Genomic DNA, 71,643 nt, shown 5'->3' with positions numbered 1-71,643 from the left:
TGTTAATATGGAAGTATGAAGGAGGAATATATGTTGTTGTGAGAGATACACATATTGACGGGGCCGGGTTATGTTAAAAAGTATAAATTGTTATACTTTGTTCATTGGTTCAAAGGTACCCCACACTTCTTTTTTGTTTGCTTGTTTGTTCTGGTGTATTTTTCATTTGAACTGTTATTCTGCCAGAGTACTCATATTTACAAGATGGCATTGAACGCCCCATTGGTGTGTCAGGAAAACTCTTTTGTACGTATGTTCCCTGAAGGGGATTGGAGTCGTTCTTTTTCCACCGCAGCGAAGGGCTAGGAGTTGGAGAGGAGCTGCTGTATGTTTTTGTTATGACCTGATTGTGAAATAAAGCATATGCAGTGAGAAAGCAACTCTAGGAGTCATCCCTGCCTAAAAGCTGCAACATTGTTAATGTCTGACTCGTTGTGTCTGTCTGACAGAAGCAGCACAAAGAGTCAGTGGGCTATTCAGCTATTTTTGGACATATATAAAGGATGGACATAACTCCATGGATCTGGGATTTAAAGCCACCTTCTAAACTATGCTTCAGGGCCTGGCTGTTAATGACAAATTGCAGTATCCTTAGTCTGTCAGTCAAAACCACAACACATTTTCATTCTTGTCTGAGTGTTATAGAAACAAGATGATGATGTCTACAATACGTCTACAATTTCCATCCACCTATTTCCTTCTGCTTATCAAATTCAGTTTTGCGGGAGGGCTGGAGCTTATCTCTGTGGGTGCGAAACAACGTACAGCCTGGACGGGCTGGCATTCTGTCACAGGGCTAACACAGAGACAGACCACCATTCATACAGCCTTCTTACAGACCTGCTTGCTGTGAGGCAACAGTGCACCACTGTGCCTCCTGCAGTATTCAACGTATAGCTTGAAATTGGAACTTTACGATTATACGAACCCAATCAGGTTATTCAGGTTAACTTTCACTCACACTTTTGGTACAGATCTTCATTTTGACCCGTGCTGTGCAGCTATCTTTAGAAGATCCCATTAAAACATCTATAAAGCTCAACAACTCACCCTCAAATACAAATTCATCATTTCAAAAATACCCTGACAGGAAACAGGAGTTTATAAAGTGACTTTTTCATTCATCAGCTAAACTCTTTTGTTGTTCCAGTCTTCTAGGCTCAGTTACTTTAATTCTGTACCTGTCAATGTTGAAGCATTTACATTCTTATTTCTTCACAGAAAGCTCAGAATAAGACCAGGAGTCTTTGTGATGATAACTGGAAATGGTTGTCTTGTATTATCCCAGGATTACAAGGTCTGGTATTAACTACTTTTCTCCTCCTCCTCTACTTTGGGTTTTGGCAGCAGAAACAGTGTGACATGACATTTTTTTCTTTTCAGTAAATCACATTTGTTCATTATTAGCCTTTTCTAATAACTCTAGCACTCTATTTATATCCTAAATATTCGGAAATTAGGTCTCCGGTTTCTGCATCTTCTTCTGTTCTCATTATGTGAAATTTGCAACAAACTTGCTCAAAGAAAGTGACAAAAAGGAGCTGACCCAAAAGATTTATTTAAATAAAACAGACTTTATTAAACAAAATAACTAACAAGAAAGACTACTGTCTGAGCCAACAGCTCTCCTCCTGGAGTATCACTTTCAATATAACTAAAGTCAAGCTTAATTAACCTGTACTATCACTCATGGTTCTGATGTTGACTCTTCATGCTTTCCAACAACTCCTCCACATTAACATGAAAATGCTCAAAACCCAATCAATACACCCAGAGTTTACAAGCAGCTTCACAAGAATCAGTGAAGCCAGATAATCTCAGACTTAAAGATGGAATGAGTGAATATCTGTTCATGTTAACAGCTTCTCCTAATACACATTTTTGTGAATACATCAGGTTTGACCAAGTACATACTAAAATCAAAGGAGATATGTTAATTACATTAAAAACTAAACATTTAAGCAGAATTGCAAATGAAATTCAACATGTAGCAAAACACAAAAGCTTAAATCTGCATATCTGTAATCTTACATTTTCCCCATGTAATCCAGAGAGTTACCCACTGAAAGACCTGATGCTACAAAGAATTTCATTATTATAGATTCGAATAGAGTTTCAATGGCCTCTGGTGTACATTTGCAGATTGCGTTAATGAAGTCAGCATATCCTATTTTTCCCTCCTCCTCCTCCTTCAGCTTGTCTTTTTTTAGCCTTGCTGTAGCTCTTGACCCTTTGTGCTTCTTTTGCTTCCTCTTGTCTGTAGTGGCTCTATTAAAACAATGTTCCACTACATGACTTCGCTTCTCTGTCCCCCCTGCATTCCCTAGGCAGATTCGATGGTATCCATTTAAACCAAGTCTACTTTAAGGACTGGATATCTCTAGGTAGGTGAAAGAGAGATAAAAATGTGTAAGTAGGAAAATAAAAAGGAATAACACTGTGGTGGTACCTACCCTCAGGGCATTTAATTAATACAAATCTGTTGGGAGGTATACAGCCTTCATTGTCAAGTGTGCACTCTGTGTGGTAATAATCGACGATAGCTGCAAGGCATACACTGTCAGTTGCTTTCACTACATACAGTTAATCTGGATGGAAAGCAACCTACTGTCATGGACAAGAGAGCCTAGTTACCACAGGCAGCATAAATGATGGACACAGTCATTGTGACATCACCCACTGGTTTCTGAAGCTGCTGAAGGCTCAAGATTTTTTTTGCAATCGTTGCCATTTAGTTAAAAAAAAAAAAGATGTGATGAGAGATGAGCAGGTCTGACTGTGAAACCACGCGCTTATTGGCTAAAGGCGCGTGATTAACACGTCGTTATCCAATGAGCATGCAGTTTCATACCAAAAATAAATGAGTCAGTATGACCCATAATGTGTGAGTGAGCCCATGAACTCAGCAGGAAGACAGAAAGCCATTTTCCTATAGACTTTGAAATGACTGGAAGGGTTTTTGTATTTATGCTTAAAAAATAAAATTAATATCCTATAGCTGCTTTTCAGTTATGTTACCATTATGCTCATGACTTCAACATATTTAAGAAAAGGATTAACTTCACATTCTCTTTCCACTCCCAAAGCTTTGTTTCTATCCAGAGGTCAGTGATCTGACCCCACCGCACCTTCAAACCTTTCTCTGACTGAACCAAAACTTTTAATTAGAATTGGATTACTGTATAATACACTGCAGTGAAGTACTAAGTGCTGTGCCTTAAATACATTCCATGGTGTTGTTTTTCTTTATTTTTCATCAATCATTTTGGCAACATTGCAATTTCCCCAGAGATTGATATTTGCCTGGAAAACAGCCCTTTCTTTGTTCTACGTATGCAAGCGCAAGTCTGAAACAATACGTCCCTGTAGACCCCAAAATAAAAAGGGAAAAAAAGTGTTTTAAGAAAACTTTAAAGAACATGTTTGCAGATGAACATTGACAGAATAAACAATTCCCTGTAGGCAAGCCTATCATATTTCTAACCAGTGTCAAGAACTACTATTGGCATCGACATCAAATATTGTTGAGATTATTGGATGAATGGAAAAATGTAGAATTGTCAGATTTTAATAATCAAACTATTAAATGTTGGATGTTGAAGATCACATGAAAGAAAATGTAAAACATGATAAGGGAACAAGTTACAGTCCATTTCTTGATATTTTTGGTAATTCTGCAGCCAAATAACTTCAGGAAACACAAAAAGTCAGCCAAAAATCAATATAAAAATGAATTTAAATACCTCCCTGTTTTACACAGTCTGGTGAGGTATGTTTGGTGAGATTCCCTCTTATGCATATGGGTGTAAACACCATGATATGAGTATAAAGCACCATTTAAGCTGCAGTGAGAATTGCATTGTGACGTCCAGGGTGAGAAACTGGTAGCACTCCACCCTGTAGGTTGCCTCCCCAAGTGGCCTGTCTTTAACTGTATTAACTAATTATTGTGTTGAACTGCTATTTTAGCTAGAGCAACATGGTGGCAGTGAATCATGCTGTTTGTAAACCAGTGTCTGGTAATAAAGTGTTTTAATTACATGTATTGTGGTATTGTAAATCCTGCCATCATCTTCATCTTTGTTCCCAGATCCTTAAGAATTATCTCCTTTCAAATATCTCTTCAATTATAACGTCTTGGAAGGTCTTTATATAAAACATGATCTGTCAAGCATACAAATGTTTTCAAAACAAACAGGAGTGGAGCTACTTAAAAGTAAAAAGTAAAAAATGGCCTTAACTGCATATCATGCATTATCTTAGAATATTTTGTAAATAAAAGAATTCATTAAATCGAAAACTTAAACGTAAAGTAAGATTAACAGCAGCAAATTAAATCAGAATATTGATTATACAATAATTATGCAGATTGTGCTTATGGAATTTAAAAAGTATGCCACGCATTTAATCAGTGTTTAAATGTGATTTTTATTTGGTTTGTTTTTGGCAGTAAACTGCTCAAATGACCCAACTCCTGGTGTGTATTCACAAGAGATTATTGTTTGGATATTTGCATCACAATACAAGCAGATTTGTTTTCAGTTCAGTTGATGTGCAGTTTATCAGCGTCAAGCAAACGATTCTGTTTTAATTTTAGGTCATAGTTGTTTTGGGTTTTTTTTTTTTCCATGAGTTGCAAAGAATTTTAAAGCATAATACTGTGAAAGTAGACCATCTTTAGTGCGTTCTTCTCAGCTTGTCTTCAGCTCTGAAAGAGCCACCATATAAGCAGGAATGACAGAGGGCGGTGTAGCCTTCCCCAGGGCACAGCGTTGTGGAACACACACGTCAACACACTGGAAGTTTTGAAGCTCTATTTGACTCGAAGCTTAACTTAGATGTGTTTGGTCAATGAATTGACACCTACTGTTCTGCAGTTTTGTCAACTACATGCCTGGAAGATATAAGCATTTGCTGTTTGTTTGCTGTCCATAGGGATATTACTTGTGTTGGTGCAGCCGCCTGTGAGTAAGTGGTAGTTTGCAGATGAAAGAAGGCTTGAAATCTTAGATGAAAATTGGAATCAAAGAGTAAGTGATAACAAACACTGGGATTAATATTTGTATTCATTTACATTTTAAATATGACATTTAGAACACACTTTGACAGAAGCAAAAATACCTGGGATCTCTCCTCGAGCTGCTGTCATCAAAAAGCATTGTCTTGCATGTACTAGCTTTGACATTATTCCTCTTGCAGTGCTGTTTCAGGTCCAAATGTTTTAACATCCACACTTAAGTTAGTTACACCACTATAACAAACGCAGCCTGTAACAACTTGTGACCCCCTGCACAGTCTTTTTGTAACTCTATAAATTCAAATAATTTGTAAAAACATTTGAAATGTGCCTCATTTTTACTCGGGCAGGATTTTGTCATACCTCTCACTGTACACTACAAGCAGGGGCATTTTACGTTACATGACCTCAAATCATGTACAAATGTAACTGCTGAGCACAGTGCTGTCAGTGTAGGTTAATTTCCTCACTCATATGCTGCTGTTGCTTCACTCCCAGCTAACACTGGGATGCTTTGTGGTTCAGTAATGCAGATTACTGACAGCCACGGCACAAAAGGATTTGCAGTATACTGTGCGTAAATGTGTGTGTAGTTGTGTGTGTTTGAAACAGAGGGGAGGGCAGGGTGAAGGTGGACTAGTAGTCACAGCCTAGAGTATTCCAATGTTTTCTGTTTTTTATAACCCATAACCCTTGAGACCTGCAAGTTATGGGCTGACCCACGCATCACTAATGAGCAGAGTTTCACCCTGCCTGTGGATGCAATACAGCAGAAAGCCCAGTCATAGATGTCAGATAATCCCATAGCTGAGATGGACTGTATTAGTTACAGATAACATGCTTCATTTCTCAGTTTGGCACCATGTACCGATGGCTGAGAGAAAAGGACTGGCACGCTCTGATGGCAGGAGCTGCCAAAATGACTTCCCATGTGACCTCACTATGTGAGACAAACAACTGCTGCCAAACCCAAGGCTCAAGAAGGGTAGTGGAGGCAGCAATAGCAATAGAGGCATCAGCAGATACAGGCTAATAACACAGTTACATAGCTCTAAATGTTCGCTTTAAATGTTATTTATTCAAGATTCAGCAGTTTGCTTTGGCTTCAGTTAAATATCAAAAACATATATGCATACAAAAGATGGTTGCAGCCACTGTGATGTCACCCAAAGATTTCTATGGAGTTCATCATGAAACCTTGATTTTTGCAATATGCCAATGCCAGCTAGCAAGCACGCTAGAGTTGTTATGAATTAGCTATACACAGCAAACTATTTTCTGTACCAGGCTGTTTATTCTTTAATAAGCTGGGCACTATAAGATGTGAGTCCAAGAGGACTGACTTTTTGGCCCCAGCCTTAAGGTGCTAGTATTTGACACTAGCTCCAAGTGGAAACCTAGATGTTGCCAATGAATTGAGGGCAAAATAAACTTAAACATTACATATTACGTTAATAAATAGTAATGAATCACAAATGAGTAAGTTATTTATAATGAGGGCTTGACCCTTGATGCTCTTTATATGTGTAAAATTGCTGACACATGTTGACTTTATTAAAACCTCTAAAAACCTGTTTGAACTTTACTTTTTCTCTACTTTTTTTTCTTACCAGAATAACAATAATAATAATAACAGATACATACAGAGCAAACAGTAAATGTTCTCAATTTGAAGCCCTGGTTGAATGATCGATTAAGCATGAAGCAGATTAACACAGAATTATAAACTACATGCTGCCCCTTAATGTTTTGTCTTTCCTCAGTGCGATCCCAGTTAAGATGAACTCTGTATTCTTCCAATCAACTGTGGAGAGATCCGACTCAGAGGGTGGCATACAGCATTGAAATGCATTTGGAATGCATAAAAGCTGACTGAGACAAACACCAAAATGGCACAACAGTGCTATATGTAGTATCAGTTAAAAAAAAACAACCAAAAACTAAATCCACGTGCAATTTCAAAACTATAGGGACAAATTACATTTAAAAAGAAAAATGTATATAATGAGGACGTAGACATTATAGCAGAGCTCCAGTCAGCTTTTTCTCTGTGCTGCCAAAGCTGTCAAGCTAGTGTGTCCCTCCCTTTTCTGCACCCACAGCCCATGGCCATCAGTGGACTAATGAACAGAACGCAGGAGCACAAAAAATCTTCTTAGAGGCTTGATAAGTTATGGCAACTCTGCAGCAGCATCGCAAATGTCCAAGTACCCATGGCTGTCTTTATCATTGAGGTCCAGGGGAAAAGTAGATGTGTTTGAATAAAGGGTAAATATGTCAGTGTAGCCAGTTCTACATAAGATACCGACTGTACTGACCTGCAGCTAGGAATTCCATCCATATTGGGGATTTTCACACCTCACAGTCCAAAATCAATTTTCAGTGCCAGTGGAGGAAGTAGAGCACTCTTTATGTAGCCAGAAGGAAAGTGAGAGTGTTCACTTTGGGGATGTTTTGCCAGTTGATGATGATGCTAAGGTTGTAGTGTCGTAGTTTTTCGATTTTACTGGATGGACAGATTTGTATATACTCACGGATGGATAGCTTAAGAAAATAAACCTCAAGTAATTTAGAACAATACAGACACACACTGCATTAACAAAAGAAAAAAATCTAAAGTATTGTGTCGAAAAAAACAAACACCTAATATTTAATTTAAGCTTATATTCGTTGCAGTAAATCATGCAGCAACACCACCCGCCCATTGGCAACTACCTCAACCTTTTCTTATAATTACAAGCCCTTCCACTTGTGAAATATTTTCTAGTAATTAAAGTCATAATGATGATGAGATAAGCTCTCCTGATTTCTTTGTCAACGCAAAGCACTTTAATCCAAAAAATCCTCAGTTAAAAGGTTTTTTGAGAAGAGTCTTAAAAGAAGACTGATTCAGAAACTTTATCTTCTTGAGCACTTTAGGCATCAGGGCCCAGGCAACATAACCTCCAACTTTTTTAGTTTTCAGCCAGGACTTTTAGAAGAAACACAGATTTCTACCAGAGCAGCAAATATCATCCAATATCAATCACGCTTCAGTACATGACCCTGCTGCCAGACAAGAACATTAGAGCAGACATCTCTATGAGAACGCAGATCTCTTCCAAGAAACTCAGAACACCCATCCACAAGCCTGACCTCCACAGACAGCCTTACTTTCTGACTGAACACAAAAAAGGCATATTGCTGCTTCAACAATGCATCCCGGATGCCACCCGCTAGTTCGTAAAGCCTCAATTTGAGCAATTTGGCAGTTGCCATCTCAGTTTCTGCAACCCAGACAAGCACAGGGTGTTTCTGACTGAGAAACCACTGAAGCTGCAGGCTTATACAATCACAAAAAAAGCCACACCCTTTATCACTCACTGCTTTATTGTTTATTATACTGTAAATAAGTTCATAATTTACAAAATGAGAGAGTTTCCATTTGAAAGAATGCATGTTCCAGGCATTAACATCAATTTTCAGATTAAATGGCAAAATCATTTCTAATTGTCTATTGCTATTAGCAAAGCATATGAGCAAAACGATTACAAATTAATTACTAAGGATGTTCAGGATCTTGTTCACAAGTGCGTGTATAATGAAGTGATCTTAACACCCACACCTGCTCTCATGAGCTCAGAGACAGAGACTCCCTATTATAAAAAAGACACATTTTCTTCCCCCGAGTTAGGAACATTTGAGAGGAAGTTGCTTTACAGCCACCTTGAAAGATGTAAAGGCTTGTGCAGCTGACTAGGATACCTTGGATCCTCCTATACAGTATGCATCTGAAAGATATTGGGTAGATATTTATAATATCAGAGAGTCAAAGCAGCTGAGAAAGCATTTTCCATCTGACCTAGAAATATTTTAAGGAGATCCAGGATGCTTGGGGACTAAGATGAGGACAAACACACTTGGACTACCAATAGCATCATAGGTGGTGAGAAAGGATGATGTTCACCACATTTCCCCTTACAAACACATCACCAATACTGATATCAGACACTTTGTTACTTCACTGGAATAAGCCCTCCACTGTATATCCTTTTCTTATGCACTGTTACACTCAGAAGGATTTGGGAATTGAACCAATGACCTGACATGCCTAAAGACCATGATCATTGAAACACTGGAAAGGATGTTCATCATTTTTCCTTTAGAACGGTCTTAACTCTTCAAGGCATAGATTCAACAGGGTTCTGGAAACATTCCTGACTTTTCTGACATGGCGTGTTATCTTGCTGGAAGATGTTTACCCATCTTCTGATAGTTCTAAAGCTGGCCATCATCAGCAACAATACAGAGGAAGGCTGTGGTATTTAAACAATGCTAATTTCGTATTAATGGTTGCAAGATGCGCCAAGAAAATATCTTCCACATCATTACACCTCCACCAACAGGTTTGACTATTGAGACACCACATTTTGACCCTAACATCTGAATGTAGCAGCACAAATCGAAACTGATCGGACAAGGTAACGAGGTTGAATTACTTTTGCCTTCCTAACAGCTCGAACCTCGATATCAGCTAAATATTTTTTTTGTCCAGAGAGCTGTTGTTCATTTTTCTCTTCTTCAGGCAGTTTTCTACAAACCCTCACGATGGTTTTGTGGGAAAATCCCAGTAGACCAGTTTTTTAAAAACACCGTCCTGTCCTGGCACCAACAACCATGCCACTTTCAAAGTCACTCAAATGACCTTTCTTCCCCATTTTGATGATCAGTTTGAACTTCAGCAGGTGCTCTTGGCCATGTCTACATGCCGAAATGCATTTTAAGTAACTGCTTTATTATGAGCTGAGTATTAGCAGAAGGGATGTATATAACAACATGGCCAGTGAGGATATTTTACTTTAATAACTCAAACTTAAGACATTTGCTTTTTAGCTCAACACTGATGCATTGTTGATCCATTGTGGGCACCTGGAGACAACTTGATTGTGCTGACTTATTCTGTGTGTGCAGATGTTTTGTATTCTTTTTAAGTACGGAAGTAAGTCACTACTTCAGGGTTGTCACGGTTTTGCAAGCATGCAGTTTTTGTTGTGCTTATTCTTTGCTTTGCTAGTGGTGAATCAATAAATCCACTCCTATTGCTTGAACAAGTCACCAGATAAATACAGATTTTAAATGTATGTTTGGCCCTGTTTGTTTGACAGACCTGTCGGGTTGTATCCAGTGGCCTGTAAAACTGATCTAGAATACACCAGAATATTGTTAAACTCATTCAAGTCTTGGTGAATTACTGTGTATTACGGAAATCTACTGTGTATTAACTTCAGCATATTACATATATACAGTTTTTTACATATATACTCGAAATGTCTTGACATTTTGCGGCTTCTGAAACTTTGAAATGTCATTGTATTGAAGTAATAACTAAAGATGGAACCATAAGGGAAATAAAGTTGAACCATCAACACTTTCACTCTGAAAGTCATTAAGTGGCAGCTCATCCATCAAAGGAGAAGAAATATTGACGTTTTCCTTTATCATTTTGGGTGTCAGTAAAGCATAGGTTTTGTTCATCCATGTATTACAGTAATAATAAACTTCACAGCCTTCTATAAGCTATAAAACTCGAAGGCAAAGCGAAAATGCTAAAAGCAGTGAAGGTTCAAGTGAAAACATGAAACACTGAAAGAATTGTAATGGTTGAATTTCTGTAGGTAGTTGGTTTTAGGTTAAGAATGACTGTGTCTGAAGTTTCTGGAACTAAAATGACAGCTAATTATATGCACTGAAAGTAGCCGAGGTGCTACATTTGATCTGGCACAACTATAACAGCTGAATGGAGAGTAATTTGGTAGTCAAAGCTGTTAACGCTTCTAAAAGGTGTTAGTTTCTCTAAACTGTGTCTACTCTGTTTTCAAATTCTTCTACACACTCAATCACTAGCAAAATGTAGGATTAAAAAAAAAAAATCATCAAATCAATAATATTTGTCCTTGTAGGCATGCTACAGTATGTAGTACAGTACAGTATATATGTTATATTTGAAATGCTACTGGAATATTAAATGTTAATGATTGATTTAAAATCCACTGTTGTGGTGTGCACAAATGGACCTAATAACTATATGTAGCATAGGTAAATTAAGTAAAGTCTACTTGAGTCCAGAAAGTGGAGACTTCTGCACTTCTCACCTCCAGTTCTCCTGCTTACCCAGTGAGAGCTGACTTCTAGCTATATTGGAACTAAATTGGCACCTGGAATTAAAGACCTGTCACTTGGCGTGGGCCTCTAAAGAAAGCTGGAAGCATCCAAATCACTGGTAGACAAGCGGGGGATTAAGAATCCCTGCAGGGTTAAAAGATAAGCCCGAGGGGTCATGAGATGAGTAACGGAAGAGAAATTATCATATTTTAGCTTCACCGAATTATCATGTATCAGCTTTGCTTTTTCTCTGGTACTGAGTCACTTTGAGCCTCCAGGTCTAATTAATCAAATGAAACATTCTTAGGAGAGTGAATCATTCCTCACCACTCGCTGCCACTTTCAGGGTGTCATGTGAGGTTGTGTGTGGAGATTTTCTTTAGGAAGTTATAGCATCTACAAAGACACATCTCATTTTGTCACAGGAAGTTATAGCGCTATTATATTGGAATCCTGTTAGCTCACTTTTTTATTATTTTCATCTACAGAGCAGCTGAAGTAAGCTCAAAATTAATTCATCTCTGATTTATGAGCCTTCTCGTATAATGTGATTTTGAAACCTATTAGAAAAAGATTTGCTTGGTTAATGCACATTTTTCCAATTCATTCCAATGCCCAATTCGTCACTTAAGCTACTGACAACGGGTTAGGACCTTCTTGTCACATTTTAATGCATTGGTCACCTCCTTGGCTTTGAGCTGCAAGATAGTGCTCCACTAATGTATTTTGCATTGAGTGACAACAGACATAACTCTGACCAAAGAGGGTGGCAGGATGGAAATGATATACAGGAGCACTTCCAATTAGAAAGGCAGTGTGTTCAAACTTGACACCTTGGGGTCTTGACCAAACATCAATAAGTAACAAGGTGGGAGAGAGAATAGGTTAATCTTTTCTCCTTGGTTTGTATGCTAACAAAGGGAAGATTTACAAGATACTAGTGAGGCTGACTATGAGATTTGGAGTCAGTGACACTAACAAAGAGACACGCCAGAAGAGCAGGAGGTGGCAGTGATGAAGATGCTGACATTTTCATTGAGAGTGACCAGATGGGGCAGGATTAGAAATGAGTGAGAGAGACACCTTGGGCTGAGTTTGGAGACAAAGTTAGAGGTAAAACAGTTTTAAAATAATGGTCACTCCTGGACCTTTCAAGCACGACCATCATCATCATAGTTTCATGTATGAGCATCCTGACTTGAACATTTTCACAAGGTTATCCCTAAGTACAGCCCTGCTGAGCTGCTAGGATGGCTTGAACTTGTTGAATGAATATCACAGGAGTGGACCGGCTACATATTTGACAAAGAGTGAAATAAATCCTGAGTGTGGAGGTGCACTTGAAAACTGAGGAAAATATTAGATATGCCAAATCTCCAGAGTGCTAAAACTCATTGTCATTTAAGAGGGCATGGAAGTAAATATAACTACAATCATGAGTCACACATTTAAAAAAGATGCTTTCAACTATTGGTATTGGCACTGTGCTTGTTGTGAAAGATTTAAAAAAAAAAAAAAAGAAGCCTTTTCTGCTTTCAAATGCAGCGAGTATCTTGACAGAACTTTTTTTGGACTGGAAGTTTCTAAACAAGCTGTCTACAATTAAAGTTGAGAGAAATGTCATGGCTGGAGGCAAATGACTTCATATCAAATCTAACATTTCCTCAAAAACTTTAAAAGAGTCTGGATTTGTAACAAATTCCAAGTGCAGGTAAGAAGAACATATCTCTGACTCACTTATAGCAGCTTCATTATTTTGGGATATTTTCAGAAATAACTAATCTAATAGTTTCATCTTACTTCTGTTTCCAGAAGTTTGGGCTGTGACTTGAAGACTGAATGCACAGTCTGCGTATGTGAGACTGTTTGAGGTATTTCAGGAAAGGGACGTCTGAAACATCGACGGATGTCACACAATCCTCCTTTATTCTGGCGCCATCAAAGCACAGCTTGCTTCACACTGTCTTACCACATAGGAAGATGTGCATGTGGAAAAAGTAAAAAAACAAACAAACAAACCAGATCTTGGTCAAAAAAGTGAAAAAAAAAACCCACCTGTTTTTTTAAAGCCTCTTTGTTGTTGTGATGCTCTTGACTTGTCCTTCATATAATATTTGATATGTGGGAAGAGTACACGTCCCCTTCAGAAAATGAAATATTGTTTTACTGGAGGGTTTTCGAGCATGAATGGAATGTTAGATGTCATGCCAAGCATCTCAATTACATTCATTTAGAGGTAGACCGACTGGTGTGTTCCGGATAACTACCCTTCTGCATAACCCAAGTTACGCGGCAGGGCATAACTTGGTTTAAAAGAGGCGTAAGTAAGCCCTGCCATGTCATTACAACTACATGTGGAATAGCTACTCTCCTTACATGTGCATTGCAACTCACACTAATATCCTTATTTATACAGTAATACTATAGACAGGAGGCACGTGTTGTATTCGTTCAGCAATATCCTTCCCATCTGAGGTATGGGAGCTTTGCGGCAGCCTATCGCACTCATAACCCCAATTAAAAATCAAATACTCAAAGCAAAATACAATTCTGACCATACATTTGTCACAACAGCAATATAGAACTCAAGGAGAGTGGGTGGTAAAAGGTGTACATAACTTCAGTTAAACTCATATTTTTGACAACAACAAAAGGCTCGGGTAACTGGTAAAAAACAAAAGAGACGAACAAAAGAACATAAAAAAATTAAATGCACAAAACAGACACACAAGGAAAGAAAATAGATTGGAAACAATCAACGAGACAAAACCTAAACCCCCAGATAATAGATATCACCACAGTGCTTATCAACTTTCTTTATTAAGACAGGCTTTCATCTTCAGCTGTGCATGCTCACATGAAAGATGATATTTGGGTACTGTTATTTAACTCCTATTCTGCACAAAAACAAATCAGCCACACCTAGTCCAATCAGGACATTAGAACAACAGATGATACAGCTCTACAAAGAATGACAAATGATATGAAAGTAAAATACAACACGTTTGCTGCAAATAAGACGAGAAAGTAATGTTGGAGAAAATCAGTTGTGTATTTTAAACTTACAGAACGATAAAATAAATGTACTCAAGTCATTATATTTATTTTAGCACTCAGTGCGCTCTCAGATCTGCTACTTAATTCGAATGTGATTGCAGGCCAGAGTTGTAAAACCTTAAACTGCACACATAGAAAAATTACAGGTTCCTCAGTGTGTTCAGGTTGGACTGCAGCATCAGCATTAAAGAGGAGCTCCAGGAGTTCTGGCCCATGCAAAAAGCTTACTGTGCCTCCTCAGCTGAATTCTTCTGAAATACTTTACAACTTTAAGTACAATTAAAATAACACAATTTAGTCATGAAAAACTTAAACACGCACACAGATTACTGCAGTAACAACAAAGCTCATTATTGTTAATGATTCTCTTAACAGCAGCATAGCACATCTGCAGCACCTGCTGTAGTTTCACTTGATTTAGACTTTCAGAAGTACTGTTCATACATCTCGTTGGAAGTAAAAGGAGGTCATTCATCAATTCACACAACAGCATGATCTCACTTATGTAGCCGGGTGGAAGTTCGATATTATGGGACATGCCACTGGATGGCACTGTTTTTCTTTTGGGGTACCTCTGAGAGCGGAAGGGATCATGGGGATCTACGGAGACATGCATGAGTGCTAGCTTGCATTGGTGTTATGTGGGTGTGCAATGCCTTTTTTCGCTGCGTGATCTGTTTTGAACGCAAAGTGTGCAACAGTTAAGGCACCAGGAGTAGCTGCCACCAACTTCGCCGTTCGTCTCAGAGGGATCCATATTCCGTTTTCTGCTGGATTAATGCACTGTATGTATTTGAGTTCACACTTGTATTATACTATCTCTGTGGGTAAGAGGGAAATGTACCGTGTTAACTGTTTAATCTTGGCTCTGTATCTATGCAGGAGAAGCCACTACAGTTATTTTTGCACTGCTAAGGTTTGTTTTATTTATGTTTGGGTTTATATCAGACACGAAATGACGCTAGATGTCCTTGAGTTCCAGATGCTGATAAAGTTGGGGAAATAACCTGCAGTAGCAGTGGGTTACCAGAGCACAAAGCTGTTACTGGATAGGAGCTGTCTGTAACAATTTTATTTCTTTATTTTTACAACCTTGTTATTTTCTTCTGAGCACTTACTTTATCATTCAGATTAAAAGAACCCCAAAGATAATCTGTGTTCTGGGCTGGTTAATTTAGCCAGGCTACACTTAAAAATGACCAAAGAAGTTATTATTAGCAATTTCATTCTCTCAGCATTTTTTTCCAAGGCTACACCTGCATTAAGAAAAAAAAGCATGCATAATATTAGAATGTATTTGACGCTCGCAGTGGGTGATAAATAAAGTAGGATGTTTATGCTTGAATGTGTTGTTTAGCTTGTAAAGGAGGCACGGTATATAGGGTTAGAATTATGGTATTCTTGTGGTACCATTTTACATTTACATTTAAGGTTTGTTTTTTAATGATATCACAAATGAGTTGAGCCAAACGTCCACTCTCAAAGCTGGTTGACCATCAAGTCAAAAAGCCCAGGCAATTTAAAACCAAAACTTTGAACACAACCTGTGTTCAGCATAAATTACCGCAGTGCTTTAGATGGGTAAAAAGAAAGCCCCCTTCATGACACTGATAACTCTAACTCAATAATCCTGCTTTGTAGTGCATTACCCAGCAAGCATAAAACAGCTGGAAAACAGACACAAACAAGCTGATAAAGGAAAGAGGAGAACACAGGCTCAGTACACTGGGATGGGAAAAGAAATGAGGTGCAGTGAAAACAATGGTTGTAAAACAAACTGAGACAACGAGTGAAGCAACCAAAGACGCACAAAGAAAATTCACTTTAACAAAGCAGAAAAAACCCACGAATAAATACACCAAAATTTAAGAAATACTTTTGCAAGAACTGGACACCAGAGTGGTCGCCTTCACCACAACATGTGATGTAGTTTTTTAAAGTAGCCTGAAAAACCATTGAAGTTATTGAAATTTCTCTTTTTGTTCCATGACGCCTTGAGTGGTTGGTGGACTGCTGTTCCTCCATAATTAGTAGTTTAGTTACACAGGTGTAGCAACAGAACATACCTGGTTCAAATGCATTAAGAAGGCAGAATATCCCATCAACAAACTTGTAACAGTGGTTTTCTGCTAAAATGTATTTCAAGTTACCGCCTCATGAAGCTGATGAAGATGTTATAGACCAGGGGTCGGCAACCCTGGGCACGCGTCCCACAGCTGGCACACGAAGGGTTAACTGATGGCACGACCATAGCTGGACTGGCCATCGGGCATACTGGGCATGTGCCTGATGGCCGATGGCGATTTTTCGTTTTTATGGGCCGATGATTTTTTTTTTTTTTGTAACGGTATAAACAGTGAAGGGTGGTGGATTGGCCAGATGCTGACAGATGTTAAAAATAACTCAGTTGTTTGGTCATGGCAATGGCGGAGCTTCCACAGAGGCCAGCAGGTGGATGAGGGAAAGGAGAGGCAGTAGGACGAGTATCAGGTGAACTGAACTTCAGGTAAGAAGTTATGACCTGCAGTCTATCTGGTCAGATATAAACCAAGTTTAGGTGGAGTTTATTTTTGTAGTGCTGACTTTTTACAGTCAGTTACAATAACTCATACTGTGTACTAGCTAGCATGACGGAGTTTCTATACAGCTGGGCGGGTGCTTTGAAGTTACTGATAGTGAACTTTATTTTATTCATAAGGTTAGTTAGTAGAGTTGCCAACCGTCCCGTAAAAAGACGGAATTGTCCCGTATTCAGAGAAAATATTACGCGTTTCGAAGTGAGAAGGAACGGAATCTTACAACCAAAGTTTTTGTCTGATGTAAAATGAATAGATATCATACATATACCAACAAGACAGAGTACATCACTGTCACAACAGTGTTTGTTTTCATTCAAAGGCTTTATGGCTTTAATACCTGGTGGGCCGGTCTCTAGTCAAAATGCCCGGGCCGATTTTTTTGTCCCAGTCCAGCCCTGGGCACGACACGCAGTGAATTCATCTGAGAAGGTGCATTAAAAATTAAATGGCCGGGCCAGCGGTGCACATCGCAAATTAGCTCACATAGACACATTAGTTACTGTATGACGCTTCTTAATGACGGTATCTTAGCTAACAACCCCAAATACCAGATTCAACTTGTAATTGGCTAAAAATCACTTAGCCTACCGGTGAGAGGGACGTTGCTAGCTGGAAGTTTTTTCAAGCGATGTTGAAATTTCGACATTCCGACACTTCAAATGCTTCAGGAGCTGTCCGCTCAGCGCAGCATCAGCACCACGGAAATACACGGATACATCCGTAGACTCGAGACAGAATTCACAATGCATTTTCAGGACTTTCAGGTGTATGGACCAATGTTTTCTTTTCTGATCAAACCAGAAAGCTTTAATGAGCAGCTGGGTTTGTCTCGCATTAACTGGCTGGACACAGAGGACATTGGAATGCAGCTGAATGAACTGAAAAGCTCGAGTCTGTGGGGGTCAAAGTTTGCAGAACTACAGACGCAGCTGGAATCCACAGCTGTGCGTGTTCATGGAGCTTACATTTTCACCTGCTGGACATCACTACCTGACAAGGTTAACTGTCTTCAGAACATTGCAGAGGCCTTATTTACAGTTACATTTGGCTCTACATGTCTGTGTGAGCAGATTTTCTGTCACATGAGTGTCCTCAGGTAGCCATCCAAATGCTGGACACTTGGAGACCTGTGTCTCTGAGTGGGAGACCAGAGATCAGATTAACATGTGTATTAACAAACATGCCATATTGGCCCAGTTTATTTTTCTTATCATTGATGTGAGGAGACCATAGATAGCATTTACATTTTCTGTTGTACAGTTCATTTGCTGTTATGGAGTTCTTGTTATGGATAAAAAGTGTATTTTTTTTGTTTTGTTTCAAAATAGCTGATAACTATTCGCTGATAGCTGCCGACATCTGCGAACACATATAATTCTATAAAGTTGTTCTATATAGTGTGTAACTGTTAATATAGAGCGTTATTAAATTTACTGCTAATGCAATCATATGGCACATTGACTTCTGAGGAGATTTTAGATGGCACTCATCATCAGAAAGGTTGCCGACCCCTGTTATAGACAATGTGAAAAAATTGTTGGTAAGATTTAGATTAAAGTTTTTACAACAGTAATTCATATGTGTTATTCAAACACCGAATGAGCAGAGGCGTCTCAGCCTTTGACTAGTACTATAGTACATGTACCAGAAAGCGATGCATTATTCTAATGTACCACTTTGAATAGAATAAGGTCAGGTATGTTAAGGGACAGCTTTTCTGAGTCTGGCATACTCTGCGAAGGTCATAATGAGATCAGAAGATCATCAAGAGGGAGGGAAACCCACTGCCCGGTGTCACATAGCTCAGGTGTGGGTCATTGTTCCTCCTACAAGGTAATGGCTGGAAACATGCATTTAAAAGCAGTGGGAATGGAAAGACATGGCTGGAGAAATCCTGAAAATTAAAAATAAAGCAGCATGTCTGTTCTATTGAATCATAAAATGTAAAATGGTGAATGACAGCTACCTCAGTTTTAGCTTAATTCAAGGAAAATATTCTTGTTTTGGAAGCATGTCTACTCAACCAAAATCTAAATCCTACTTAAGCCGCCTTCTGAAGACATTATTGGAATATCCAATCGAGGAATAATGGCAGTGAACATTCAGGTAATGGATCATGCAAAATTTCTGCATAATGAATTATGCCAATGCTCACTCTGCCTGTCACACACAAATCAGCGCTCACTCTGAGCTGGAGTCAGTTACTGAATTCACAACAGTCCATGGCATAATGCTCTCCGCTGCAGAGCGACATGGCTTTCATTTCTGTCAGGTGGCATCTGCCTAGCTGTGCTACTTTCAAGCCAACATGTGCATCTGCTTCTCTGTTTTGCTTTTCCTCACTGCACTCTGGGTCATAAAATGTGCTTTGACTCACACAACATGATGCAAAATAAAAAATAATTCTCACTGTCCTCTGGCCACATATACTTGGAGTCGTTTTAGCTTCACCCACACTGCCTCCTCTAGATCATGAAAGTTGAGTAGGAAACAGTTTTCTCTTGCATCAGTCTGCCAGAGGTTTCGTGCATTTACCGACATCAAATCAAATAAGCACGACAGAACTCAACTGGATCACACATAATCTATTTCCCTACTGTAATAGACACAAAACTGAAACTCCATAAAGATTTTGAGAAACTCCATTCCTTGTTTAAATTCTACTTTTATTCCCCCTGTGCAACACAGCATCAGATTGTCAGTTGGAGTTTACCACTTAAAAACACTGACGACTGTAAATATAGAACGCTGGGATCTCTGCCAACTCTCAACAGGGACTCCAGCTCATTGCTGTGTTGCTACAAGCCCCTAGCTATGTAGGCGCTGCACACAAGTGTAGGTATACAATCTTTATGATGTCAGCTGGGTATATTTGGTCAGTTAGAGTGAAAAATTGATTGCTGATATTTCTTGGTTATTTGATATTTCTTCAACACACTAAAAGGATTTCATGTTTAAAAGTAAAAGAGAGAAACATACACGTACAGTACACAAAATGTACATGAAAAGGCTGGTTGTCCTCCTACAGAGGACTTTGATGAAGGTAACTTTCTTGCAGTCTTATAGAACAAATCTCTTTTAAGTTGCATATCATTGTTTTATATATATTTGTGTTTCTTCAGTATATGTATGTTATATGTAATACATTACTTATATTGTTATACTGGCCCTCACTGGATTCGCTACCAGTCATAGTTTAACTCAAAGGTTGTTTGCTAAACATATAAAACCATTGCAGAAATGCACAAGTATCTGTGCAAAAATCATTGCAACTCTGTGCAATAAACATGTGACTGGTGCTTTTGGAATCTGTCCTTCAAATACTGAGACTGGGTCTGCAACCAGTTGTAGTCAGTTGCCATCTTCAACATGAAACAAGACTGAATTAGCTTGTGATTGAATCGGGTTAAGTTGGCAATTATGCCTACTCTTTGTGTGGTAACTGTGATATTTGCAAACCTTGGCTAGTGTGTCTGAGAGTGACTGCAGTCTGTCTTAATTGGACTGTGATTGTTTGGAGAAAGAAACTATAAAACCGCCTTGAGATCAAGCTTGTTGATATATCACACTTGTCTTATAAGATAGTCATTTACTACAAATACTTGCAACTGCTTACCGACATAATAATAAACAAATACATGAAAATCAATGCAATCCAGGCAATGATCTATTTTTTCCTACCTGAAAGAAGGTTGCTGTCCTATTTAAGGTTAAGGTTAAGGTTCTTTATTTGTCACATGCATAGTTATACAAGTATAACACACAGTGAAATGTAGCCTGACACGCTTTTTACTCTAGTATAACTGAGTCACAAAAGAGCAGTTGAAAAGCTCAATCGTATACATTTTGAATAACTATCTAATCTAGTTTAGATAGTTATTCAATCTGCCCCTGTGTTTTCTTCCTTTCTGTTTCTATGCTCATCTCTCTGTGTTTCATTCATTTGTGTTTATTCCCAGTCCTTGTCTCAAGTTCCCGTGTCACAGTCTGCGTCTCAGTGTGTGTGTTACTTCCTCTTTTATTTTGATATTCTCATCTCGTGTGTGTTTTGTTGAGGTTTGTTTCCTTTATCTTATTAGCTATGATTGAGTTCAGCTGTGTTCCCATGTGTCTCCGCTCTCCTTAATCACCCGCATGTGTGTACATTGTCTGTATGTGAGCTATGTCAGTAAGTTCTGTCAGTTCCTACCCTGCCTAGTCACTGTTTGCTGTCATTTTCTCTGCTGTTTTTACAAGCGTTAATAAAGCTGAGATTTTGAGTCTGTCTAATGAGTTCTGCATCTGGTTCCACTCCCTGCTTGCCACTTGCCCATATGTGACAGTTAAACGGCAACTCGAACTAGATTAGCAACAAACTCTGAAAAGGACACTAAAGAAACTGCTGGACATTATGAACAATGCTGGGCATCCTCTGCACACGGCCATAAACAATCAGAAGAGTCTGTTCAGTGACAGGTTGCTTCTCCCCAAGACAAGAACTAACAGACTTAAAAACTCCTTTGTCCCACACGCCATCAAACTGTTTAACTCCTCTCTGGAGGGGAGAGGGAGGGGAAACAGGAGGACAAAGGAGGGGGGAACAACTAAGCTGTAGTGCCTCTTCACCTCACTGTACAATACCTTGTGCAATACTTTTTGTAAATAGTCAACAGTGCAATAGACTCAATACTTGAAATGTGCAATTCACTTGTATTTTTATTTTTTATTCCTATTTATTCTATTTATCCCCTTTGTATATTTTATTTATATTTGTTTCTGTATTTATATATGTGTGTGTGTGTGTGTGTGTGTGTGTGTGTGTGTGTGTGTGTGTGTGTGTGTGTGTGTGTGTGTATATATATATATATATATATATATATATATATATATATATATAACAATTCTGTAACTGTAACTTCGGTCGTTGCTGTGCTTTTTTTGGAAGTCGAATTTCCCAGAGGAACCCACCCGAGGGATTAATAAAGTTCTATCTTATCTTATCTTATCTTAAACCAATTAATCAAAAAGATTTTCTCACCAAAAATCTCGTCTCTTGCATATTCTGTACAAAGATTTGTTTATAGAATAAAATTTTGGGTAACAATAGTAGCTGTCTTTTCAAACTCAGCCCACTTATACTGATCATATTAAGTTAATTTCACCTTTATATCATCCTGATAACTCACTGTGTATTTTTACTGGTTGGCTGGTTTTACATCTTCGTTGGTTGTAGGACTAGCCTTACTCAGGGCAGATACTCATGGAGACACAACCAGGTCCTCAGGTGTCTAGCCAAGACAGTTGAGTGCAAAAGAAAATCCATCAACGCTCAACCTTTCACGAACCAAGAGGAGCGTCAGCTTTCATCAACATTTGTCCGGGAGGGAGACAAGTCGAGGACAAGCCCCTCAACCCCGTACCTGGACCTGCTGAAGGTTGCCAGTGATTGTCAGATGCAAGTGCACTTGGATCAGAGGCTAATTTTTCCCACAGAGATCGTAACAACTACTACAGACCTCGTCCTTTGGTCTAACTCCCCAAAACTTGCGTACGCCGTTGAGCTGACGGTACCATGGAAGGAAGCAATTGAGGAAGCATTTGAGTGTAAGAAGCTGTTGTATGCCAACTTGGCAGCTGAGGCAGAGGACAGAGACTGGAAGATCAAGGTGCGCCCGGTGGAATTGGGGTGCAGGGGCTTTGTTGCCAGTACAACAGCAAAACTGCTTAGAGAGGTTGGGATCAGAGGACAGGCGCAACGGCAGGCTATAAGAGAATTAGCTAACACTGCTGAGAGGACCAGTCACTGGCTATGGTTAAAAAGGGCTGACATCACTTGGGCAGCTAAGACAGTCAGCTAACCACACGAGAAAAGAAAATATTCCTCTTCTTCCCTCTGCTCTTCTTCCCTTTTCTGGGAGGCAGTGAGAGGTAGAGCGTACAGCCCGATCTGACGGGGAGGTGTGGGAAGCTCAGATCGGGCTCCCCCCTTCCGGCTCTCCTCTCTGCTCTCTCCTATCTTGTCCCTTTTGTCTTACTTCTCTGAAGAAGCGAGGCTCCATAAATGCTAAAGAGGTAAGTACTATATCTCAGTTGCAGTGAATAGATAGGAGAAAATAAACTGTAGAAAACTAAACAGAAGAAAGTTGTTATTTCTCTTCTTCTTAAGATAAACCAGTGACACACTCCGGGGCCTGATCAACCCTGGGAGGGCCTCCTTGGATGAGGGTGTCTAGTGATCCAAAATCTTGATATGGTAATCTAGATCAGATCTCTAATCCCAAAAAATGGCAGATTATCTTGGGTAAAAGATCGAAAGTTGAGGCACACAACGATGTGTGCTGCTGGTAAAGTTTCTGGGCTGCCTTTCCTCATAACAGCCATCCCTCAAGATTCTCTCCATTTAAAGCAATGCAAATTAGGGAATACAGTGGGGCAAAAAAGTATTTAGTCAGCCACCGATTGTGCAAGTTCCCCCACTTAAAATGATGACAGAGGTCAGTAATTTGCACCAGAGGTACACTTCAACTGTGAGAGACAGAATGTGAAAAAAAAATCCATGAATCCACATGGTAGGATTTGTAAAGAATTTATTCGTAAATCAGGGTGGAAAATAAGTATTTGGTCAATAACAAAAATACAACTCAATACTTTGTAACATAACCTTTGTTGGCAATAACAGAGGTCAAACGTTTACTATAGGTCTTTACCAGGTTTGCACACACAGTAGCTGGTATTTTGGCCCATTCCTCCATGCAGATCTTCTCGAGAGCAGTGATGTTTTGGGGCTGTCGCCGAGCAACACGGACTTTCAACTCCCGCCACAGATTTTCTATGGGGTTGAGGTCTGGAGACTGGCTAGGCCACTCCAGGACTTTCAAATGCTTCTTACGGAGCCACTCCTTTGTTGCCCGGGCGGTGTGTTTTGGATCATTGTCATGTTGGAAGACCCAGCCTCGTTTCATCTTCAAAGTTCTCACTGATGGAAGGAGGTTTTGGCTCAAAATCTCACGATACATGGCCCCATTCATTCTGTCCTTAACACGGATCAGTCGTCCTGTCCCCTTGGCAGAAAAACAGCCCCATAGCATGATGTTTCCACCCCCATGCTTCACAGTAGGTATGGTGTTCTTGGGATGCAACTCAGTATTCTTCTTCCTCCAAACACGACGAGTTGAGTTTATACCAAAAAGTTCTACTTTGGTTTCATCTGACCACATGACATTCTCCCAATCCTCTGCTGTATCATCCATGTGCTCTCTGGCAAACTTCAGACGGGCCTGGACATGCGCTGGCTTCAGCAGCGGAACACGTCTGGCACTGCGGGATTTGATTCCCTGCCGTTGTAGTGTGTTACTGATGGTGACCTTTGTTACTTTGGTCCCAGCTCTCTGCAGGTCATTCACCAGGTCCCCCCGTGTGGTTCTGGGATCTTTGCTCACCGTTCTCATGATCATTTTGACCCCACGGGATGAGATCTTGCGTGGAGCCCCAGATCGAGGGAGATTATCAGTGGTCTTGTATGTCTTCCATTTTCTGATGATTGCTCCCACAGTTGATTTTTTCACACCAAGCTGCTTGCCTATTGTAGATTCACTCTTCCCAGTCTGGTGCAGGTCTACAATACTTTTCCTGGTGTCCTTCGAAAGCTCTTTGGTCTTGGCCATGGCGGAGTTTGGAGTCTGACTGTTTGAGGCTGTGGACAGGTGTCTTTTATACAGATGATGAGTTCAAACAGGTGCCATTCATACAGGTAACGAGTGGGGGACAGAAAAGCTTCTTACAGAAGACGTTACAGGTCTGTGAGAGCCAGAGATTTTCCTTGTTTGAGGTGACCAAATACTTATTTTCCACCCTAATTTACGAATAAATTCTTTACAAATCCTACCATGTGAATTCATGGATTTTTTTTTCACATTCTGTCTCTCACAGTTGAAGTGTACCTCTGGTGCAAATTACTGACCTCTGTCATCATTTTAAGTGGGGGAACTTGCACAATCGGTGGCTGACTAAATACTTTTTTGCCCCACTGTATACCATCTAGTCCTTTTACTGAATTTACTGGAAGGATACTGGTTATTACACTGTAATTTTTTCCATTAATTTTTCATCAATTTTTGCATCTGAGAGAATATGAGAACAGCACTACTATTTTAATTCATGTTTGCTAGCATGCTTGTTTTATTCGCTAGCGTACATTTTCACTAGTGTCATGCTAGGTGTCTTTTCAGTCTGATTAATGCAGATTGAAAATGAGAAGTCCAGTTTCACGTTTTAATTCAAATATCATTACATCCAAAGAAAACTGCAGGAATATTCAATATTTTCACATTAAAATTGTTGAAAGAGGAATTCCTTCTTGTTACAGCCAAGTACTACTTGCTGCTGGACAGCTGACAACATTTATCCCCAATATGATTTTAAGCAAACTCTATCAATCAAAAAAGCTAATTACAGCACAATAGATTTATTTTTGTATCAAAATGCAGCCGTTGCTATGGTAGACCAGTTCAAGCAGCAGTTGTTTGCTATTATTACTTCACCACCGCCTTCCATTGCAAACCGAATGTGTAATCATATTTTGTGTGACAACTATAGCAGCAAAGCCATTCCACACTCATAACTGCACAGGACTGCAAAGTTCAAAGTCATGGTGTCCTTACCATTTTCTGTGAGCACTGAACTGCTGCATAAGTGAAACTACCAGGAAAAGGAAATAAGAGCAACGGTAAGAGCAGAAAAAGATATTTTTGAGAGGGATTAGAGTGTGCAGAGGTGAGATGAATGGACCGAGTGAGACTGATGTGTGGTACTTGTTGTGGTACTTCTTAACCTAAAATGGGTGAGAGGGGCTAACGCCACTGTTCTGACTGAAAAAGACAGAGTTAGTTCAACACTGGGCAGCCAATATGTCACAGAGTGATGATGTAAAGGCAGGTGTGCAGGAAGAGAGGAGCTAAATCTCTAGTGGTGGCAGAACATTTGAGGATCAAAAGTGAAATGTTCTTTACTTTAGTCTTTTTTTTAAATGCTGAGAAACTTGAAAAAATAGATAGAAAAGCAGCTTGACAGTAAATGTGTATATGTGTGTGTGTGTGTGTGTCTGTGTGTGTACACATGTCAGTATTGCTGCCCTTGGTATCCTTTGAATGAGTGACTGAGGATATTGAGATCAAGGTTTATCTAATATAGTAGTTTTCGAACTGCTGGGCAAACCCTGTTGGTGGGGTGTGTGAATGTAGAGCAGAAAAGCAACAAAGGAGACTACTATGATTTGGATTTTTAAAGGGAAAACAGACAATTTGTGCTAAAAATTATTTTACTGAATTTAGTTTAAATTTTTTTAAATACTGATAAAAATCATGGAATGTTGAACAGATACTCTTTCCCTCCGTTGTTCTGATTGATTGGCCGTCATAGCCAAAAGATTTGAACAGCAGGTTGATCGGGGGCTTCTGTCCTCCCAGCAGTTAGTCAGCGCAGATATCAGTGATGTCATACAGAGCCAAATGTAGAAAAAAACTAGTGCCACAAGTCTTTTTTGAGTCACATAGAGAAAGGAATTTGAAGAAAATGACAACTGATGTACAGAGTCTGAAGCAGAAGCTACAGTGTTACGAAAAGGTGTTCATCCCCTTTCCCGATTTCTTCTTCTTATTTTTATAATACTTATACGTTTCAGATCAAACAAATTCTATTAATAGACAAAATTAACCAGAGTAAAACCAAAATATAGTTTTGTTTTTACTCAGGGGGAAAAGCTATCTAAACCTATCATGACAGAGCTGTGATTAATTCATGGTAGTTCCTAAAAAACTTTTCTGGAGTTTTAGTGTTCTGTGTATTGCAGTAGTAAAGTTATATGTGATCAAGCTAACAGCTGACAGGAAAGGAGTTTTGATGCTCGTGGTGGCAGAGGTGAAGCAAGTGGAGGGTGATTCTTTAAGTAATCAGGATGCAGTGTAGATGGGGAGGAGGCAGGTCAGTCTGAAAGGGAGGACGGCAATAGGTACTAGGATTTAAAACTAATGGAACAGAGACTGACTGGCACACAGAAGGTGGTTGAGAAAGTGACTTAGAGAGGTGGCTACAGAACTGACAGCTTAGGGACGAGGAAGTGGTGATAACGAACCGAGCCCAAATGCTCATGAATGCAAGCAGACAGGTGCAGATGTTCCTTATCAAATTGCCACTAAGCTGCATTATTTGAAACTTTGGCATATTATATCCCTAATTTCCTTCGGGATTAATAAAGTATTCTGGTTCTGATATTAAAAATCAGCGTCACCAATGTAATAAACACACACATACACATACAAACTTTTCAGGGAATTCTGGATTTGCATGAATAATAGGCCAGTGAAAAAGAAAAACAGTAACTCTTGTTTTCAGCTGCCTGGAATGCCATTTTGACAAAGACATTAGGGATCTTAATATAGGATGTCTCCCAAAACCTAAATGCGGCCCCTGGAGTCCCCATGAACAGTATTTTACAGCTGGCAAATATGCTATATGGCCAGGGTAGTACAAAACTTGTTTTTAACCCAAACTTGTGATCAGAGCTTGTCCAACATGCTGTTAGCCTGAAGAGAGAGTGTCAAAGCTAAAATATAAAGTGGAGATCTGAAGGTGTAAATCCTCTCAAAGCCTTTAACATCACTGAGGTTTAGACTGAGCAGCCACAGGCCATCATAGAAGGAGCTTTAAATGTAAGAGTGAGATAAGATAATTCATGAAGGAAGGAGGGAATGTGACCTGCAAAGGTCTCAATGAGCCGCAGGTGAGCATTTCAGGTGGCAATTGCACTTTAGATTGAAGATGACCAAAGCTAGAGGTGCAGGGCCAAGTGTTTGATGATTAGATTTTGTCTGCACTCTACCTCATAACAAACACTTGCCTGTGGGAGCATCAGTCATTGTAGAGTGATGCCATGCATCCCAACATTGTTTGAACTCACAAAACAAGTTTCCAAATATGTCAGGCCTATAAAATATATATTAAATGATGTATTGTGTATTTAGAAATTTCCAGTGTGTGAAATTACTTATTTCTTCTTCTTTTTTTGTTGTTGTCCCGTTTGGATCTTTAGCTATCAGAATTGTTGTCTTGACGATAAAAACCCTGAAAACCACACATTTCACACTTGAGCCTCAACTCTCGCGGCCCAGTACCAAACGACTCACGGACCGGTACCGGTCCGAGGCCCGGGGGTTGGGGACCGCTGAGATAGAGGATGGTTTAAAACAAATTACAGGGAAGTGAAATGGGAAAGATGCGCAGGATTAGTCAAAAGATTGGTCGCTCTTGCTGACAAAAATGAAGACATCAAAAGTATAAAGTAACAAATAGGAGAGTATTAATAATTAGGAATCAAAATACTATAAACAAAGAACAAACATTTTATGTTATGTTTGTTCACTCCTCATCCTTCCAGTCAGCTTTATGTCATGTATAAGGTGGGCTTTTCCAACAGTCCTGAAGGTGTTTCCACATCCTGTACACAGAGAACTTGTTGGCTGCTTTTCTTTTAATGAGATGACACTGAAATTTGTGGTAGCTATGGATTATGACTAAATCACTGAAACACATTTAATACTTAACCAAAAACACACTAAAATTATAACTGGGCATGCTAATTTTCACTCCCTATAATGACCGCCGCAGTTGTTGCCTCTACTAACGTCTTTAAAAAGACAATCTGTTCCAGGTAACCATTGCTCAAACATCATTCAGTCAGTACTGGGTTTGAAAAGACTGAAATAAAAACTGTTGGCCTTTGCAGTAGGTTTAAAATGTGAGGCTGTAACCCAAATGGCTACCATCTTTATCTGTATTTAAAGCTGTTTATTTGGGTCATGAAGTCCAATTAACGTCTGATTTCTGATGCTTGTAACTAGTACAAACATGTTCTGAAACAATAGAAACTCTTCTTCCAGTCTTCAGTCATCATTGTTTTTCAAACTGTCCTACTTTCATGTTCTAAAGTACTGCAGTGGGAACCTGTATATTGTACATCTTGTCCAATGCCAGCTGCAATAGGCTCCAACTATCCTCCACCAAAATGGTTGGATGAGTGTTATAGAAAAGTAACAGACACATTTCTTTTTACTTGACTTTTCTGAGACATTCTTGTCATATTCTCGCAACTGTGTCAGTCTCGCAGCTGTGCAAGTCTCTGAGCACTGTGTGAGTTGCTACAATTCATATGTCAATAGAATAATTTACTAACCCACAGAGGTGACAGTAGAGACACTTGGGATTCGCCATCATCAATCTGTACAACCATTAAACAGGAAGACCGTTCAGCGGTCTCAGAGTGAAGAGTGTGAGTGGATGCTGCTATGTCACAGGGGTCTTCACAGATGTTTTATTGAATTAGACCCTTGACACTTCTACTATGGGCTCAACTGTGATTTCTGGCACTCCAGAAAGACAGCAACGATGCAATGAAATAGAGTGAAGCTGTTTGAGACTAGAGACGATATGGGGGTAGCTGTGATATTGTCAGAGCTGATCAAAGGAGTTTGGTTTCAAAGAGAAAGGAATAATATGATGGGATAGATGTAAAGCCTTGTTTCAGAAGTTTTAGCACGGTCCTCGATATATAGTTTTCGTAATATATATTTTTTTAATACATTTAGGTAATACATTACCTACATTTTGTACAGACAAACACTAAGATAGACCACACAGAAGGACAAGTTTTACTATTCTTTTTGCACCTATGGTAACACAGCAGTTGGGTTCGGAAAACCATAGAAAAGGCCTTCATGTTGAAGGTACTAAAGTGTGTGTGTGTGTGTGTGTGTGTGTGTGTGTGTGTGTGTGTGTGTGTGTGTGTGTGTGTGTGTGTGTGTGTGTGACAAGACAGGAATAAATAGCTTGAACTTGACTGAACTATGCAATCCAATCAGCTGAGAAAAATAGTGAGAAATAGTGAGACTGTATTAAATACAATATTTTAACACAGACATTACGATAACTGGGCAGGAGGGTGGCATGGTGGTTTCAACTGTTGCCTCACAGCGAGGATAGTGGAGTTCAAATCCACCATCTGGCCTGGTCTTTCTGTGTGGAGTTTGCATGTTCTCTCTGTGTTTGCGTGGGTTCACTCCAGATACTTCGACTTCCTCCCAAAGTCCAAACACTGTGCTAAATTAGCCTAACAAAGTGGGGTTAGGGTAACTGGAGATTCCAAATTGCCATTAGGTGTGAGTGTGAATATTTGTCTGTCTTTATGTATTAGCCCTGTGACAGACTGGTGACCTGTGCAGAGTGTACCATGCCTCTCGGCCTGTGGTGGCTGGAAAAGGCTCCAGCCCCTCCATGACTCTGATAAGGAAAAGTGGAAGTGGAGGAATGGATTACAATAACTAAAATGCCAGTTCTGCAATGACAAAGTTCTCTAAGACACAGCAGTCAAAATTACAATAAGCTTATCTGTAGTTATCACAGCTAACTAGAATCTATCCAAGCATACAGATTTTACTCAGCCTGAGGGCCAATTTTGCACAGTGTATAACATAGTCATGTACCCCTTTGCAGCAAAGATAGACTGTGAAATTTCTGCTTAATGATAATAATAGGCCAAAGCATTACCTTCATTTTATTTCAACAATACAATACTCCAAATGTGATTTGGCACTCAGAGGTTTAGATGATAAATTTCCTCAAGAGGTGCACTGAGAAAATTGTTCCAAGTGTTCAAAATGTCTGTGAGGGCATAGGTGCACAAGTGTATTTTCCTTCACTGGGGTGCTGTAACCACTTTTTAATGGAGGATGATCATTCAGAGGAGGCCAGTGCAGGGACGACTGGCAGCAATGAATTCATAGTTTGAGAATAAAACACTACAAAGTGTTAGTATTATTCAGAAATCAGAAAGTGCATTTCTGTAAGAGATGGCAACGGTGTTTAAATGCATAGATATTATTTGTTGGACAAGCTGCTTCAGTGTCCATTAAACTCAAAATAACATACAACATCATCATTTTGCTAAATGAAGAGTGCCCTTCATATTGTATGTTTGCTCCAACAGTTAAAACTCACTCAGTTCACTAAAAGGTAATCAGGAGGTGCTGTCTAAGGGAACAGCAAAACCCTTTCAAAGTAAATGTAATTCCAGTTAGGAAAGCTGTGTGCTGCTGAGTTGGATCATTTGAGATGACCAGCTGGATAGTGCAGTATGCCAAGTGGGATGCATGGCGTGTCCAGCTGGATGAGTGGTGTTGTGTTTGGTCAAGCTTTTGAACTGTTTTGCCTCCCATACAAATCAACAGAGCAAAGCCATGTTGGCCAATCAGAAGCTTGAAAAAGGACAAAATTAAATGATTTTAAAATTCGCTTTTCCTATTTCTAAGTTACACAAACATATTTCTAATGTTCATATTGCTCTTGCCAAAACGCATTAAAATAAACCAAGGTGTCACCATAAAATGCAGAAGAGAGGCTGACAGGAGCAAAAACTGGCACTACAAAGTGGGCCCAGCCTCTTTGGGCAGTTCTGGCACAGTTATAACTACCGTGATGTCACCCACTCTTTTTCAGACAAAACCATGTTCTTTTTGTAGCATCAGAGTTTAACATATTTACGTGGGAAGCTGGAGCTGTTAGTTGTGAGCTACCACTTGCAGGCTTGTTAGCAAGGTGCGTATGGGTGCATCACACAGACATAGATGTCTACTGTTGTACAATCAACCACACAACAAGCACATTTGCATTAACATGATCCAAAAGGCATAAAAACAACTCCAAAGGCAGCTTTATTTCTGCTCTAAAGTTTCTCATTTTAACATTGGTAAGTGAAGCCAACGCTATTGGATTCACATTTCAGCCTCAGGAACTGCCACGTGATATTACCTGACTGGCAATTAGACCACCTCTGTAGGTCTTACTTTGGCAGACTTCTTTGATTAAATCATCAGTTTAAAAGATTAATAATTGCATTAAACATAAATGCATTTCAGCAAGGATCACAGTCTGTGAGAAAGCTGCAGCTTAAATCAGTTGACTCTGATGACGAGTCTACAAAGTGATTCACTTTGTAATATCCAGCCCTGCAGAAATATGACAACGTCAAAATATTATACCGCTTTCTAAATATTTTAATTAACAATGTTTCATTAATACATAAATAGAAAAGATAATCTAGCTGCAATTATGTTTTCTTCAAAAAATAGTTTGCTCCAATTTCATTGCAAAGCTTTATCAGCTTCCAGTCATTGTTTTCTCTTAATGATGTGATATGCGCTAAATGCAGGTGCTTTGAAATATTCTAGATGAAACAAGTAGCAGAAGCAACAAAGTTAAAGGTTAACAGCTTTAATGTCAACAACCTTCTTCTCGAAAAAAAAAAAAATAATCAAAGTGACAAAGAGAGAAAAGGGTCCAGGTTAGATGCACTAGATAGAGTGGAAAAACAGCACCAATACCAAGAGAGAAGAGCAGAACAGACCAAGAGAAAGAGGTCAGCTGACAAGCCAGGCTTGTGTCACTTTCTTTTAACTGTTTTCAACCTTGTGTTACAGACTCCCAGGGCAGGTGTGGAGACAGATGGAAAGGTCTACATGAACACAGAGAGGAGAGGGTGGGGAAGAGGGAGACCAAATGTTATGCCCTGTGGTGATGGCATGAAGGTAGACAGTCAAGAACGCTTATTAGCGAGGGGATTGGGGAAGAAAATCAGCTGCGTGCAAAGAAAACTAAAATGGTACAGCTGCAGAGAAGCCCAGGAAGAAGTGGCCCTCATTTAAACTGTTTTAACAGAACTAACACACACACACACACGCCAGGAGACATCACTGCTTCAGAGCTGTGCACATTCATTATTTTGTTTATTTTAGGATTTCATAATAGCTGTGTTTTCACTCAGACATGACATAAATTGGTTTTTTCTCCCGAACAAAATAATGTGCTCATTATTTGTTTTTGCTTGCTTTCCTGAGATGAAAAATCACATCTCTTTGTGAGATGCTTCTTGATTGTTTGGGGAATTACTTCATTTGTGCAACGGATTTGATTTGAACCCCCACCTTTCTTTTGGTAATCTGAATTGAGACTCAATGCAAAAAAGGCATCATAGTGTAGAGAAAGTATTCCTTTAACATTGATACAGATTGGATCCATCTTTATTAAGCAGCCTTCTTGTGATCTCACTGAAGCAAGCAGTTAACAAATCAGAAGTGTAGGTAAGAACTGCTTTGACTAAATTTCATGGTATAAATCAGTCCTTAGGAAAAAACATTACTTTGCATGAAGGTGAAAAGGATTAAAAGGTAATCTCAAGGAGTTTAGATATTAAGTACTTTTTGTAGATGTGGAAACCAGATTCAAAAGAAAACATCTCTGTTCTTGAGTCTACCATGAATCGTGGATCTTGCATAAACATCATGCATCATGAGCAATGGTTGCATCATGGTTTTCCAAATACCACCTTGCCACTTGGGAAATACTGCGTCACATTTATATCGCATGTAGGAGCCTAGATGCAGTTTATGGAATTTATATCTCGCCTCTGTCAGTGCGCCCCAGGGTGGCTGTGGCTACAATGTAGCTTGCCATCACCAGTGTGTGAATGGGTGGATGACTGGATATGTAAAGCGCTTTGGGGTCCTTAGGGACTAGTAAAGCGCTATATAAATACAGGCCATATGATTAACACAATTTGGGTTAATTATTAAAACTATAAAGTTATGACTCAATTGCTTAGAGTTGTATTATATTGGAAGGAATGCTTGCAGATTGACATATTAAGAATAATGGAATATGTTCATAGTTTGATTGCTTGTACTTGAAATGTATGCTTTTATTTTGATGGTCTGGGAGAGAAAAGAAGTTAGGTGAGAGGGGAGTGGAGCTACACAGTTTTTTGACCTCTCAATTACTCTGCATCCGTTTGAACTTTCTAAGTCTTTGATAATTCTGGATTCAGTTATCCTGTACCAATCTTTGGACATTTGTAAGTAACTTAAAACTACCGTATTTCCCGGACTACAAAGCGCACCTAAATATTAGCCGCACAAGCTAAAATCAGGGGAAAATCCTGTTTTGTACATACATTAGCCGCACCTGACCAAAAGCCGCAGGTGTTTCAATGTTGACTTATCATATGTAAGAGAATATGCACAAAGGGAATTGTCAGGAAAGAGATGGCTGTTTGGAGACATCACTTTTATTAATATTTTGAAAAACAAGTTATGGGTACATATTTGCACATGTAGTACATAACAGTAACCTACAGCACACCAGAAAAATAGATTCGGACTACCTTTTAGGCTCAGGTGCAGTGACACAGCTTTAACAAGAAGAAAAGTCAGTCATTCACCATCTTTCTCTTCTTCCTGCGCACTAAAACCACCAAAGTCCTCTTCTCCAGTGTCGGATACAAACAGGCTCAGGATGGCTTCGTCATCCACTCTTCTTCTCTCCTTCGCTGTCACTTTCAAAACCAAAGAAATCCTCATTGTCAGTGTCAGAGTCGAACACCCTCAGAAGGGCCGTGGCGGTGTCCTCCTCTCCATCATGCAGCAGTCCAGCCCTTCAAAATCCGTTGGTGATCGTGGATGTTTTCACACTTTTCCACGCTGTCAGAATCCACCGGTGGAGTTGGGCATAACTTGCTTTTTGGGCATAACTTGCAAGTTTATCGCCGCTCATCATCCACGACTCCCGCTGAACGCGTACCGCTACTTTGAAGTTTGTTTTTCGCGCTACTTCGTACGGCACTACGTTGCCTGGCGGACGGACATGTGACCAACATACCACTCTTGAACCCCGATCCTTCCGCCAGGCAACGTAGTGCCGTACAACAGCGGAACACACAAAACAAATCGTCTTACGATATGACAAAAATCACGGACAATCCATAGAAAAGCCGCACCTGACTAAAAGCCGCAGGGTTCAAAGCTTGTGCAAAAAGTAGCGGCTTATAGCCCGACGTTTACGGTATATCAAAGACGTCCGCGGATTTTTGGAAAAGGAAAAGACAGACAAAGTGGAGCATCAAGCTAAGCCTTCATTCACTGGAAAGGTACTTTACACTTCTCTAGTCTTACTGATCAGTCAAAATGCTTTTAACTACAAGATGCACCTGTACATATGACAGTACATAAGCACTTTATCTACTGCACATCCATGGCCAATAACAAACCATTAACCAATCATGTATGTCTCTGGAAAAACTCCACTTTACATACTCTAGACCTGGTTAGACATTCAAACTCCACACAGAAAGACCCCAGCCAGGATACAAACAGAATCCTTCTATCATTCATATGTCACTTCTATGCTTTATTTGGGAATTTGCAGGAACCTCGCAGTTACGTGACAGGAACACAAACAGTTCTCTTAACAGTGTCAAGAGCCACTGGAAAGGATAACAAACATTACAACAAAGCGAAGAGAGCACTATTTATACACACTTGGGTAATCACATAATTGAACGCAGCTGAACAAAAAACAGGTGAAAGCAATCAGGGAAAATGAAAAATAGGAAGTGAAACTAGAGACTAGTCAGAAGAAAAACCCTAACAAAGTAAAACAGGAAGTTACAAATAAATAGTGAGGCAAAGTAAGACATGCACTAAGAAGTACTGGGGAAGGTTAGGGAAATAACTCAAAATACCAAAAAATACAGATCATGAATCACTAAATCATTTTTTCAGGGATTTTCAGTGGTTTTATAGAGCATGATAAGGATTTTCAGCAATCTATGCAATATCTGAGGATATGTTTTCAAGTTCAATGTATGACTGAAAAAATTTATTTATGCACCAAGTCTTTCCCCTATAATTTAGCATTGTACCAAATGATTTGGCCACTTAAGACTCATTCTGAAATTCTCAAAGAATGCAAACCATGATTAATCCTATAGTGGAAACTTCCAGGAATACCACTGCATTTTATAATTCAAAATTAAAGCTATTGCTCGAGATTTAAGTTGTGTTGTCATCCCATATTTGAAAATCAGCATTTTACAAAGCAACATGTTACTCATGTGGATGTGATATGCAAGCGTGGCTACTATACATTTTATACCCTCCTCAATGACAGCTGAAGCCTCTGTTTAGCAATTTCCAACCAGAGAATATTCAGCCATCACATTCTGTTTTCCATATGAGAGAAAGTTTTAAAAAAAAGCACAGAGCGATTTTAAGGCTTTAAGACTGGATCAGCACCATGACAAGATAAAGAAATCCTTGTACAAAAGTGCTGAATTATGTACATGCTCAGATTTTGAACGGCGCTCATCAGAACTTTTGAGCCCTACCACAGCGCATCCATGACAGATCCACATGAGACGCAACAAGCCCCCTGGGTGGCAGGGAGTGGGTGGGGGAATAGGGGAGCTTAGAGGAACCGTTGAGTCATGAGGGATGTACTCGTCTCTCACCTGCTATTAGCATGCAGAGAGACTGCCTAGTCGAGGCAGAGGTTTGTGGGTGATGTGGGAGGATGTGTGAGGGGACAGCAGGCCATTTGACCCTTTGCCTCAAAAGGATCTGTGCTTTTCACATCCTGCTGGGTGAAGGGAAGGAAATATACATCATGATGCTGCTCTGGGCCCTGTGGGGAATACAAGCTCTTGAAATACCAGCTCATGGCTTGAAACTGTGTGTGTGCGGATGTGTATGGGTGATTTCTTGTGTCCCTTGGCGTGAGTCTCCCGAAGCATCATGGAATACAAATGGCAGTCATCATTCCACCAACCACAGAGACCACACAGACACAAGCACACCACCACAGCTACACTTGCTGCCTCCCTGCCCCTGAACTGCTCTGCTGCTTTCCCACACATACACACAATGGGATTAACTAACACTTCGTCTGGCCTGAGGGCTTGTCACCAGAGGGGAATCATGAGCTCAGCCCCCAATTTACTGTGCTGCTTTTCCACAGCTGCCACATGCTGCCTCTAGTAAATGACTAAGGAAGGTCTTGAGGAAAGAGCGGGAGAAAAATAAGCCTCCTGCTTCTATTCTTGTGTTCTCCAGCTGAATACCTGAACATGGACAAATCTGCGCTCTGTCACATGTGCAGATATCAGTCTCTGTCACTCAGTGTCCCCAGTTCAGCTTACTGACAAAGGGAAAAATAAACACCTGAGGGCTGTTGAACAGTTTGTAGAATGCTAACTGCAGGTGGTTGGAGTCATAGGGGATCCAGAAATGAATGGATACACAGGTGCCAAACAGGTGTCTGTGCGCTTGGGGGGAAACACAGATTTTAAATTATTTTTCTTTACCAAATCCACTGTGTTTTGAAAAACCATGCCTTGTGAAGGATGTAGAAATGGCGGAGAAACTGTCACAAGTGTGTGATTAAAAATGACTCACATTTTAGCGAGTGGGCATATAGAAACAGCAAATCCAAAACTTGTAAACAAGCAAAGAAATTGCAGATAAATGACAATAAGAAAGGGAAAAACCCCTGAGAACATAGGAACATCTATATAGAGAGAGACCACATGATAAATAAGAAGCAGGGGAGGACCATGCAGTTTACATTTCCTCCACATCATGCATAATTCAAGCTACTTGCTTGCCGAGATTCCTGGCTCCAGTAAATATAAATACATTTCTGGCCTAGGAAATGTATTTTCTAGGTGAGATTTCAGTCAACAGTTTCCTGCGCTCTCATTGGTAGTCACTTAAAAAAAAAAAAAAAAGCTGCTGGGAAGTTGAAAAAGATTTAGTTTGGATCACCGTCACCAGCAGTTCACCTGTGGTCTCTCTATGCTCTCCGGTCGTCATGTCACAGTAAGTCGCTTTCAGTGTAAATGCAGCTTTACCTACATTTTTACATGTTTTCAATTAAACAGGTACCAACATCTATAGGGCTCCTGGTTGATGTCAAAGAATTCCCCTTTTTGTTGACAGATTTGATGGAAGGTAAGCCAGTTCATCATCTTGGTTCCAATTATCTAAATAAGCTGCTTGAAAAATAAAAATAATGTTTCTTGCTGCTTGTTTACCACATGGTGATCACAGGTTAGATTCTTGTGAGTGACATTGCATTTCACAAATACCAGATTGCAGCCCTTTCCCTTTCACTCAGGGTCCATTTACACATACGTTGACATTCCACAAGCTGCTTTTAATACAGGTTCAGATACAAATCATGGCACAAGAAAAATGAATAAGTTTGCCATTAAAGGAGCAGAAGGAAACGGATTTGCTATTCTCAAAACACATACCTGCTCCTGCACCAGTTTCACCTCAGCAAGTATTTCTGTCAAGTTGTGCTGACACATACGTGATTTATCTGACTAAGTGAGCCCTTTATCTTCAACCCGAACTTCATTTTATGAAAAGGAATAGTTTTGGCTCCTCCTTGAATCGCTACCTTATCGTGGTGGAGGGGTTTGTGTGTCCCAGGGATCCCAGGGGCTATGTTGTCTGGGGGCTTTTGCCCCCTGGTAGGGTCTCCCATGGCAAACTGGTCCTGGGTGAGGGACCAGACAAAGAGCGATTCAGAAGACCCCCATGAAAAGAATATCGAGGGAACAGTTTACCCTGCCCGGGATAGGGTTACCGGGGCCCCGCCCTGGAGCCAGGCCCGGGGAGGGTGCCCGAGGGCGAGCGTCTGGTGGCCGGGCCTTAGTCCATGGGGCCCGGCCGGGCACAGCCCGAAGAGGAGACATGGGCCCATCCTCCCGCAGGCCCACCACCCGCAGGAGGCGCCATAGGGGTCGGGTGCATTGTGAGCCGGGTGGCGGCCAGGAGCGGAGGCCCTGGCGGACCGACCCCCGGCTGCCAAGACTGGCAATAGGGACATGGAATGTCACCTCTCTGGTGGGGAAGGAGCCTGAGTTGGTGCGTGAGGTTGAGAGGTACCGGCTAGATATAGTTGGGCTCACCTCTACGCATTGTCTGGGCTCTGGAACCAGTCTCCTGGAGAGGGGCTGGACTCTGTCTCAGTCTGGAGTTGCCCCTGGTGAGAGGCGGCGGGCTGGGGTGGGTATTCTTATATCCCCTCGGCTTGCTGCCGGTACGTTGGGGTTTTTCCCGGTGGACGAGAGGGTTTGTTCCCTGCGCCTTAGGGTCGGGGAACGGGTCCTGACTGTCATCTGCGCTTATGCGCCGAGTGGCAGTTCGGAGTACCCAGCCTTCTTAGAGTCCCTGGGGGGGGTGCTGGAAGGTGCTCCACCTGGAGACTCTGTTGTCCTGCTGGGAGACTTCAATGCTCACGTGGGTAACGACAGCGAGACCTGGAGGGGCGTGATTGGGAGGAACGGCCTCCCTGATCTGAACCCGAGCGGTGCTTTGTTATTGGACTTCTGTGCTAATCACAGTTTGGCCATAACGAACACCCTGTTCGAACATAAGAGTGTCCATAAGTGCACGTGGCACCAGGATGCTCTAGGCCGTAGGTCGATGATCGATTTTGTAATCGTATCACCAGACCTGCGACCATATGTTCTGGACACTCGGGTAAAGAGAGGGGCTGAGCTGTCAACTGATCACCACCTGGTGGTGAGTTGGATCAGGTGGCGGGGGAGGACGCTGGACAGACCTGGTGCACCTAAACGCGTAGTGAGGGTGTGCTGGGAACGTCTAGCAGAGGCCCCAGTCCGCGAGATCTTCAACGCACACCTCCGGCAGAGCTTCAACAGCATTCCGAGGGAGACTGGGGACATTGAGTCCGAATGGACCATGTTCAGCGTCTCCATTGCCGAAGCTGCTGCATTGAGCTGCGGCCGCAAGGTGGTTGGTGCCTGCCGTGGTGGTAATCCCCGAACCAAATGGTGGACACCAGAGGTGAAGGGAGCCACCAGGCTGAAGAAGGAGGCCTATCGGGCTTGGTTAGCCTGTGGGACTCCGGAGGCAGCTGACAGGTATCGACAGGCCAAGCGGAATGCGGCTCGGGCAGTGGCTGAAGCAAAAACTCGGGTGTGGGAGGAGTTCGGAGAGGCCATGGAAAAAGACTTTCGGACTGCCTCGAAGAGATTCTGGCAAACCGTCAGGCGTCTCAGGAGGGGAAAGCGGTGCTCTACCTGCACTGTGTATAGTGCTGGCGGAGCGCTGTTGACGTCGACTGAGAAAATTGTCGGGCGGTGGAAGGAATACTTCGAGGACCTCCTTAATCCCACTGACACGTCTTCCGGGGAGGAGGCAGAGTCTGGGGATGAGGGGTGTGACCCACCAATTTCCGGGGGCGAGGTCACTGAGGCAGTTAAACAACTCCTTGGTGGCAGAGCCCCTGGTGTCGATGAGGTCCGCCCCGAGTTCCTGAAGGCTCTGGACGTTGTAGGGCTGTCTTGGTTGACACGTCTCTGCAATGTTGCGTGGAGATCAGGGGCAGTACCTGTGGACTGGCAGACCGGGGTGGTGGTCCCCATCTTCAAGAAGGGGGACCGGAGGGTGTGTTCCAACTACAGGGGGATCACACTCCTCAGCCTCCCCGGGAAAGTCTATGCCAGGGTGCTGGAGAGGAGGGTTCGTCCGCTAGTCGAACCTCGGATACAGGAGGAATAATGCGGTTTTCGTCCTGGTCGCGGAACACTGGACCAGCTCTTTGTCCTCTCGAGGATACTTGAGGGTGCATGGGAGTTTGCCCAACCAGTCTACATGTGTTTTGTGGACCTGGAGAAGGCATTCGACCGTGTCCCTCGGGGCGTCCTGTGGGAGGTGTTGCGCGAGTATGGGGTGTCTGGCCCATTGCTACGGGCCATTCAATCCCTATACAACCGTTGCAAGAGCTTGGTTCGCATTGCCGGCAATAAGTCGGACTCGTTCCCGGTGGGTGATGGGCTCCGCCAGGGCTGCCCTTTGTCTCCGGTTCTGTTCATAATTTTTATGGACAGGATTTCTAGGCGCAGCCAAGTGGCGGAGGGCTTTCGCTTTGGTGGCCTCAGAATCTCATCTCTGATTTTTGCGGATGATGTGGTTCTGTTGGCTTCATCGGGTGAGGGCCTCCAGCTCGCACTGGAGCGGTTCGCAGCCGAGTGTAACGCAGCGGGAATGAGGATCAGCACCTCCAAATCTGAGGCCATGGTTCTCAGCCGGAAAAGGGTGGAGTGCCCACTCCGGGTCGGGGATGAGTTCCTGCCCCAAGTGGAGGAGTTCAAGTATCTCGGGGTCTTGTTCGCGAGTGATGGGAGAAGGGAGCTGGAGATCGACAGACGGATTGGGGCTGCGGCTGCAGTAATGCGGACGCTGCACCGGTCAGTCGTGGTGAAGAGGGAGCTGAGTGTAAAAGCGAAGCTCTCAATTTACCGGTCGATCTACGTCCCTACCCTCACCTATGGCCACGAGCTGTGGGTAGTGACCGAAAGAACGAGATCGCGGATACAAGCGGCGGAAATGAGCTTCCTCCGAAGGGTGGCTGGCCTCTCCCTTAGAGATAGGGTGAGAAGTTCGGCCATCCGGGAGGGGCTTAGAGTAGAGCAGCTGCTGCTCCACATCGAAAGGAGCCAGCTGAGGTGGTTCGGGCATCTGGCAAGGATGCCCCCTGGGCGCCTCCTGGGCGAGGTGTTCCAGGCATGTCCCACCGGGAGGAGGCCCCGGGGCAGACCCAGGACACGCTGGAGAGATTATATCTCTCGGCTGGCCTGGGAACGCCTTGGTATTCCCCCGGACAAGCTGGAGGAGGTGGCTGGGGAGAGGGAGGTCTGGACCTCTTTGCTTAGGCTGCTACCCCCGCGACCCGACCTCGGATAAGCGGATGAAGATGGATGGATGGATGGATGGAATAGTTTTGGTCAAAAGTCATTAATTCAACCCAGTAGCACTAGCAAACTTTTCCATCCCTGTAGGCAATTTGTGACACAGAAGTGGATGTGCAGCAGCTGAAGAGAGGTGACAGCAGACAGAACCTTTACATCTGTTGTTGAGATGCCTCACACATGACCTAATGACATGTTTCCTAAAATGACTCTACAGGGCCTTCATACTGCTGAAAGACTGCACTCAAACATAAGGCAACTTACAATTTTAAACTGAAGGAGACTCTTGCCTACTTAAATTTTGGTATTGTATATAGTATTAAAGTGCAGTTACACTTGTATGTGACGCTGAATTGCTGAATTGAGTCTCACTGCCTTTAAAAATAGTTCTCGGGATGTGCTTATATGATTATACTATAGTGCAGATAGGCAAGAATAATAATAGTAATGGCTTTTTCTTTTTCTAACATGTGCATTGATCAGTGTTGGTGGGCGTGGCTTCCCTGACTTTCTTTTTGCCCACGGCTCAGATTAGTCAACAAATATTGTCCACACTTATTGAGCGTTTCAGACAGATTGTAGAGCCTATGACACAACCAACACAAAGGTTGAACAGAATTGATCTGTTACTCCGTTTTAAACACATGAAGATGAAGCTAAATTAGCTGATCTCCTGGTTCTAAAAAGATATCCTATCTGCTTAATGATTCAGCAAAACATTTTAAAAAAAATCTGATGTTTATACGTTTTGTTTTTTGATGTCATACAAGCATGCATTCTCCTCTTGGGACTAATTGGAAAGTTCAGTTCAGTTTGGTTCAGCTTTGGCACAACTAACAACTTTTAAGTCAGCCTCATATGCGTTTTGTTGCCTGCTGTGTCTAAATCAGCATCACAGAGCCTCAAGCAAGACTGTAAACTCCGATAGGAATTTGCAGCCTTTCTACACTTTTGACAGTCAATCAGCATTTTTCCTTATTTGTTGACAGTGTTGGGATTTTATGCATATCAAATAAATTGCCACCACTAAACAATCCTTGTCTGTTCTTCTGCAGTAAGTATTTTCATGCACAAAATGTGTGAGGGAGGGCTGAACATTTATTCAAACAGTTGTCTGATTCATTACTCCAGACTGACCACTGTGGCAGGAACAGAGAGAAACACAAATCCGCATTATAAAGTTGACAAGGGTTCACTCGAGGATACAATTAAACACAGCAGAACAAAAATCTAACAAGCTGCTACCTTTTATACACCTTTAAGTTTTTGTTTCTATCAGCCACCTCCTGCCAGAACATGCTTTTTATTTTTAACAGAGGCTCACAGGAGGTTCCAGTTTAGTGAAGCATAACTGGAGTCACTTATATCTGCTTACTTTTTACAATTTTAATATAGCACTTTACATTTAATTATTTATTTATATTTATATCTTAAGTTATTCATTCATTTTCTTGGTGAGTTTATGGCATCAGTGTACTTAACAAAAAAAAGTCATTTTCTTTTTGTGGCATGTGTGCATCTCTATCCACCAGTGCTCAGTATTCAAGTTGAACAGCAGAAAACATTAGTCATGCACTTTTTGACACTTTATGCAAATCAAATGAGCTGCGGTTGGTTTCATTTACATTTTCAGCCTAAGTAAAATCACTCTAAATTGAAAAAAAGTCTTGTTAATGAAAAATTCTGCTTCTGTTATCACTCGCCTTCATGCACATTGGAAAAAACTTACAACCCCCCCCCCAACACTGTAATATGCTATATTCATAAAAAAAAATAAATAAAAAAATAAAAAAATAAAAAATAGAAAGAATTACTTCCTAATTTAAGAGGAATGGTTGTTTTTGAATATTTACATAGTCATTAAGTTTATGTGACCATGTCTGCTCTTAAAATATATATTATAAATCGGTCCCCAGAGAGGGACAGTCATCTTTTTCAACTGTTTGGAGGTTGGTGAAAGAAAAGAGAATTATACCAAGCCAGGAAGCGAAAACAAATAAAATGTTACAGAAAGCAACACAAAACTCCCACATGTAATAAAATAGTAGTTTCCTTGCTGCCAAACTTGACTTATTCCGGCCATCCTTCCAGGTTTCCAAATGCCAGATCTTTAAAACATGGCCACTATTCCACTGTTACAGGTAGTACACATCAGAAGCACCAGCTTCGAATTACATCTAACAAAAACGGACTATATGATTCCCTAAGAACGTGTTGGTCTTAACCAGAATAATGTGGAAAAATGCAGGAGTTTGCCTAACAGGAGACCTGTGTGACATTTAGAATGTAGGCTGACACACTATGCAATGTAATTTCCTTTGATTTAGTCCATGACTGCTTTTTGAGAACATGAACATTATTGGCTGAAAGAACTTTCATTCTATTAAATTATTATTTCTTAAAAGACAAACTTGTGAGAGAACTGAGATCCAAAAAAAGAGAAAAAAGCCGAATGCCTGTGGAGACCGGAATAAAAATCCCAGATGAAGAGGAGATCAGCAGCTCTCATAAAAGACTCAGGACTGAAGGCCACTGAGATCATTATTTCTGTAAGAACAGCAAGTTTTCTCATCAAAGCCATTTTCAATCCAAAAGTGATGAAAAAGCATGTAATTACAATTATGCCATCCACAGTGAGACTTCACTAATCAGACTGAGAAGTGCCCTGAGTGGACTTCTCCTGTCCATCAACAACAGCAGCTCAGTGAGCCAGAGGTTTCCCCCCGAAGAAGCACATCTGTCTGCTTGTTATGGATGAACTAAGAGGCTCTCACTCACGTTTCTCATGTTTCACGACTTCAATAACACAAATACAGGCAAATAAAATGACAGATTTAGAGCAGATGAGAAAACGGCAGCAAATCTATTAAGACAGATGCATTCTAAGGGTACAGTTTTTCATTAAAAAATTATTATTTAAAGTGACAGTTTAAATGTAAACATACTTAACTGTACACCATTGAAGATTTTGATGGATATTTGGCAATTAGGCATGTGATGACTTCATCCGCTGCCGAACCCCGAGAATTCACAGGGTCCATGGGATGGCTTTTCACATTTGGTGTTGTTCCACCCTTTGCACAACTTCAAGTTAGACCAAGCCCTTCCAATGTGAAGTTTATAGACTGCGTCAATTTCTTGAATTAAAAATTGACTAGATTCCTGCATCTGTTCTACTCTTACACAACCACATTTTGTGCCAAACTCACAGTAGTTTGTCTTTGTGTTTGTTATTATCAATGAATTATGTTTAATAGTCTCATAGACCTTCCATTTGCAATTAAGACTCCTGCAAAATACTTCACATCTGTGAAAGAAAAAAAATGCACCAGGTCAAATGTGCAAAAGAAAACATTCTTAATTATATAAAATGAATAATTTTAAATGACAAGTGCCCTGAAAAACGTCTAAAAAAATAACCCAGCTAAAGGCCTGAACATATGGCAAGAAGAAGGAATATACCATGGAAAAAGTCTACCAAATGATAACCACTGAGGGAAGCTTCCAAAAACAATATCATCTGAAATGATATCAACAATACCCAGAAATGAAAGATTGCTTTCTAAGAATTTCAAACACAACTGTCAATCTCTTCCATTTTTCTTTTTCCCCTGCTCAAAGCACTCTTTTCCTGCCATCAAGTCTTTTACCAGAGGAGCTGTGCAGGAGAACAAGGGTAAACAAAAGTAAGCAAAATGGAAACTGCTGTGAGTGATCCAGGAACATAAGGCCGACTTTAAAAACTAGATAAAGCCATTTGTGAGATGACATAACCATGTATAACCAGCTGCTTCTACTGAAACAGTACTGTTGAAGTTAATTCAGGCTGGCGTTGACAATATATGTTTTGAAAAGATAAAAACAAATTTTTGTTTTATTTCATGAAAATCAGAGGTTTCATTTAAAACTCTCTGGCAGTCCAGGCTGCTGAGTGGACCAGCAGTTGGGGCACACAGTTAATGGTAAAGACTGAGGAGAAAGGCACTACCACATGAAGTTAAACTGTGAAAGAAACAAATAAACAAAAAACTGATACACTACCAACATTAAATCACATTACCCAGAGTGCAGAGAACTAGAAAATGTGCCTTCCAGCCATATTGTACATTACTTTTACAATACATATCGTTAGCTTCATAGCATAAGTGCCTAAGTCATTGACTTAGTCAAATGACTTAGGCAATTATGCTATGAAGCTAACGATATTTAATTAGTATCATCTATTGAAAGGTTTTACACATTTAAACAGGTGCAGAGGATGGTGCCCTACTTTCCCATATTAACCTACGTTCACTGATTTGTATGTGTGAAATATTAGGACTCTTCATGCGACTACCTTTACAAAATGAATGGGTGGTGGAACCTGCGTGGTGGGGCTGACAAACAGGTTGCCCGAGATAGTCGTACCAAATGCCCTGCAAACACTAATGTGAAACTGAGCATTTCCTCGTCTTCTGCGTGGCTGCTTAACCACAACCCCAACTGTGACCATTTTATCACTGTTAATTATAATTTGAAGGGGCCAAAGAACTGAAGCAAGACAACAGTTGTCGGTTAGGATGAAATAGTTGTAAGATTCTATAGAACTATAGAACTGATTATAAGCAATGGATTGGACAAAATGCATCTTCTGGCCAGCCTGTGAATTTCAAGTTTTACATTTAATTCTAAATAAGGAAGAAAAAGGGAAACAAAATGTGAAGGCACTAAAGGAAAAATTAGGGTATCAATAATTTTCTGTAAGTCCATCTCACCTTCACCTGCCTCCCTAAGCCTCTGTATAAACTATAGAAAGAAAGGAAATCAAAGTGTAAGCAGCAGCTACTAGCAGCTTGTAATGTCGGGTGTTTTCTGACTTTGTTGTTACTCATTATCTGAGCAAATTTGAATTAGTTAACACACCCTAAATATCAATACACAACGCTGTTCAACCAATTTGTTTTTATTAGCTGCCTTGCATAGGGTATGCTATACTGAAGATTTGATTATACAAAGTGTGGATGTTCCATTTCCTCACTTGGAGGGTAAAAAGGGGGCAGAACTTGATTCCAGCCCATAAGCAGCCCATATGCCAACTTCGTGATGTTTTTCTTGAGAAATTCTTAGCCCTCTTATAAGTACCACTCACCACTCCTAGTAGTAGCCTACCGTATGAGCATAAATTTTCATATTAGTTCTAACTTTGAGGTAAAATTCTTAGAAAATGTAATTATTATTGAAAAATTGTGAAGAATGTAATTTCTAGCAGCAATTCTTAATAATAGGAAACCTAGGTCTGTTATTGTGGTCCTTGAACCCTTTCTGAACATTTTTTCAGAGTAACAAGGAGCACTGACAAATCCTGTTGCCACAGTTGGGTGTGCAACAATATTTAGGTAGCTGATATGTGTCAAATATCAACAACTATAAAACACTGACCAGTGTTACTCACTTCACCTGTGAGTGGTTTTGATGCTGGGACTAATGGGTGTACATCAAGCAGCATCAAAGCCATGGCAAATGGATGTCATTCCTAAATCTGCAAACCTTTGTGGGCAAAACACAAAAGATTTTAGCAGTGGAAGAAGAGAAATCATGTAGTGTAGTTGGCTCTTTGTTACTAGTTGAAATGAAATTATGTCTTTTTTTGGACATGTAAAACAGCTCCCACCTCCATTAATTTATCTGTTAATTTTTCATTTACTTTAAACCACAATGAATAACTCAGTTATGGCACTTTACCTGTAATGCTTAGAATAAATGCAGGAACAGAACTTGCACTAACCAAGTAACAAACCCACAGCTTGCATGTGTGAAATTTTTCCAAACAATGGAATCCTGTCTTAACTCAGTGATTTATTGATTTGTTTATGTTGCCCACAGAGTTACCAGTTGTGTAAAGAAAGTTTTTACTGTCATAGTTGCAAATTGCACAAGAAAGAGCATGCATCAAGACATGCACAAGAAAGCTGCTTTGTAAGGGGTAGAAGGCAAAGCCACAGAGAGATGGAGAATGCAAAAGACATTTTTCATACTGCTCCAGGTTGTTGTACACATACAGCTACCAGCATTGTACTGTGTATGTAAAGGTTGGCATGTCGGAGCAATGGAGAATTCATAAGCACTTATTTTTAAAAGAGATCTTAATCTGCAGTGACTCCCAAAAACAAGAACTTTGGATGCAGTATTCTAAGTGTTACCCACAACATAAGGCCAGCAGACACTGATCTAGCTATGTTGTGGACAGGAATTAGCCTACTGTGCGCAGCTTGAAATACCAAATGCCACCATACAGTGACTGAGAAGAGAGAAGAAGAACAAAAACATTTTTAGTGTGCAGATGGTTTACCTTTGAACTGCCTGTGAGCTGAAGTGCAGCATGAGATCCTTGAACACTGAGTGAAAGTCTACATTTAAGTATTTATTCTGCTGTTGTCACACCCTGCTGGAGGAGGTATGAAAAACTTCCAGTTTGATGGTACAGAGAATCCACTCTATAAAATGCTTTAAATGCTTACACATTGATATAATTCATACAGAGTAAGTAGTACAGAACATATCCAATATCAGCAAACCAGAGTTTGACTAATCAACTACTTGGACACCCCTGGTGATGGCGATGTAGCTGGTCTTGGATGAGTATCTGAGTAAATAGGATGAGGTGAAAATGGGGAGGAGGGAGGTCCCACTATTAAGAATCTGAAAGGCAGAATGACAGAATGTTACTGACACTGTAGCACAGGTAACTAAGACTGACTGGGTTGGAGAAGGCAGGCAAGAAAACTATTGGACCGGTGTGATGACCACAGAATTGAGTTTGACAGTGCGATAAAGCGGAAGTGACAAAAAGAATAGACTAGGAAGAATAAGCAGCCCATATGCCAAGGAATGCAGGCAGGGAAGTGAATACTGGTATTCCTAAAGGAAAAGCTTAATTTAAACGTAGTATTTCCACCTTAGGATAACATAAACTTGAGCACAGCACTAACTGAATGAATGCGATGACTTGAAGCTTGAATAATAATTTAGGTGCCTTGAAAAATTATAGGCTAAATTATTGTTTTCTTGTAATTTTGAAAAAATTGGTGGCTGCCCAGTGATCACATTGAGTTTTTTTTTTTCCACAATTGGGGACTGACTGCAAGTAGCTGCAACAACCAGTTGGTCACCCAGAGACTGAGCACGCAACACCATCAACTTCAAGCTTGTTTTACAGATGCATTTCTTGAACAGTACAGAAATTTGCATGCATGTAAAACCACAACATGATAATAACAATTTCAAAAATCAGTCTGTCAGAATGCATTTATATACACTAGAAGCAAAACAGCTTTTTACAACCAAGCAACCTACAACTTGAAACTTCTAAAGAAACCCAACTCTGCATAAAAGCGATTTCTTTTTGAAAGTTCCATGTTTCACACGCGTGTTAACAGAAAGGAAGCTATAGACTTCACAGTCTCCAAGGTAAAAACAAGAAACAAAAACACCTAACCACAGATTTACTCAGACACTGGGTATGCAGGGGAAAAAAGCATTGCCCTGGATGAGTGTGGCTTTTATGCAGTTTACTAATGAGGAAGTGACTTCAGCTGTGCATCAAGGCGTGGCAGCAGGCCTGCAAACAAACAGTAGAAGAAAAGAAAAAACCTTCTTGTAGTAAATAGAGCCCCTAGAGGACAAATGGATGCAATACAGCTTGACAAAAAAAAAAAGAAACAAAAAACCCTTAAAAATAAAAAAGAACAACCACAAAAGCAAGCACTTCACAGTTATTAAAAAGAATAAAACCTTTGCAGAAAATTAATAAGCCACATGATTTTTAATGTACACCACTGACTTGGTCTGTTCGATAACGATTCTTTCACCGGTCATAGCATATGAGCAACGACTACATCTTCACTATCTTTAGGAGCGGTGGGGAAGGAGCAGCTGGTATTTGAAGACCTCAGGGCTTGTACAAAAAATGTGTGGATATAAAGTTAAAGCCAAGCATTGATTTTAAAGTTCTGAAAACCAAAGAATGGATTTTAAAATCAATGTTAAATGCTGTAAGGAGCTAATGTAATGAAAAATGAATGCTTCAATGCTTTTCTGCTTTGTAATTTATATGATAGGAAGATGTGCTAACGGGGCTCCACAGAGTGTGTCTGACTGTATCATGATAAAATGTAGTTTGGTGATCTTAAGGACAGTTATAATTTCAAATGCAACATTCTGCTGTAAAACCTTGGGTCCTGGCATATCCATCCACCTGAACAGAAGAAGATCCACACCAGTACTCCCTGATGGAATCATCTTCACCCAGTGGAAGTGGAAGTACTCACAAAATTCCACTTGACAAAGTATTCAGGAATGACTTCACACAATAAAGAGCTAAGTGCAACTGTGAGGCTGTTACTTGGGGTTGCCATGTTATCGCTACTTACCGTACTGTAGATACACTTCATTGGGGGTTTAGCTTCACTTGTGACCTTGGCAATTCTGCTCCACTTTTCAGCTGTTAAAAATAACTAAAAAACCCCAAAGGCAGCAGGCTGCACTGGAAATTATGGCTTCTTAAAACTGCCCTTATGAATGGCCATAAACATAACCTCCGTCTGAACAAATAAGCCTTGCTGAGGGCTACAGCAGAGCTGCCATTAAACAGGAGTCCCCTGTAGCTCAGATTAGTTTTTGCGCGGTCAGCCTGCCAAGAATAAAACTCAGTCTATATAGTGAAGGGTTGTAACGACCATGAACCAGACGACTCCCCTCGGTCTTTAACGGCGCCCTCAGTGAATGGAGTATGAATCAGGAGACTAACATGCAAGTCAAGAGGAACGGTGCGGACAGGGATATCACAAGGCCCAGCTCAGACAGCAGCAATAATGCAGCCCTCCAAATCCTATTATCATTGTAATGGTACGGATGGCGTGGGAGGACAGAAGATGGGTGTGTGGGAGGGGGAGAGAGACGAGGTGTAAGGGTGCTCCATCTCTCCGTCTTTCTTTGTCTCAAGAAAATGTGTGTGCTTGTACATACACGTAGACAGAGACACACATAGTCTTCTATCTTATTGCCAGTCTAGCGGAAAGCTCCAGGGTGACACCTGCGTGTCAAATAAATTCCTCCCTAAAGAAGAAAAATATCAAGAGATGTGGAGATTTCTGACGTATTTCCGGACTTTAACTGAAAACATCTTATAGGATTCCGGCAGGAACAAGACAGCCAGAAAAACCTGAAAGCAGATGAGGAATGCGTAACATAAAAGAGGCTGTGATATAAGGCAGAATACATACAGGCAAAAATAGACAAATGATAAACAATGCAATGAACCCTTATCACATTTCACTCAATTCATCATAAGAAGACTGCACAGAAAAGGTGTCTAAGCTGATGATTACCTCCAAAAACTCGAGTCCTAACAGCCATGTGAAATAATGAATAAGAAAAGCAATGAACCCCATCTGGATTTAATACTCATTAAGTCTTCAAATAAAAGCACAGCATTTTTCAAAAGTAATTGAGATGGTCCAGAGGGCAATAAATGGCTGTCTGGCACTGGTATATGGATTATGGATACCTTAATGAGACCCGTGCCATTTGCAGAGATAAAACCCTGTGACCCATTTGGACAGGTATAAAAACAGCCGAGAGACCGCCAACTCACAGGAGTTCATATAATGATGCATCTTTGTACAGTAGGTATTACTCCATGTGCTAATTACTCGTTCTATTTACTATGAAAAACATAGCCCCATAGCTTCCTTTGATCTGTGTATATATACAGTATATGTTAAAGCTTTCATGAGAAGTAATTCATGTTATTGTGATGATAAAACCATTACGTGCATAAATAAACCTCCTTTTATGTAGCTCGGGATAGCTGTTTTCTTGCTTGTAGTTTCAGGGTTTATTCTGCATCTTACATTTAATGAAAACCTGGAATTGGGGTCTAAGAATAGAGAATAAGGTCAAAAACACAAATGTAGATGTTTACACTATGTTATTAAGCGACACATCTTCACACACGGTTGCTTCAAACACACAAACAGGCAGCAAGCTTGAATTTTCTGAAGAGTTAAATTGGAAAAAAATTAACATATCAGATATTTATGTGAAATTTTGCCATATCATATGAATCCTTGACGTTTGGTTAAAACCATCCTTGGTGAGGTCCAGCTTGCATATACATCCATCACCTGTTTATTACCTGATTTAAAAAGTCTTATTCCTTCAGTTTCTTGACTTTGTTCTGTCGTCCCCTCTCCTAGTCATTCTTTTAGTTTGATCCCCACCTGGACTCAGAAAGAACCTGCAAGACCTGAATACTTTGAGGTGTTTTCCTCTGCAAAGGAAAACTCACCTTGTTATTCCAAGACAGTCATCTCTTCTAAAAAGAGAAACTTTTCACCACCAGGGGTCATGCATTGTACTCCTTTTATTTCGGCATTATAACAAGTGCAGATGGAAAAAACTGCTGCTGGTGCATAGGCAAGGTTACCTGGCTCATGAAAACCCCCCAAAACTCACTAATCAGGAAAGGCAGTAAAAGAAAAGCATATTGACCCAAGAGGTTTGGTCACTTGGACTATGGACTATATTCCATCAGAAACTCATGTGTCTGTGTCTTACTGTCTTTTGTTATATGTGCATATGTGATGTTAATGTTAGGTTTAGCAAGCAGTGGGCCATCATCAAGGCTGTTGTAACCATTATGTTTACAAGTATTGATCCTGAAGCTACAGTATGTAGCGTATGAGGGACAAGGTTTGCAACTAAGAATTAGGATTTCTGTCTTCTAAGCCCATCTTCCCTACACAGTATTCAACAAATAACTTTATGGCTTTGGATGATTTATTAATATTATTTATTCTCAATTTCCTCCTTAATGCACTTAAGATTTCAGTCTATGTGGGGCAATGGGCATGAATAAAGTTTCTGGTGCTACAGCACTGAGGCACTTAGAAAAGTGAATGGGCGCCAGTGCATTTATGAATGTATGGATGAAGCTGGTTGCACCTTATCCAAGATAAGTATCCAAGATCCTCATGTTAGGACCTTTGGATATAAAAGTATTAGAACTGCATTGGAAGACAGAGAACAGGACCTGCCATGAACAACCATTGTTCTCTATTTATGTTGTCAGCATCTCCAAATGCTGGCCTCAGTGCAAACCATTCTACACTAACAGACTTTTTTTTGCTGCTATTCCATTAACCCAGACAAATCAGTGCTCATTTCTAAAGCTTCTCGAGACCTCACAATAGACTGGATTGCACTGGAATTTTTCTGCCATCTTTTGAGCCAGCATGGATGTAAAATAGGCCTTAAATTGTATTCATAATTGTCATAAAAGTCTTAAATTCAAATTGTTAAAAGTTGAAGCAACTCTAAAATAGCAAATTTTCCAGAGGTAAAATTCGGTTTGCTCTACTGCCAGCAAATAAGCCACAAAAGAATAATGTGCTTCCTTGTGCCACATTTTTTTTTCTATAACTGAAAATGACGACGACGCTTTCAACACCTCATTTCCTTGTGATAATGTGGATGCTGACATAGTGTTTACTCTTGAACCAGCAAAATGCTCCTCACACGTTTGTACAATGGAAGAGACTTTCATTATGCAGCCATAGCAGAGCGCATGCAGCATTTCACAGATAAAATACAGAACATACTGTGTTGTGGAAAACAGACCATCAATTTAGCAGTGCAATTTTCAGTGAAAACATGCAATACACACAGATCTGATTGCAATGACAAATAGTGTTGGAAAGGGGTATGAATAGAGGATAAAGAAGACTCATGGGCTTAATGTAGTGAATGCATAAATAAAAGACAAGACTGCAAGTGGCAAAGGGTGGATACTGAGACATTTGTTTTATTTGACAAAGGACACAAGCTGGGCAATGATAGAACTGGAAAGGTTAGCAGACACTGGGTGCAGAAAGTGGAGGAATTTAGATTTGCTATAAGTGGAAACACTAAATTTTGCAGTGACAAGAACCAGCTGCAGTCTGGCCAAGTGACATTTATATTCATGGTTAAGTTAGTGTTGTAAACAACCTATTCCTCCTACATATTCAGTCGCAAAGTTATGAGAAGGAATCGTGTAAGGAGATGGAGAAAACCATGTAAAAGCATCACATAACCTCCCAGAGCAGTTGTCAAAGCTTTAGCTGGGCATCAGAGCATGCACTGGATCGCTTCAATATCTTCTCATCCTGTGCAGAATCAAAAATCCCAGTGAGAATGTAAAGCTGTGTTCTAGCCATTAAATACTGCATGAAAGTAGTGAGTGCAAGTAAAATAAGTAAGACAGAGATGTACATTGATGATCCCCATAGGATACACAATGCAAAGAGACATTGCGGAGTCTAGATTTCAGCACTGTGATTTCAGGAATTTATTTTAAGGCGCTCCTACATTAATGAATTTAAAAACATGTAACATTTAATATATAACATATGTTAAGCACAGGGCACGAGGGCAACTGACTTAACTGGAAGATTACTGAAGAATAATGGATGATCTAAGATGTACTTGGGACCTTGGATTCATTTATGCCGTCTGAAGCCTTTCAAGCCTCTTACTGAATCTATTTATGGTGAACTTCTGAACATTGCTAAAAATATAAGCAAAATTCATGAGATACATCTGAAATCTGTTGGTTTACAGCGTTTTAAAATTTCTCTTTAGTTTTTGAGACATTCGCTCTCTTCTTTTACCTACCATACTGGCTGTTTGTGACAAAATAATGTATGTCAGTATAATAACTGCAAATATGGTCAAGTCACGAATAAACAGACAGATGTTTTGCAGTGATTTCATGATCAGGCAATGGAAGACAAATTCAGAGCAAGGGGCATGTTGAATTAAAAATGTTATTACAAAACAAGTTGGACAAGTTAGAGATCTTGAGCTTGTGAAGAGAGAAGGGAAGTCAGCGAAAGGTACTGAAGTATATGTTGGAAAATGGGCAAGCAGGCAAATTAGATGATTTGAAGCTGGAAAAGAAAAATATGAGGCTGGCAGGGAGACAGCTGAGTTACAATAAGGAAAATCCTAACACAGAAGCAGAAACACAAGCCTAAGATGATCGGATTAGTTGATAGAGTCAAGGTGTCTGATAAGGGACCAGTAGAAACTGGTGGATGCATCATGCATCCTGAGGTCAGACAAAAACAACAAGCCAGTTCCACATTTGCACTGCATCCTGACAGAGGTTATCACATCCAATACACCCCCAGAAATGTTTAGGTTAAATTCCATTTGGTTACAGAGCACCTTTGATCAGATGTCTCTAGCAAGCATATTTAAATTAAGAATAATTCCACCTTCTTGAAGGACAATCCACATTAAACTTTAATATCACGAGATCCCTCAACCTGTGATATGAGTAATCCAGATGACACTGGTAGGATAGTAAATCAAACTGTGCACAATTTAATTCTGTGAGGAAATCCTATCATAGATGGAAGAGTTCAGTGACAAATCTGAATGGTGTTAAGATGCAGAGATCCTCCTGCATGAAACAGATACCTGCCAGCCAATGTTTACTGCAAGGCAATGTTTTAAACTGGCTGCTTTGCATTTGCATGGCTGCACAGAGGAAAGGAGACAGATGCAAGGTTCCGGGATGAGGTCATTAAGATAGAAGACAACATGGATAGGTAGGAAATATAAGAAGGCTGGATTGAGAAGAAAGCAGAGGAGCTGCTGAAAAATCCTGAAGGCCCCATTTACAAAACTGGTTCTCGATGATGACCGCTGATACTTAGAAAAGCCTACTGATGTGGACACTGAGCACCAGGATGTGAAAGGTTAGTTTCTACACCCTTATGGTTCAAATGTTCACATGAAGGGATGTCCGTTTCTGTCCACTCTGTTGAATCTAGCAGGGAGGTTGTCTCCACTCACATCAAGCTGGAAAAAAGGGAGCTCTGAAGCATGGCCCCCGATGTAATTGACTTCATAGAGAGCACTCACTTCTGCAGCCTGCTTCCCAGTGGTCATACAGGTCAGATGGAAATTAACTGTTAAGAAATTCATCTTAATTCAAACAGGGCTGCAGAACAGACTGAGCAAAACCACAGGCAGAGAAGAGTCAAACAGACTGAAACCAGAGGTGGTAAAAACCAAACCAAACAAACGAGCTGAAAACATGGGCACCAAAATAGACCATAGACACAACAAAACAGAAAAAATAGGAACATCAAGATGCTGGTGAAACCAAGAAGGTTGGGCCCACCTTTGGAAAAAATATTACTTTGCTAATTTACTGAGAAATATCTTTAGGTAATTAAAAACTTTACTCTCATGCTGGATTTGCCAACATGATATTAGTGTTTAATAGAAATGAAACAAAGTGGAACTGATAATTCAATTCAAGTAATTCAATTTTCAAAAAGTGTTATTAAAAAATTTATTTCATAAATGCTATTTTTATGACATCTTTGTCTTCAAATACACTCATGTGTGACTTTACGCCTGTTTATCTGCTTATTATTTTTCAGTTGCAGTGAATAGAAAATAAACTGTAGGAAACTAAACAGAACAAAGAAGAAGAGAAATAACAAGTTAACATAAACCAGTGACACACTCCAGGGCCTGATCAACCCTGGCAGGGCCTCCTTGGATGAGGGTGTCTAGTGATAATGGCTGAAACACCCGATGAATCCAAGGTCCACTACTGACAATGTGTCCCAAACTGGTAAAGTGTCTGGGCTGCCTTTCCTCATAACAGCCATCCCTCAAGATATTCTCCATTTAAAGCAATGCATTATAAGTGACTGTAACATCTAGTCCTTTTTATTGAATCAGCCAGTCATATAACAGCACCCCAGTGCAGTTAGACATGTAGACATGGTCTAGATGACCTGCTGAAGTTCAAACCGAGCATCAGAAGGGGGACAAAGGTGATTTAAGTGACTAGTTTCATGAATTGCTGACCATTCCCTCTCTTTATTACCAGAGTGTACCCATCTACTGATGGCTGTTTCCAGCAGGATCATGTGTCATGTCACAAAGCTCAAAACATCTCAGTGTGGGTTTTTGAACCACAGTCACTAGATTTCAGTCTTACAGAGCACCTTCGGGAAGTGATGGAATGAACGACTTGCATCGATGATGTACAGTTGACAAAAGTGCAGCAGCTGCATGATGCTGTGCTGTAAATATAGACCAAAATCTCAGAGGAATGTTTCCAGGATCTTGTTGAATCTATGCCACGTAGCATTAATGCAACTCTGGAAGGGGTGTAACCCTGGACTAGCAAGGTGTACCTAATAAAGCGACTTTGAGTGTGTTATCTCAAATACAATAAATTAAAAGGTTCATAATTGCATTTTTACAAACACTAATGGAGTTTTTCGGACTAATCTAGTCATTGTTCAGATTAAAACATATGGAGTGATTTATGTAATGCATTTTTAATTCTTAAAAGACACTTAGTACTTTAAATTGGATATTTACACACACCTGGAAACGACTGCCTTCAAACTGACTCCAAAGTAATTAGAGCAATTGGATTTACAAACTGTTTATTTAATGGTGTGTAATTAACTGCATACTTTATATAGTTTATATATTACACGTACAAGAAAGTCCTCTGATGAGACTACATTTGCTTCTACATGCCGCCGATTAATGAAGTGAACAGCAAACAGCAGCTCTGCCAATATGTTTCTTGTCATTATGTCATCCAGGCAAAACATTACTCTCATTTGTACAAATATCTTGTCAAAGCAGTTTAGAGGAGATAAAACACTGCAGAAAGTAAATCTGTTGGTTTGGAACAGTGGGGCGAAGGGTCATAACCAAGGGCAAGTCTAGCAGTGCGTGAAATTGCAGCACTGAAAATAAAAATATCTGTTGTGGTAATAACAGGTTTGGAGTAGCTCCAGTATATTTTATTGAACAGTTAATGAATCCCTGCTGTATTAATTTTGACACTTAAGATGGCATGAAATTAAGCCTTTTGTGGCAGGTGTTACATTACTGCTAACACTCTAAAGGGACTTTTACATAAGTAAATGACATATCATACTAAATAACATTGAGCATTTAGTGAAAAGTAAGCAAATATTTACAGCTGCTGAAGCATTTCACCTAGACACACAATTCATATTACAACTAAACCAAGAAACCCACATCCTCGATCACCACTTACCACCAACCATTAAGACCGTTCTCTAGATCTATAAATCATAGTCCCAGACTAGCGAGTCCAACTCAAAGCTAATTAAAGGATTTCAGCCTTCTTACTTCTGCCTTGAAATCTACAATCTTAAGCCTGTCCCTTTCGAGAGGTTGTCTATTGATCACTGCTCCCTTTGTCGAGTGTAGAGCTGTACGGCCGATGCAATCAGTTTTGATATAATGGGCCCATGCGTTTAATTGGGCTTGGCCTCGGCATTCTTCTCTATTGATTAAAATCTCCAGACTAAACCCCTAATCAAGCTCCAACATCGGTCAGACAATCGCTTCCTGACAATAACCATGCAAGAGGATTTGTACAAGAATCCTGTCACATTAAGTTGAAGCTCTATAGTATTTAAAGGACACATTATTTCTCGACACAGTGCTAAACTTTGTACGATGACATGTTTGAAACTTAATGCACTGTAGTTTGGTCATAGGATGGGCAAAATGAAATATGCATGATATGAGGGATGGACATGATAATGTGGATAATTTCTGCCAGGAAAGTCTGACAGCACACCAGAAACGATATATATTAAAGAAAAAAAAAGATAGCTACCACAGGAAACTGTATGAAAACCGATCCAGCCAAAACAAGCATAAGAATAAAGACACCAGTGCAGAGTGACAACAAATTGACCTGCTAGTGTCCAGAAACTTGGCATTAGTGATTACTCAGCAGAGTACTGGTGAACTGCTGACTGTGAATAGTTCTCAACATTTACTGAGTGTATAGACACCTAACTGGCTCAGCAATTTCATAGTTGTGTGGAGAAAAACAAAAAACAAAAAAAAAGTTTGGTATTACTTTTACAAAACTAATACTTTAATATTATGTGATGAGGCTTCACTGGGCAGTAGATGGATCAACTGAATGACCAGATGCATAGATTTTGACTAATTACTCTTTGGGAATCATCTTGCTGGTATGAAAATACTTTTCATGCTTACCAAACTGTGTTCTCTTTGCCATTTTTGTATTTTAACAAAAGAAATGGGAAGAAATTACATGTTTTTGCAGTGCATCCAATTCAACTGATGCCTCACTGGCTGAGGATCTAAACCGTTTCTTCGCCCGCTTTGAGACGACCAAGCCCTCAGCTGCCACACCACTTCCACCCGCCCCCAGCACTGGCACACTAACACTTAGGGAGCACCAAGTGAGGTGTGTTCTAAGGTCAGTGAATCCCAGGAAGGCGGCAGGTCCTGATGGAATACATGGAAAGGTTCTCAGAGCATGTGCTGACGAACTGACCGGAGTCTTCACTAAAATCTTCAACCTTTCCTTGTCATCAAACACCGTCCCGCCCTGCCTCAAAACCTCCACCATCATCCCCATCGCCAAGAAGACAGCTGTGGCCAGCCCAAATGACTACAGGCCTGTTGCACTTACGCCTGTAGTGATGAAGTGCTTTGAGAGACTGGTCTGTCAGCACATCAGGGCCGGTCTGCCTCCCACTCTGGACCCCCACCAATTTGCCTACAGGACAAATCGTTCCACCGAGGACGCTATCACCATAGCGCTCCACACTGCGCTGAGTCACCTGGAGCACCGAGGAAGCTATGTGAGAATGCTCTTTCTGGACTTCAGCTCAGCATTCAATCATATCATCCCGGAGATCCTGGTCCAGAAACTGTCTCACCTGGGACTCTCCACCCCCATCTGCCTCTGGATCAAGGACTTCCTGACAAATAGACCACAGTCTGTCAGACTCGGCCCCCACCGGTCCAGCACCATCACACTCAGCACCGGGTCTCCACAAGGATGTGTTTTGAGTCCCCTCCTGTTTACGCTCTACACATCCGACTGCTCCCCTACCCATCTCTCAAACACCATCATAAAGTTCGCGGATGACACCACAGTGGTTGGACTCATCTCAAGGGGGGATGAGTCGGACTACAGAGATGAGGTCAACAGACTGACTGAGTGGTGTTCAGTTAACAACCTCCAACTGAACACCACGAAAACTAAAGAACTTATCTTGGACTTCAGGAAGGGCAGAGCAGACCCGGCCCCACTTTACATTCACGGGAGCTGTGTGGAGAGGGTACACTCCATGAGGTTTCTGGGCGTGCAGATATCTGATGACCTCTCCTGGATTGCAAATACTACAGCGGTGGTTAAAAAGGCCCAGCAGCGTCTCCACTTTCTGAGAGTGCTCAGGAGGAACAACCTGGAGGAGAGGCTGCTGGTGACATTTTACAGAGCCACCATAGAGAGCATCCTAACGTACGGCATAACAACATGGTATGCAGGGTGCTCAGCTGCAGACAGGAAAGTACTGCAGAGGGTCATCAACACAGCCCAGAAGATCACTGGCTGCTCTCTGCCCAGCCTGGAGGTCACTGCAAACTCTCGGTACCTCAGCAGAGCTGGCAATATCATCAAGGACCACTCTCACCCCAGCAACCAACTGTTTGAACTATTACCGTCAGGCCGACGGTACAGGTCACATAAAACCAGGACAAACAGATTCAGGGATAGCTTCTTTCCCAGAGCTATCACCGTAGTAAATAAGCACAAAAACAATTGAACCTATTCCATACCGTCACTGTCATTATATTATGCTGCTATTCATACTGTCATTATATTAATGCTGCTATCCTGTATATATTGTACATACTATTGTTTGAGTACTTACGATTGGTTTTTTTGTACTTTTTATATTTTACATTTATATTTATTATTGAAACTTGCACCAAGGGAGTGGCACTCCAATTTCGTTGTACTCTGTACAATGACAATAAAGGCTATTCTATTCTATTCTATTCTATTCTATTCTATTCTATTCAACGTTCCAGGGAGATTGGATACACCCTGGTCAGTTCGCCAGCCTGTCGTGGGGCTAACACATGGACATACAGATTCACACCTATGGGAAATTTAGAGTAACCAGTTAACCTAAACCCACTAACTGTGTTTCTTTGGACTGTGAGAGGAAGCTGGAGTGCCCGGAGAGAAACCCATACCATTCATCAGAAAATGTTCAGACGTAAGAAGAAACTCTGGCTCCGTGAAGCAAAACATAAAAGAGGGGTTGCTCCACTTTTGCAGTCACTTACAGTCCAGTCCATTATCAAATTACAATTAACTGAGAATGGGCACCATGTTTACAACCATAAGCAAAATTCCATGAGTAACATTAATAATGTCTACAAAGTGAGGTGAAGCCTCATTGTGCATCATTGGTTCGTTGACACATTGCATTAAGGTCACCCATGAATCAGAAAACTCCAGGCAGTCAGTTTTGCTGAGTACAGCAATGTCTCCAAAAGATAATAGCAAAATATATGATATGACATGATTATCGATCCCGTCCACTACTCTGAGATCCAAGGGGACAGCTGATGACATCAAAACAAGTTTTATCTTTTGCCATTTCCTTTTTTTTTTAATTCATATTTTTATTAAGGTTTCAAAAGCAGGCATTCACAGTATGTACATCATGTAAGCATTCTTCATACTTAGGTTATCTGCCTTAAATACTGAAATAGTATTTTAATTTACATCCAAGTCATAAGGGAAGAATACTTACAACGATAGAAGTAATTGAAACCATCACATAATCCGAAAATCAAAAAACAAAAAACAAAACTAACAAACCTAAGAAAAGAGAAAAAAAAAAAAAAAAAAAAAAAAAAAAAAAACACGGATGTGTTGGTATGGGGTGATCCTATAAATATATATACATACATCATAATTATTGGTTTGTAATAGTAAAATCTGGCCTATGAGGCGTGATATATTTAACCCAGTTTTCCCAATATGATGTAAATTTCTCCAGCTTGTGGTTAACAGAAGCTGTTATCTTTTCCATGTTATAAATTTCCATTGTGATTTCCATCCATGTACTTATGTTTGGGCTCTCTGGGGATAACCATTTTCTGGTGATATTCTTTTTACAGGCCACCAATAAAATATTTATTAAATGTTTATCATATTTAGGCCATTCCTGAGGTATATATCCAAAGAACATAGTCTTACTCTCGAGAGGTATTTCACGTTTAAAGATATCCTGTAAGGCATTATGTATTTCTCTCCAATAATCCCTCAAGATTGAACAGTCCCAGAAAATATGGTAATGATTTGCACTTTGATTTCCACAGTTCCTCCAACAAGCAGGGGGGTTATCATCATAATGAGACTTCTGAGAAGGTGTTATAAAGTATCTAATTAGGCACTTCCAGCCAAATTCCCTCCACTTTTGTGAGCTGGTACACATCCACTGATATCTCCATATTGCCGTCCATTCTTCCTCTAATATTTTTATCCCTCCTTCCTTCTCCCATTTTGTTCTAATATATGAAGTCGAATGTGGTTTCAAATCCATTAGACCCTTATAGAGACATGATACAATTCTATCAATAGTTTCTGAGTTATAGCTTTTTATAAACAGTTCCATCAAGCATGTGTTTATCATTGTTACGTTTCTCATCTTCGTGTCGGCATAGTGCCTTAACTGCAGATATCGATAGAAGTCTTCTTTTTCTAATGAAAATGTTTTTCTAAGCATGTCAAAGCTGAACAATTTTCCATCCTTCATTATACTGCACAGGGCTGTTATGCCCTTACCTGTCCAGTCCTTGAATCTAGAATCCAGTTCATTAGGTTTGAACTCTGAGTCGTAAGCACACCATTTAAGAACTGTAATATTGGTCTCGAGTTTATATTCCTTTATAATAGTTCTCCATGTTTTAAGGGTCCTTTTCACCCACATGTTATCAGTATTTTTTATATAGGTTTGTAAGTTATTGTCAGCTAGAGTTGCCTGAATAGGTATAGACAGCATTTGTTCCTCAATGGTTTTCCATTGGGCAGTGTATGATTGGTTACACCAGCATATTATTGCTCTCATCTGCGCTGCAAAATAATAATATCTGAGGTCAGGGAGGCCCCATCCTCCCTTTTGCTTAGCCAGCTGTAGTGTTTTAAGGCGAACCCTTGGTCTTTTACCTTGCCATATATATCTAGATAACATTTTATCCCACTCATTAAATTGACTTTGGTTAATCTCTATTGGTAGGGTTTGAAATAGATACAAAAATCTTGGCAATACATTCATTTTAATAGAATCAATTCTTGAATTAAAACTAAAGAAAGGAATTAAATTCCATCTTACTATATCTTCCTTTATTTCTTTGTATAAGGGTAGGTAGTTCTGTTCGAATAGTTTTGTAAGGTCTTTCGGTAAATTTATGCCTAAATATTTAAAACACTCCGTTTGCCATACCAGAGAGTAGCTACATTTTATTTATATCTTTTGCCATTTCCAAAGTCTTTTTATCTTGATTGTTCAGTTTACTACCATGGGGACACATCATTGTCCAGTCTGAACATAACTGCCACCAGTGCACAAGCTAATAATGAAAAAAACAAAAGCAAAACACACGACTCACAAAACCTGCTTGTTTATCGAGCATAGAAGGCAATTACCACACCGCTTGCAACTAGGTAGCCATATGCTCGGCGTACGCTTTGTACAGAAAGTGTATCTAGCTTTCATTAAATACATGCTTTTACTAGTTTATATATTCATTACTCCGTGTAAGCTCTTTTTGCCTGGAGTACCCTAATGGAACATTTTAATGGTCTTAGTAAATCACGATGAAATTCTTGTAAATGTTTGCTTGGTATATATGCTTGTATTATCAGAGAATGCAGAATGAGACTTACCATTGGGAACGTAACAAGTGAAAAACAAACAAGACGTAATATGAAAAAAATATGACAGTCTGCATGATTTAGAGGCAGAACAAACAAGCAGTAATATTGTTTTATTCCACTCTGGACACTCACATCAAACAGAAGTAGCTGTGTTGCACTTCCACGTCAATTATTCATCAGTACATTGGAGTATATAATCATAAATGGCTTTGCTGAAGAGGAATTCAAAGAATGTAGCATTTGTATGTTTGATGAGCCACCCACTACATATTTATTTTTTAGACCTTGTGACTTAATGTTGGGTATTGCAAAGAATTAAGCATGATAAATAAGCAGCTGATGAAAGGAGTAAATCAAAGTTACTACTACTATTATGTTTGCTTTTATAACATTTATCTTCCATCTCCAGCCCCATATGTCACCAAGACCCCATTTTAAAATTGAGTAACAAAATCAATACTTCAATAAATCAAGAGATATGGCTTGGTGCACCTGGTAATTATTTCTTTCATTCAGGTGGACACATCTCAGGTCAGCGTTTTATGAGCTGTCATGGACTTTGAGGGCTTCTAAGAGCAATTTCTTATCATAAGGTTGCATCTCAAAAATACATTAAGGCTGGCATTTTTTCCTCATTAACTATGTTGACACTTTCCATCAGACATCTTTACATAAATCAACTTGGGAAGCTGTCCTAGCCTGTCGAGCTTGTGAAACATTTTTGTGTTGTGCAAGACCTTGAAACCTGCATACAGCCAACAAACATCAGAAGCCTTTTGTACAGCAATGAGAATAATGAGAGTTTTAAAAAAATGAAATTCGGGATGAAATAGTGTGGAGCAAAGAAAATGCAACAGAGGCATGTTTTATCAAAGTGTAAGAGACATTACTTTGAAGTCACCCTTGAACTTGAACTAAGGAGTGTACTTCTCAGACAGACCACTTCTGTGATTTTCTTTGGAAATTCTGCTGTCAGATCAAGTACAGGAAGGACAAAGAGTGAAAGAGAGAAAGCTACTGGTCAAGGAGAGGTCTCTGTATTCAGGGATTCAAATTATCTCCTAGAGCTGCTCTCTGACAGCGCTTTGACTGCAGCAGTGAAGTCAGTCTGGACATATTGTCATGATATAGTTTTCTGCTGCCATGCTAGAGAGAAAAGCTTTCTGACTGCAGCCATCATTTCAATTTTTGATTGGTTTACTACAGCTTACACTTTTTGGCTGTGCTGTGCCATTCTATTGCTGTTTTGGGCACCAAATGAAATTGTGAGTAATAGTTTTCTTAGGCCACCATAATTATATATTCAGGAAATTCTACATGTCTGTAGCTGGGAGCAGCACAGAAACAGAGATTGCTTCAATATCCAAAAGTTCCTTCCTTGAAGTTTAATCTTTTTCTTGATTTAAGACTGTTGGTGTATGATGCATAGACCATATATATTGTAACAGGAGGGGAGTCATCCACATTATAGCATCCATGAGTATTACTTTGTGACCTCCAGCTCCAAAGCAATATCAAACTAATGTTTTTAACATAAGTGAACAGCTTTTACCAACTTCTATTTTGATATCAGTGAATATACAGTGACTTCCAAAGGTCTTGAGCCATCCCTCATTTCTTTATACATTGGACAGAGACTTTTTTTTAAAGTGGTTTTTGAACAGTTATTCCCCAGGCTTTCTGAAAGTCTTCCAAAGTGTTTCTTTGGACACCGGGTGCTTTCTCACCCATTTTAATCCAGTCCTGTACCTGTACCATTGTCAAATAAAAAACATGTAAGAAACCAGCGTATCAGTCTACACATAACAGACAACGGGCATTAGCTTGTTGCAAAAACACACAAATTTTTCAGATTCATGTAGCTGAATCTATGAAAAATATCAGAGACAACACATGCGGATAGGTATTAAACAGTCATGTTTGTGCCAGCAAGGTGATACCCAAAGGGCTATTAGCGGAAAAACTTGCCAGGATAGCTCAGCATGGTGTGCAGTGTGTTCTTAAAAAAACTGAGGATACTTAAACAGGTGGAGGACAAAAGAAAAGGTAGCAGACAGAGAAAGATATCTAAAGCAGTTAAATAGTAATTGAAAGTCATGTCCTTAAGAAATAGGCAAAAAAAAAATCCAGATCTGACAGAGGACCTGAAAGATGCGTCTGGTGGCTGGCAAGAAGCCATTCTTTAGAAAGGGAGGAAGGGGGAGAAGGCTGACATTGGCCAAATCGCACTAGAACTGGACTGAAAATCAGGGGCAACACAAACCTTGTGGAGAAATGAATCCAAATTTGAAGTTTTTGTTTCAAATTGTTGTCATTTTTTATTGAGGAGATCAAGAGAGGTACAGCAGTGAGTGTCTACAGCATCTATAAAACATGGTGGAGGCATGATGTTGGAGATCTTGTCCGAAGTGGTGGATCTGCAAAAATACACTATCAGATTTTGTTCCATCATTCAATGCCATCATATTTTATCATGAAATTGATTGAAAACACATTGCAAATAAAGTAAAATCAAGAAACCTGGGGAACTATTCTCCTACTGGAGACTGCTTAAAGAAGTTACATGCCAGACAGCAGTGTTATTAGAAATTCTGAGAAAGCTTGCTTTGAAAAATAAAAGTGGTCAAACCAAATATATCTTGTTAGAACTGTGCAAAAACAAATAAATCGCTGCACCTATTTCCCATTTAACGAGAAAAATAAAAGAACTGAAAAGTAGCGGGAGCCTTTTACACATTACTGTTCACTACCACCCATTCACCTTACAAATCTAACGCTTGAACTCAAAACACTAAAGCAAAATTTTCTTCTGGTCTAGTGTCTATTCCTCGTGTATCTTCTAATTGGTCTCCCTTAGTACTGTTTTTACCCACCATGAAGGCCTGATTTATGCAGTCTGCCCTGAACATTTGCTCTTGAGATCTATCGGCTCCTTGAAATCTGGAAAACATTGATGGGGGTTCTGTGCTGAGGGGCCAGCTCTGAGGTTGGTTTATATTTAATAAACTTTTAGAAAACACTTTCCTTTCCTAAGGCATTTTTCCTAGAAAACATGTTTGACGATTTTTTCTACGACACTTAAAGTTATTGAAATGTTTTTGACTGGCTGACCTTCATGCCTAAAGGACTGCTGTTGAGGTGCTCAGATCATTATTTAGATATTTACTAGATTTTAATGGCACAGGTGAATACATTATCAAGGTAATAATTTCTTTGAACAAGGCTTATCTATGAAAATATCATCAACAGTGTTCCTGTGGATGAAGCATGAAGCTAAGAAACCAGTGTATATTACTTCCTTCTGTTGCCAAATAATTCCATATTGACCAGTATGCTCTACAATATAGTAGATGGTAAAAAAAATAAAATAAAGAACAAACCTTGAAAAAATATCAAATGTTTGACTGGTACTGTGCATGTAATGATCGTGTTCTATACTGACAGTTCCAACCTCCCATATTCACAAGTACATGCCTCAACCATCTCTGCATAATCTGTTGACACATTGTCTGTAGCTTAACACGGCCTCAGAGATGGAGGTCACAATAAAGGCCGTAGAGTTGTCTCTTTGATGTGTGACAAAAAACTGATTCTTTATACTTTTTTATTCAGCTCAATGTGCTTTAAATAGTGCCTTTTCTGTTTGATGACCCATCCTGTGGACTACTAGCAGGAAAAGAAGAGAACCTGCTTGTTGGACAGGTTACAACAGTTATTCAGTGACAACATTAAAAGGTGGAATATAGATATGCCTTTGATTAAACCATATAACACTTTAAATGATTCATCTCTTTGTTAATAACTTGTACAATGGAAGAATTTAAACATCAATCATGTTCTTTAAGAGCTAAAATGTAATTTTAACAATAACGCTATGGATTGGCATAAATTACTCAATAGCTCTACCACACAGTATTCCTTTAATGCTCATTACGCCCCAACCATTTCTGCTCTAATCTGTTCTTCTTCTTGATATCTGTGTCTTTTTCTCATAGCTGCACTTAATCAGAGAAGACAGGTTAATAGTCAGTGGCCTGTAGTAGCCGTAATAGCTTCACATACATGAAGAGCCATTGTAATGACTACATCTTCATGCCTATTAGGTTTAGACATTTTACTAATAACCTTCCACTTTAAGCTTCCTGATTCTTTAAGGTTGATGCTTTAGGGTTGCAGTGGTTCCAGCGTACATAAAGAGTGACAAAGGAGAATGCAAAGAGCATTCATGAGCATCGGCTGTAATGTAATTAATAAATAAATATATATAAGTTTAAAAATTCAATTAGAAGAGGTCAGGCTTTCGCATATCAGCAGGCACTGAGCTCATCTACTGTTAATTGGGGTGCTAAAAGGTAGATCTGGCTCAAGAAGACTTTGATTTTCATTATATTGTATTTATTGTGGACTCTCCAGTTTAAAATATCTTTACATATATTTCCTAAACTGAATGAAAACATATTTCTCAGTGCAGAAACTGCAAATGTATTTTTTCTCATTAAGATTAAATTAATAGTATTTGGTTTTGAGTTATACACCGAAGCATGCTCTTTTCATGTAGACTATTCAAAATAAAAGGCCTGTTCTGGCCAATTGCTATGAAATTGCACCCTTAAATCAGATGTGAACAACAGGACGACCTGAACTTGAACAATAAATGCTTCCAAAGCATACACTTCTGGAAGGAGGGTGTGACGAATAAGCACAAGTGGAATCTCATTTTTTCTGACTCTGTTATGTCAGAGTGTAGGCACAGCATAGAAATTAGACCTATATAAAGACAAATGACCCGGTGCTTTTAATCTACATTATTACAGCTCAGTCCTAACTATGATAGAGGAGGTTTGGGCAGAGGTGCAGCCAATGTGGTTTACAGTAGCAATTTCTTCTTTAAACGTCCGACTCCCGTTTCATGTTATAATTTTCATGCTTTCTGTCAGAAAGCATCACATTTGGCACATTCGAGCTAAAAGGAAGGGAGGGTTGGAGGTGAGGTGTTTATGTGTATGTATGTATGTGTGTGTGTACCATATCTATCAAACCGTATTTTGTTCTTTGAGGCCTTTGCTTCAGCACTTTGAACACTCTGAAACCAATAATGGACACCACATGAAAGTACCTAATGGGTAGGTGTTCTCTTTCTATGAAGGTATTATTTACTTATTTATATATTGTATCCTGAAGAGTATTCAATTCAAACAGTGATTTTTAAACTAATCAGTTAAATAAAACATTTATTGGGAAATACTTTGCAGTTGATGGCTGGCATCTTTTACTGAGCAGCTGATTGAAATAAGAGCTCACTGAGAATACTCCCCCTATTCACCATGAAAAGGTTGATTGCTTTCGTTATAGGCTAGCTTTAGTTATTGCATGTACCCAATGGGTCTGAAGCATTAAGCTAATGGCTCCAAAGTAAAAACTCCTTTAAATCTGTATTCATCAGCAACATTTTTTAATTAATGTTGTCGAGTTGTGCCCATTCCAGCAGCAGCCATAGACATTCAAAAAAGAGAGTGATTGTTGTACCTGACAGTGGTCGGTACCTTGGGTCATGAGCTTCTAGGCCATACTCTTCTACACTTCTCATCAGTGCCATTGTGCAGGTTGATTTTATTTGATCAAGTCCATAAAAGTTTTTCCAGAACTTTTGTAAACTGCAGTCTGCCCTCTCAGCTGTTCAGCTGTTCGTACCATGGCTTGGAAATTGTGCTGAATTCTCTGAGCTTCTCTTTCATATGCAGTCGTGATTTCCCACATCCTCACATTTTTAAGCAGTTTTTAACTCATCATGCAAATGAAAAAACAAAACAAAAAAATAAATGAATAAATTAAAAAATAGAAAGTATCAGAAGTAACTCGGGTTATTAAAAGAAAATGCCACGATATGTTGTTAATTAATCAGTGATTTTGGCATGCACTTTGTGCATGAGTGCTAGCATGGTGAGTTAGGTACTGTTTAATAGAAAAGCAAAAAATAGATCCCAGCACCATGCAGATTAGGAGGAGAGTTGTAATTTCTAAATTCCTGTGGGAGTGGAGTGTGCTTTTATACTGGGAACTCTAGGCCCAGGTGTTTAAAATCACTGACAACCTGAGCACACTCACAGGGCATCAGCAATACAGATAATTTGTGCTTCCTCATCTACTCTCTTTTCAGTTAATAGTACACCATGTTGAAGGATATCTTAATTCCTGGAAAGCATCTGGGGAACAAAGGAATGAGGTGGCTTACCTAAGGAACTGCAATTGGCATGCACATGTATGTGTACTTCAGAAGTATTTTTATGCTTAACAACTGAAGAAATAAATAAAGGTGTGGCAACAAAACCAAGGCAGGATTAAGTTAAGTTGTATCAAGTATTCAAGATGATCAAATTTCTGCTTACATCTGATTAAGTGAGGTATGAGATATTATCACAACTTTTTAAAAGATGCCATTCAAAAGAAAGTGCCATGTTATAAATTTAACACACATCATGTCTTGTTACATCTGAGAGCACGAAGATAAAATAAAGCAGTAGTCGGGCTATAACAAAACAGTTTATGATGCACTTATGCCACAAATCATTTTTGGTTGACTCTACTTCAAAATGAGGCTACGAGGCGAAGATATCTCATTTTGTCAAGATGCTTGCTGTCTGTCTGCTCTCTCTTCCTCGCCTATGAAAGAGGCAATCTTCCTCTCCTCTTTCACTTGCGTCACTGGTTAACAGACTAAAAAGGAAGGAGAATTTGAGAATTAAGATAAGGGGGGAAAAGACAACCTGCCAGCCCAGCAGCCAAAAAAGAGGCAGGTTGTCACAGATTTTAGCTTTAATAAAATCTGTGCTGACATATATTTTTGTCTATTGTCTGAGTCTCATTATTACATCCTTCCCTTGCATAGTTCCCCTTTACTCTTCATACTGACAGTCAGCTCAGCCTCAATCTAGAAGGGAATCCTCAGTCACTTATGTGCCACATGAGAGGTTGTTTGGATACTGAATGAAAGTTTTTGCTTGTTTAAGTTGAAGTCGTGTCTTGTTTTTCTAATACTTTGGATTTCCTTCCCATGATTTACTATATTGTCTCCTATATCGATGAAAAGTGAGTATTTTATTAAATATAATTTCATAGATTTTTATCAGGATCAAAAGAATAAAGCCGTATCTGCTGGTATCTCATGCACTCTTTCTACATCACATCAGATACAATATTAGCTTGTTTTCCTGCAGCATGGGGCTGCACTAAAAACCTCACTGGGAATATTCATTAAGTCATACAGTGTATAGGGTCAAGGTCATCCTTGGTTTAGCAGTGGGGGAAGAAATAAAAGGGAAGTGAGATACACTACAAGAGAGCAGTATCGATTCATCCTCTGCTGCCTCGCTCTTTCTGTTCATATATCTATTCAGCATGGAGGTTTAGTATTTTAAATGTCAGCCTTTACACAGCCAACTACACGTATAGCTCATTTAGAATTAACAGGAGAAAACAGGCACAGGAACTGAGGTAGCATTGAAATGACTGTATAAAATTAGAAACATTGTTCAAAACGACTTCAAATTAAATGTACGTGAATATTGTCAAGCTGTTGACTTGAAGTTGTCTTAGCTACCGAAGGCAAGAAAAAGAAAGAAAAAAAAAAAATTAAATTATTTAATCATTTTTCCTTGTTTCCTGTTTTGTCAATCTTGGGGAATGACAGACCTGTATAGCAAATGTTGAGCAGGAATCCCACAAAAATTGAATAATCTAAGGGTTCTCTCACTTTCGTAGCAGGTGGTGATGACAAAAAAGAAAAACCTTCATTGGAAAATGCATTATGCAAATGTTACCATTTTTACTGCCTACATGTGTGGCAAAAAATAAGACATAGACAGATCAGGCTATCCGTATCACCTTTGGCTCCTCAGTGAACAATATCCTCGGGTAGAGGAAAACAAATGAGCCCCCATCATAGAGTGTGGCGGTAGGCCCGTAACAGCAGGTGGAGATAAGGAGGATGTTGAGGGTGGATGGCTGAGACGCATTGTCTGAGAAAACAACCAAGTAAACGCTCAATACCCAGAGCCCAGATTCTCAGAGAGTGCCTATTAATGAATGTTCTCCTGATAATATTCTGCAGTGGATACACTCATTTTATGAGAGCGCAGAGGTTTCACCAAATTACACTGGCCTGTATTATGCATGCGAAGCAACAAAGGCCAGATGACTAAAAATGAACTCTAGTGTGGAGTCTCTCTATCTCTCTAACCTGCAGTGGTTCCCATGTAGAAATAACGTATACAGATACAGGGAGTGCAGAATTATTAGGAAAGTTGTATTTTTGAGGAATAATTTTATTATTGAACAACAACCATGTTTGCAATGAACCCAAAAAACTCATTAATATCAAAGC

The 71,643-nt window shown here is 40.0% G+C and overlaps 1 long non-coding RNA gene across 1 annotated transcript; it reads left to right on the top strand.

Annotated features, from left to right (window-relative positions):
- Window positions 1-14,839: 14,839 nt before the first annotated feature.
- On the top strand, window positions 14,840-15,367 carry LOC309694880. The gene is made up of 2 exons (XR_014272979.1): window positions 14,840-15,000; window positions 15,098-15,367. It is a non-coding gene; the product is annotated as an uncharacterized lncRNA (long non-coding RNA).
- Window positions 15,368-71,643: the final 56,276 nt, after the last annotated feature.

This window comes from Aulonocara stuartgranti, assembly GCF_965226115.1.
Source record: "Aulonocara stuartgranti genome assembly, chromosome: 19".
NCBI lineage: Eukaryota > Metazoa > Chordata > Actinopteri > Cichliformes > Cichlidae > Aulonocara > Aulonocara stuartgranti.
This window is presented reverse-complemented; position numbering and strand designations above follow the sequence as displayed.